Below are 51044 nucleotides of genomic sequence, written 5' to 3' on the forward strand. Positions count from 1 at the left end.
CACGCGCACCGGCCGCCCGAGAGCTCCAATGAGCGGCCTCACACGCGCGGCACCTATGGCCCTTCCCCGCTCCTTCTCTCCCTTCCCCTGGCCGTAGACCATCTCTAGAAACACCCCGGACACGCACACACGAGCCCCCGTGACCCTTGGCAATGGCAACGACCTCGCGGGCGCACTCGTCCATGATGCACCATCGCCCCGCCATAAAAGGCCACCCCCGAGCCCCCCTCTCTACTCATTTGGCCCTCTCTCCCTCCCAGCGACCCCCTGGACCAACCCACACCTCTCCCCGTGCCCTCCATCCACCGCAATGGCCGGAGCGCCGCCGTCGGGCTCCGCCTAAATTCGGGCTATCCCAAGCCTCTACCCTCTCCCTAGCCACTCTAGTGCCCCCTCACCACCACCACCGACCCTCCCCGCACTCCATTTCCTCCTCCCTACGCCTATCGCGCAGTGCCAAATCTCGCTGATGGCCCCCTCCGTGGCCACCCAAGCCATCACCGCTGCAACCCTCCATGGCATGCGTGCATCACATGGATGGGTGCGGTATGGTCTCCTGAGCACGCCGGTGGGCGAGGCGTCGCCGGAGACGCCCTGTAGCCCCGGCAATCGCCGGCGGGAGCCGCTCCTCCCCGCGGCCAGAGCGCGCGCAAGAGGTTGAAGATGGCCTGCCTCTCGGCCCCGCACGTCAGCGACCCAGCGAGCGGGCCCGACCGTTTAAGTGGAAACGGCTTCGGCCTGATCCGTTTCCCTCGCCCAAAGGCGCACCCTGGGCATACGCCTTCAACGTCGCCCCTGCTACCCATGCAGCTGAGCCGCTGGGCTAGCCCATTGCTAAACTGCGCCCAGTGCGCTGGATATGGGTAAAGCCCTTTTTCCTTTCCTTTTTCTTTTCCAGATAGCTTCAAAACTCTCTAGAGAATTCAAACAGTGTCCAAATTTGATGAATCAAATTTCTACTGACTCCATAAATCAAGTCCTAATTAATGGGCCACAGTGGACATTTTTGTTGTTCTTGGTTTTCACTGGACACTTAGAAAGGTCATTTATCCACATAAGTCCACTTCAAAAATCCATATTATATTCATTTCAACTCCAAATCCAGTGAAACCAATTTCTAAATGTTTCTAAAATCATGCCTGATTTAATGGGTAATTTTACTCATTTTTATAAAAAAGGCATTCTGTAGACAACTTGCAGATCCATTAAATCCCTTGTTCCATCATATCGAAATGTTTAGAAATATCCATTGATCCACTTCCAATGAAATCACCTTGGTCATTCCTCATATGACAAGAGGCATCCTAGAAAAGTCCAACTCACATTTTTTAGAGCACTTTTTTTTTGCCTTGTTGTGTTGCTTATTATGATTGTCTCCGGCGTTAGTTGACGAAGTGGGCGGAGTACTTGGAGAAGGACCAGAAGATTTCAAGACTCTGATGAACCAGGCAAGCAGCCCTTTGACCATGTCTATGAAACCCTTTTTTATGCATGTCATATAGCACTTTTATTGCTTGCATCGGAGACATGATACTGTGGTAACCACATGGGGTGGTTTGCCACCGTTACTTCCTCGTTGATACTTGCATTGTGCATGATCCTACCTTCTTATGAGGGTTATGCCGGTGGGAGTAGATAGGATGCTAAAGTAGATGCTATGCAAAAAGGGACGGGTATATGCATGGTGAAGGAGACATAGTATTTTCAAAAGACTTTTCGAAAACCCCGTCGGGTGCCACTTATGCCCGAGGGAGATGAGGAGATGGGTAACCACTTGATGACGAAGTGGTCTACCGAGGCAAGTGTGTGTTGTTTTCAAAAACGGATTAGATTTAAGATTTTTTGACTGTCCCAACCTTACATGCGCAACCACTCTACCCTTGTATGGGAAAGGGCATTATTGATTACCTAGGCCGATACTAGCTTGGAGCCCACATTACTAGTGACGGGGGAGAGTTGGTTCTCTCTCTCGGGACGGGTCGTGCCAGGTAGGGCGGCCATGACTGTTTTCACAGGGCACCGGATACACCGTTGTGTCCCCTCTCATATGTTACGATCTCGAGTGAGTCTCGTATGATGTACATCGTGAGGATACGGAACAACGAGTGGCCTCCTTGTTAGTGTCGTCTAGGGAAAGATAGTGATCGGGTGCTTACCCCGGGTACTTGAGGTATCGCGGGTCGTGGATGACACGGAAGTTCCCCGGATCTTGTGGGTAAAGTGTGCAACCTCTGCAGAGTGTAAAACTATTTGAATAGTTGTGTCCACGGTCAAGGACGGTTGGGCGGTGCTGCTTAAACTACGTCCAGAGCTTCACAAACTAGTGTGTGTGTTTGGATAATTGGGGAGAACTACTTGGGTCAAGTCAAGGGACTTGACATGATTGAGTTAGGTTGATGCCCACTCTATTTATGTTGATATCTGTAACCTGTCCTCATGGTTACTTGAATTCTCCTGATGCATGTCTTACAAGTTGTTGAACATGTCATTGCACTCAAAACTAGCTTTCTGCAAAATTTACCTATATCATGCATTGTTACATCTTGGACCAAAACATGGGTTGCTTGCGAGTACATTTAAAGTACTCATTGGCTTGCCACTGGTTATTTTATTGGCCAGGCATGAAAGAGCATGATATAATGAAGAGTACCTTGGTGACGAACATGCGATTTAGGACGCTTCCCAGTCAGAATGCATGTAGGGTTAAGGCAGATGGCATGGGTCCAAGTTGTTATTGAAGATTTCCACTGCGATGATACACTCAAGACTTGACCATAATGGTCCTACTTGTGTAAAACGGTATGTATGGATGTAAGACTCTTGTTATTCAGCTTCTGTGTGTTCAGTGAGCATTGATCTCTGGGATCACTGTACACATGCATTCGGTGATCTCGACTTATGAGTCGGGGTCCCCACATCCTTCCCGGAGGTATCTGATTTATGGCAACGGAGATGGTTCTATGTCACAGCTCCTCGAGGCTCAAAGTGGGCGGCCGCACCCGCCTTCCGCTCGGGACCTCCACCTCAACTGGCATCGTGGGCCAACGTGGGACTAAACTGGGGGCCTGCGAACGATGTACCAATGCTACAAAGCCGCATTCGGGAGCTCCTCGGGAGGGACATCAGTCTTATCAAAATAATCCAGGTAATGCTAGTTCAGCGGATCCTGCCGTGCAAACGCCAGCCTCTCCGGATGTGGGAATTCAATCCAGAAGGTCCGTGAACCATTCAGCACTTCTTGGGCATGACGCCCGAAGGGATGTATAAGCTATTCTTCGGACCACGAATAAAGTGTCCGGACACCATCGAGGATGCGGGCATGAGCTGCAATCGCCTCGATACCCAAGTAAGTAACCCCATAACCGAACACCTTGCTTATATTTGTCATAGCATTGTTCTGAACACTGTCCGCAACCAGGATTGGCTTAGCAAGGCGGAGAGGATCAGGTGTCTGGCCCCTCTTCCCGAAGGTTCGCCTGGCCCGGCAATGGCCAGGATTCACTGGGGGCCTGCGAACGACGTACCAATGCTACAAAGCCGCATTCGGGAGCTCCTCGGGAGGGACTTGAATGGACACTAAGTCGGGTGCCACCAGAGAAAGCTGAAGGGGAGAGCGGGGAGGCCAAGAGTGCGCCTCACACATTGCACATCCGAACCGGGGGAATCAGCACCTCCACGGAGGAGGAGAATCGGGGAGGCGACTCTAAGGTTTCCTCCCCCCGCGGGAAGAAGAGGGCCGCCTCCGAAGATTTGGAGACGGGGGCGCCTAAACAAGGGAAAAGAACTTCGCCAAAGGGTCCTGCCCCGAAGGGCGTCCTCGCCATACAGTACCCACAAACGGGCCAGCCCTCCACCGAGCTGTAAGTTTAATTAAGAAAGGATCTTTATTGCTTTTTACTCTGAGAGTAATAACCGGGACCTGTTTTTTGTAGTCCGGCCAGCAGTTCATCTCAACAGGGTTTGTCCTCGGGGGATCTTCTTCCAGCGATGATGGAGAGTGAAACCTCACCTGCCTCTACGCCCCGTGAGGCGGGCGACCCTGAGGTATCGTCACGGAGGAGTCCAGATCCAATGGGGCCGGAAGCTAACACTTCGGCCGCCCCGAGCCCAGTGCGTTCGGCTCCCATGGCGAACAATGAAAAGGGTCCAGGAGAGTCCGATGTCCGGCCGAACACGCTGACGGGCCTCCTGGAGTCATCTGATCTCTTGGAGGATCATTGTACCCTAATGTGTACGGTATTGGAGAAAATCTCCTCCGCCACAAGCGGTTTAAACGAAGCTTTTAGGAGCCTGCTCAAAGGCTTTGAGGTAAGCCGCAATTTTTAGTTGAACCGCACGCGATACATGCGCTCTATATAGATAGTAGCCCCTGAGATTGCGGATGCCAGCCCATGGCGGCAAACGGAGGATCACACTCCTAGATAATGATCGCACTTTTATTGATGTGCAGGTTGCTAAGGGTTCGGCAATAGACCAGGACACTGAATGCACCGAATTGAGGCGGCAGATTGACGTTGTGGAGGCCGACGTCATGCTTGTGAACAAGCGATTCGAGGAGTCGCAGAGTATGCTTTCCTATATCCACATCTATTTTTGCAAGAAGGTTGAAATATTAATGTGGTGTGATGTAGTTGCAGGCGGAGCTGCTGCCGTTGAGGCCCTGAGGGCGGAGCTTGATCTAGCCAAGGAACAAGCCCGGATTAGCAATGCAGCTGCTCTAAAGGCAGCCAAAGAATTAAAAGCCGAACATGACGCTCATCTCCGAAGCGAGGAGAAGATAGCCGAGATGGTTGTGGAGCTGAGGGACGCCGCCGGCTGGTATGAGCTTCTTGAAAAGGAGAATCAAACAAAGGTGGCCGACCTGAAGAAGGCGATGGATTCGGCTAAAGAGATGCGCTCTCAGACTAGAGATGCACGGGAGGAACTTCGACAAGTCGGAGAAATCGCGGCCGGGAGTCCTTATGTGTTGCGAATGAAGTTTTTAGATCCAAAGTATGCTCCGTTGGATAAGCTATGGAGCGCCGCAGATAAGTATGCGGACTTGGCGAAGAGTGCGGCTGATGCGACCAAGTTATTCAAGGATCATGAGGATAACAAAATGGAGAGGTTGTTCTGGTCGCAATTTAATGCTCCAGCATGCTCCTTGCCCTTGAGTGAGAAGACGGCCGCCATAGCCGAGCTCCATAGGCTGTCCGGCCTTGCAATGAGGTCTGTAATAGACCATCTGTGGCCGAAGGAGCCAAAGCCGGACAGTTACTTTGGTTTGGTGCAACGATTATTTGGCGCCAGAGCGCAAATTGATGCCATGAAGAGATCGACGTGTATAGAGGGTGCGCGGATGGCTTTTGCCCGTGTGAAAACATACTGCACAGATATGGAGGCCACCCGCATTGCGACCCGGGGTCCGGCTGGAAGCCAAGACCCAGCTGAGCACTACTTTGAGCAGGTTATAGAAGGTGCCCATAGAATAGAGTCTCAGTGTTCGAAGAATGTCATGTTTTAGTGACGAACTTATTAGTTATAAACAATTATGTGTTTAATTATGGAGGCTGTGTTTTATACTTTTGCCTGAAAGTATTATGATGTCTCATGTGTGGCTGTTTGTGTATTCATATAACGTGAAAGTTAGCAGTCGTTGGCTTTAGCCCCCACGCGTAATGCGGGGGTGTTCGAGAAGATAGGCGAAAACACACTTGATCCAACGTCTTGGTCCATTAAGGAGGTGATCGTGCATCGAACCAGGCAACCGGACTATATAGCTGTAACACTTTCGCTTAGCCATAGGAGTTGAAAGGTGGGGCTACTATATAGCCCTTGCTACTTTCGCGTGCATCCAGATACGGTGCACGTACTTGACCGATAGACCGGTCCTTCGTTAATGCGGAGGAATCCTATAGATTCCGACGAGTCCTCGAGTGGTTGACCAGTCTCTCGCTATATCATGACAGTCAGTTTTCGGCTTTCTCTACTGAGGTGCTCATCCGGAATAACCAGGGCACAATCGCAGTAGTTCTCCTTTGGTCGCCTTAGCCGATAGAACGGAACGTAAGGCAGCAAACCCAGGAGTCGGGCTAACCCAACATTTGACCAAAGACATGATCCGGAGCTGATGCATATAAGGCCAAACTCGTGACGCCGAACACTCCCGAAGGTATTCGGACTTTATAAAATATATTGGGCTGAATAATGCCCTTGACCCTGTGATTCCAGGTACGTGCATTGATCTGTCGTGGCAAAAAGCCTAAAACGCTAGTGTCCCGTACAGGTGTATGAAATACCAATGGGTCATTGAGTAACAAGAGACAGTAAAGAAGGTTTACGCGGGGGCTTAATCTAAAGAGAAACATGTGGGCGGGGCCCTGCTGCACGTCTGTGCGTGTGTCTCCATTGTGTCGTATCCTGGAAGGGTGTCGCACTGGTAGTGTCTGTAAGAATGAAAAAGAAAATGTGCGAAAAGTTAGTTATGCTCGAGAAATGTTCGAGATCCGGCCCGTTAATGAGGCAAGCCAAATTGTGGGCTTGTGTTACATGTTTGCAGCCCCTCGTATTATTTATGTGGACACATGTACAGCTCCTGGCTCAGGTTTATCCATGCCAGTGTGAAAAATGGTGTATTGGACTCGTCTAACCGTGTCCGTGGTCTTGACGACCGGTCATGCATTCCGGTGGGAGAGGCCGCCTAGAGTCCGGCAGTGTGAACTACCGCATACTGTTCTGTGTTTCCGCTAACCGTGATGACGCCACATGGACCGGGCATCTTGAGTTTAAGGCAGGTGTAGTTCGGTATTGCATTAAAGCAAGCGAAGGCCGGTCTTCCAAGCAATGCATGATAATCGCTGCTGAAGGGAGCGATGTTGAAGAGTAAGTTCTTGCGTCTGAAATTGTCGAGAGAACCGAATGTTACTTCTAACACGAGTGAGCCCCAACAATGGGCCACGACGCCTGGAATTACTCCATTGAAGGTGGCGTTATTTTGACTTATTTTGGATGGGTCTAGCCCCATCCTGCGGATGGTGTCTTGATATATCATATTAAGACTTGGTATCCATCAATTATTGGGTCGAGCACCAAGGCGGCCGATCCTTCGTGTCGGATACTGGCCGAGTAGTCCGTGTGATCAGAAGTGATTGGGCAAGCTGCCCAGGGATTAAACTAGGTGGCTACGAACTCTGCGTGAGTTGCGTGTATCATGTTTACCGTTTTGACTTCCGGTGGGAATTGTTTCTGGCCCCTGGTGTTCAACTGGCGAGGCTCATCCTTGTCTTCGCTTGGTGTTTCCCTTCCCTTGTGTTCGGCGTTTAACTTGCCGGCCTGCTTGAAAACCCAACATTCTCTGTTGGTATGATTTGCAGGTTTGTCGGAAGTGCCATGGATTTGGCACAATCTGTCCAGGACTTTGTTCAGGCCGGATGGCTCCTCTTTACTGCCTTTAAATGGCTTTTTTCCTTGACCAGGTCGAGAGCCCCTGAATCCGGCGTCGACCGCTATGTTGTCTGGACTGTCGTTATTCTGATGTTTGTGCTTAGTGTGCTGTGGCTTCCCATTGCCATCTCGGGTTTCGGATGTGCCTGGGTCGCTGGTGCCTTTACGGGCCAACCAGTTGTCCTCGCCCGCACAAAATTGGGTCATGAGGTTTGTTAAGGCTGCCATCGTTCACGGCTTTTCTTGGCCGAGGTGTCTGGCAAGCCACTCATCTCAGATACTATGTTTGAAGGCCGCTAAGGCTTCGGCATCCGGACAGACGACAATTTGATTCTTCTTAGTGGGGAATCTGTTCCAAAGTTTGCGGGCTGACTCTCCGGGCTGTTGTATTATGTGACTTAAATCGTCAGTGTTTGGAGGCCGGACATAGGTCCCTTGATAGTTGGCCCTGAAAGCGTCCTCAAGTTCCTCCCAACTTCCAATTGAGTTTTCGGGGAGGCTTTTCAGCCAGTGACGAGCTGGTCCTTTTAACTTGAGGGGGAGGTATTTGATGGCGTGGAGGTCATCCCCACAAGCCATGTGTATGTGAAGGATAAAATCTTCAATCCAGACCCCAGGGTCCGTCGTTCCGTCGTATGACTCTATATTCACTGGTTTGAATCCCTGTGGGAATTCATGATCCATCACCTCGTCCGTGAAGCACAGGGGGTGCACAGCCCCTCTGTATCTAGCCGTGTCGCGGTATGCTGCCGGCTGCTGTTGTTCCCGATGTTGATTCCGGATTGGTATTCGATCAGTATGATCGTTGTAGTGACCATGATCCCGCGTCGGAGCATGTCCTCTGGACCCATAGATGGATCTGGCCGCATTGGCCTTTTTGTCTAGGAGCTCTCGTAAATCGTGTGCGGTATCGGTGGCTGCTCTATCGCGGCCATGAGGTGGTTGATCCGGCTGAGTAGCCGTATTGTTTTTGGGCCGAACGGGTGCTGCGGCTTCATCGTCAAATTCGGGTAGCAGTTTGCGCTTTGGGTAGCTCTTTGCGTGGCGATTATCACCATGTTTCCCTTCGGTGTCCAGCACCTTATTCCATCTTCGGTTGAGCGTATCCTGTACGGCCTTAAGCCTTTGCTTCTGCTTCCTCAGGCTCCGTGCTATGGCAAGGAGTTTTCTGCGGAGGTTATCTTGTTCCGCATGTCTTTCCGAGATGATGAACGCATCGTCCACCGGACTGTTCTCTTCTTTGGAGGTAGCATGATGAGTTCGGCCCTCTGAATTGTGTTCGGGTGTCTTCTCCGGGCTGTGTTCGGCATGACCTGGCTTATCCTGCTCCATCGCTGGGTCCATATGGTCGTTGTTGCCTTCGGAGTCAACCGGAGTGTCATCCTGTTTTGGGTTGTTATCGCTATTTTTGCCGTGACTGGACTTAAGGCGGCATCTGCGCCGTCGCTTTTGCTTTTGCCCGGGGGGTTTATCCTCCGTTATGTCCCTTTTGTCAACATTGTCTTCTTGGGGGGTGTCCACCATGTAGACGTCGTATGATGAAGTGGCTATCCAGCGCCTCGTTGGCGGTGGTTCCAGATCGTCCCCTATATCAACGTCCATACCGTCGATGTTATTGGGGTCGGAGTCAAGCATATCTGTTAGGTCATCGACAGTGGCTATAAAGTGGGTGGTGAGTGGGTTGCGATTTTCTTTGTCTTCCGTATCCCACACGGGCCGGACATAGTTCGGCCAGGAGTCTTCTGACAGAGAGAGAGACTTCAATGAATTTAGCACGTCTCCAAAGGGTGAGTGCTGAAAGATATCCGCGGCGACGAATTTCATAACCGGAGCCCAGTTAGATTCAACGGGCTCGGATGCGCGCGGTCCGGAACACACTACCGGAGATGGGTCTAGGGGTTCGGAGACACATATCCCTTTAGGAGAGGAGTCTGTGTTCGGCTCCAACGCCGAGGAGTGTGCGGCCTCCGGGGCGGGGTCCATCCACCCGTCCTTGGAAGGCACGACCTGCTCCGGAACGAGGTCCAAAGCTGTAGCAGGTGCGATGTTCTGAATACTGTCCGACTACAGATCTAAGTCATGCACGTCGTGATTGTTCGGCGCTCCTGACACGGGCCCGAATCCGTCGAAGATCGAGTCTCCGTGGATGTCGGCAGTGTAGTTTAGGTTTCCAAACCTGGCCTAATGGCCAGGGGCGTAGCTATCGATCTGCTCCAAATGACCAAGCGAGTTGGCCCGCAGTGTGAAGCCGCCGAACACGAAGGTCTGTCCAGGGAGAAAAGTCTCACCCAGGACTGTGTGGTTGAAGGTTGGAGAAGCCATCTAGCCTTGCAGCTACGACACAGAGGAACTCTCAATGAAAGCACCAATGTCGGTGTCAAAACCGACGAATCTCGGGTAGGGGGTCCCGAACTGTGCGTCTAAGGCTAATGGTAACAGGAGGCTGGGGACACGATGTTTACCCAGGTTCGGGCCCTCTCAATGGAGGTAATACCCTACTTCCTGCTTGATTGATCTTGATGATATGAGTATTACAAGACTGGATCTACCACGAGATCAGAGAGGCTAAACCCTAGAAGCTAGCCTATGGTATGATTGTTGTTGATAATGATGATGAGTCCTACGGACTAAACCCTTCGGTTTATATAGACACCGGAGGGGTCTAGGGTTACACAGAGTCGGTTTACAGAGGAGGAGATCTACATCCGAATCGCCAAGCTTGCCTTCCACGCCAAGGAGAGTCCCATCCGGACACGGGACGAAGTCTTCTGTCTTGTATCTTCATAGTCCAACAGTCCGGCCAAAGTATACAATCCGGTTGTCCGGATACCCCCTTATCCAGGACTCCCTCACTCGCTCTAAAACTCGTTTGGCTATTTTTTGTGAACATTATTCATTCATCTATAGCATTGAACCCATGAAGGTTGAAGAAGCATTGGAAGATCCCGATTGGATAAATGCCATGCATGAAGAGCTACACAACTTTGAGAGAAACCAAGTGTGGACATTGGTCGAGAAGCCCGACAACAACCACAACATCATCGGTACCAAATAGGTGTTTCACAACAAGCAAGATGAAGATGGACAAGTAGTTCGCAACAAATCATGTCTCATCGCCCAAGGCTACACTCAAGTCGAAGGTATGGACTTTGGTGAGACATATGACCCCGTTGCTATACTTGAGTCCATTCGCATATTACTTGCCTATGCTAATCACCATGATATCACTTTGTACCAAATGGACATTAAAGGTACTTTTCTGAATGGTGAAATTGAGGAGGAAGTTTATGTTAAACAACCTCCCCGCTTTGTTAATCCTAAGAAACCCAATCATGTTTACAAGCTTCACAAAGCTCTTTATGGTCTCAAACAAGCACCTAGAGCATGGTATAAATGCTTAACCAAGTTCCTTATTGAAAAAGGCTTTGAGATCGGAAAAAATGATTCAACTCTTTTCACTAAAAGGGTTAATGGAGAATTATTTGTGTGCCAAATTTATGTTGATGATATTATATTTGGTTCAACAAACCCCCTTTTTAGTGAGAAGTTTGGAAAGCTAATGTCGGAGAAGTTTGAGATGTCCATGATGAGTGAACTCAAATTCTTTCTTGGTTTGCAAATCAAGCAAACTAAGGAAGGTACTTTTGTCTCTCAAACAAAGTACACCAAGGACTTATTCAAGAAGTTCAATATGCAAGAATGCAAAGGTATGAACACACCCATGCCTACTATTGGACATCTTGATTTGACTAAAGATGGTGAACCCGTTGATCAAAAGGTTTACCGCTCTATGATTGGTTCATTGTTATATCTATGTGCCTCTCGTCCCGATATTATGCTAAGTGTGTGCATGTGCACACGATATCAAGCAGCCCCTAAAGAATGTCATCTTAAGGCTATGAAAAGGATAGGGAGATACTTAATACATACACCAAATTTTGGCATTTGGTATCCTAAGAGGTCTTCTTTTGATCTTCTTAGCTACTCCGACTTGGACTATGCTGGTAACAAGGTTGATAGAAAGTCCACTTCGGGTACTTGTGAATTTCTTGGTAGATCTCTTGTGTCTTGGTCCTCCAAGAAACAAAACTCGGTATCCTTATCCACCGCCGAAGCGGAATACATTGTCGCCGGTTCATGTTGTGCTCAATTACTTTGGATGGCCCAAACTCTTAAAGATTATGGGATATATGTGAAACATGTTCCATTGATTTGTGACAATGAGAGTGCTATTAAGATTGCTCATAATCCCGTGCAACATTCTCGAACTAAGCATATTGAGGTTCATCATCATTTCATTTGAGATCATGTTGCTAAAGGAGACATTAACCTTAAGCATGTTCGTACCAATAAGCAATTGGCGGATATATTCACCAAACCACTTGATGAGAAAGTGTTTTGCCGCTTGAGAGGTGAATTGAACATCATTGATGCTTCAAACTTGTAGTAGGAACTCCATTTGGATACATGCAAGGCATGAGCCTTTGACTAATCCTTGATATTTCTCTTATGATGATAATCATATGTCTTGGATATGTTTGCACCCTTGCATGGTATCTAACCCTTGTAGGTACTTGGATGAATCTAAATCTATGAGATTGCAACTCACTCACATCTTGAGAAATCTCTACATCACCAAGTTTCTACAATACGGTGGTTGAAAACAAGGAAGCATGAAACCCATCAAACATATCCTTTGACAATTTCTATATATCAAATTTCTTTTGGTATCATATTCATGATTGTCATTTTGGATACACAAGTGCTATTCCTTGCAAAACTAACTCATGTAGGTAGATGAACTTTAATTACAAGTGGTGCTCCAAAGGAACTACATCAACCTTGAGCATCCCATACAAGTTCAACTACATGATCAAGATCAACACCACCACCCAAGGTATGTTATCCCATCTTAGAGAAGCTTTGCCCCAAGTCATGGGTCAAAGCAGCTCAACAAGATGTGAATACATCAAAATGCTTAAACGAAAAATGGCAACCCCATTTTGAGCTAAAACGATGAGTATGACCTATGATCAAGTGTCTTCACTTGACTCCTAAGTCAATATACTCTAACATAGGTGACCTTGTCACCGACCATTTCTAGATGAAGTTCTCTAGTGTTTCTCCATGCTCATGCATTTATCTCATGCATGCTAGTTCCCCTCTTAAAAAACCTTCATCTAGATTACTTTTCTTTTTTCTGTTATTTTCTGCATTTTCCTTGCATCCAATTCCTTGCAAAACTTTTAGTTAATTCCCTGCAAATCTTTGTGAGATTTTATTTGCCTAATGAGCTGAGGTGACTAGTGTTTCCTCTGTGATGAACTCGGACACACCGGTTTGTCTCTTTCGGTCAAACCGAATCATTTCGGTGCCACTGAAGCAAACGACTCGGTGTAGCCGATTTCAATGCTGAGAAAACAATTTGTCACTTACATCCTGCACTTTTTGTTCCAGCTCTAGTCGATGATTCTTATCCTCTACCAGCACCTTATTTTTTCCTGCCACTTTGCTATGTGACTCAAGGATCAAACCTATTTTGACTCACACTCCAGAAGAACCCTTCTTGGAAATTGATGTCAAAGGGGGAGAGAGAGCTCACATCAAAGCTTAATCATATCAAAAGGGGGAAAGAGAGATAAATAATCACATCAAAAAGAGACCACAGATGCTTGGTATTCAAACAGGAAAGAAGTCACATGTCTTTAGAGGGTAAAGACATGTTCATGTTGTTTGTGTGTTTACTTTGCTCTGATTTTCTCTTCCTTATCTTCTCCCAGTATCCCATGTAAGATTCAGGGGGAGCAAGACTTCTAAGGAAAGGAAATCTTCGAATTCATTGCATATCTTTACCTTTGGGGACATGTCTACACTCAAATAGAGTACCTAGTACTCACTCTCTGCATGTCATCCCAATCTTGGTACTCTTGTGGTTTGCTGCTTGCTCTGTTTAGTAGATATTTCTGTGTTGTCTAACCTTGTTTACTCAGGTTCATCTCTTCCAAAGCTAGCTCAAGACCACAAGGTAAGTATATGCATCACACTCATGTATATGAGGATCTCTTGCTGATGTACATATTGTATGCAAGAAGGACTCATGAGCATGAAGGTACATTTCCTATATTCACACCATTTGTTATGATGCATATAGCCAAGATACATGTAACTCATTTCTTGCTCTGTCATGATTATGCACTCACAAGCTCTTATGTTCCATATTCACATGATTGCATACATGTAGGGGGATCCTATGCATGTTACATGTCTTTCCAAAGCTTTACCTGCCTTTCACTATATCTTTATCTAAAGCTTTGATGTATGTTGTCATCAATTACCAAAAAGGGGGAGATTGAAATCACAAGTGCTCCCTGGGTGGTTTTGGTAATTAATGTCAACATATCTCTTGTTGGACTAATACTTTTATCTAGTATATTTCAGATAAGTCCAACAGTGGAGTGGCATGGACAAGAGGATGTGGAACCCCTTCAAGATGCTAAGGACAAAGGATTGGCTCAAGCTCAAAGCTCTGGACTCTACATTTTCTATTTTAGTGATCCAAGATCACATTGAGTCCATAGGAAAGCCAATACTGTTAAAAGGGGACGAGGTGTTGCTTAATGGCTTACTTGCTCAAAGTGCTTAGTGATAAGCTCCAAAAACCCTCAACCACTTTCTCACATGCACATATGTCCCAAACCAAAAGTCAAACTCGGCCCCACCGATTTGATCTATCCGGCGCCACCGAGTTCATTTGAGATAGCCACTCCCTGAAACCCTAGTCATATCGGTCTCACCGATAGGGATCTCGGTCTCACCGAGATGGGATTGCAAACTCTCTATTTCCCTTCGTAACATTTCGGTGTAACCGAGATGAACCGATCGGTCCCACCGAGTTCGCAATGCAAACTCTCTGTTTCCTCTTCGTAACATTTCGGTCCCACCGAGATGAGCGAATCGGTCCCACCGAGTTTGCCTGACCAACTCTTTGGTCAACTTATTACCAAAGTCGGTCCCGTGGAGTTTGTGTAATCGGTCAAACCGAGATTACGTTATGCCCTAACCCTAATGAGATCGGTCCCATAGAGTTGACATGTCGGTCCCACCGAAATGCCTAATAGTCACATTATGAACTAAATCGGTTCAACCGAGTATTTGATTCGGTCCCACCAAGTTTGGTAAGTTGTGTGTAACGGTTAGATTTTGTGTGGAGGCTATATATACCCCTCCACCCTTTCTTCATTCGTGGAGAAAGCCATCATAACGTGCCTACACTTCCAGCATTCATTTTTTGAGAGAGAACCACCTACTCATGTGTTGAGGCCAAGATATTCCAATCCTACCATATGAATCTTGATCTCTAGCCTTCCCCAAGTTGCTTTCCACTCAAATCATCTTTCCACCAAATCCAATCCTATGAGAGAGAGTTGAGTGTTGGGGAGACTATCATTTGAAGCACAAGAGCAAGGAGTTCATCATCAACACACCATCTATTACCTTTTGGAGAGTGGTGTCTCCTAGATTGGTTAGGTGTCACTTGGGAGCCTCCGACAAGATTGTGGAGTTGAACCAAGGAGCTTGTAAGGGCAAGGAGATCGCCTACTTCGTGAAGATCTACCCTAGTGAGGCAAGTCCTTTGTGGGCGATGGCCACGGTGGGATAGACAAGGTTGCTTCTTCATGGACCCTTTGTGGGTGGAGCCCTCCATGGACTCGCGCAACCGTTACCCTTCGTGGGTTGAAGTCTCCATCAACGTGGATGTACGATAGCACCACCTATTGGAACCACGCCAAAAATCTCCGTGTCTCCAATTGTGTTTGCATACTCCAATCCCATCCCTTTACTTTCTTGCAAGTTGCATTCTTTACTTTCCGCTGCCCATATACTCTTTGCATGCTTGCTTGAATTGTAAGTGTTATCTTGAAATTGTGTTAATCTATTACCTCAACTTGAAAAACTTAAAATCTGCCAACTTTGTTTGTTGAGGGTCTAATCACCCCCCTCTAAACATCTCTTCTTGATCCTTTCAATCCTACCTATCAATGAAAGACATGCAAGCTTTGTGTATTCTCAAAAAAAATGTATACATTCGTATGTAGTCCATATTGAAATCTCTAAAAGGGCTTATATTTAGAAACAAAGGGAGTAGTACACTTGATTTCATAGGAAAATTTTCTATAGGATTCAATCATATGAATCAAACGACCGACATAGGAAAAGATCGTAAGGATTCTAACCCTAAGAAAAACCAATGCAATAGCCCCAAATCTCCCAACTTGGGGGAAGGTTGTTTGGCTGTTACTAGCGGAACTTAGAAGGTTGTTTGTCTAGCATTTGTATTTGTAGGAAGGCTTGCTTTACATGACCGGCTATCTCGCGGAGGGCAGCGACTATTTTGTTAAGTTAGAGCATCTATAGTCGAGCGCCTCATACGCTCGGGCAGGCCGTCCGGTCACTATTCTGTCGTGAAATTTCGACCTAGATGGGCTCCTCAAACGGGCCTCAAATGCTCGGGCTGACCGGCACCCTCATATCCAGCCCAAATACGGGGCAGATATGGGGGCGCCCAGGCACACCCGCCACATCGAAACCTATAGCCCGACCCCACTGCAAATTGCACCAAATCCACCCCAAGACCCGCCGGATCCATTTGCTATCTCCTCTCTTCTTCCTCCTCCGCGTTGTTCATCTCGCAGCTCCGCCATCGCGTGCTCCGTAGCCATTCCTAGCCTCTGCGCTGCCATCTCCGGCAGAGCAGTCCTCTCTCCCATCCTTGCCATGGGGGACGTCGTCCCCGGCCCGGACGCCACCACGGTACGTTCAACAACTCTCTGGCTCTGCCTTGCGCTTGATGTGTTTGACACATTGTCTGACCGTATTATTTGTGGATTCTGATGCTTCGTCGGATGAGGAGTATGGACCGATGGAGCTTGATGAAATGATTCAAGACGAGTTCTTCGATTCCTCGAATTCAGACAAGAAGTGGACATGATCATTCTCATGACCATGCAAGAGGAAATGGACCTACAAGTGGAGCATATTCCCAACTTCAAGGGCTCAATCAAAGGGAGAAGAGTGATCAACTGGGGTAGGGTGTCTGGAGCAAAGCTACTTCATAGGGACTACTTTGCTCCCAATCCTACTTTCCCGGATGATCCATGGTTTCATCGCCGTTTTTGCATGCGAAAAACATTGTTTTTGCGCATTGTGGATGCAATGGAGGCACACGACGACTACTTCAAACTCACAAGGGATTGCTGCGGACAACTCTCTTTCTCTGCCAAGCAGAAGTGCACAGCTGCTCTGAGGATGCTTGCACTTGGTACCGTTGCAGATGTCATTGGTGAGATGGTCAGGATGGGGGAGAGCACGTGCCTGAAGACTACTGTCAAGTTTGCTCACGCCATGGTGGATGTGTTTGGACTTGAGTATCTCAGAGAACCAAGTGCGCAAGACAGAGAGAAGTTGTTGGCTATTGGAGAGGCAAGGGGGTTTCTAGGAATGCTCGGATCAATTGATTGCATGCATTGGCAATGGAAGAACTGCCCCAAAGGTTTGTGGGGGAATGTATCAAGGTCACACCAAAGAGGCCACCATCATACTAGAAGCGGTGGCATCACATGACTTATGGATTTGGCATGCTTTCTTTGGAATGTCGGATTCTCGCAACGACATCAACGTGCTTCAACAATCTCTGGTGTTTAGGAGGCTTTGCAATGGGGAATCATCGCCGTGCAACTACACCGTCAATGACCAAGAGTACAACATGGGATACTATCTTGCCAATGGTATCTATCCTCAATGGCGGCGTTTGTGAAGACCATGTCTGAACCGCATGGCAATAAACAGAGTCACTTTGCAACAATGCAGGAAGCGGGTATGAAGGATGCTGAGAGGGCATTTGGTGTGATTCAAGCTCGTTGGGGAATTATGCGTATCGCTGCAATGATGTGGGGATCAGAAACTTTGTGGCAGCTGATGACATGTTGTGTCTATTTTGCACAACATGATTGTTGAGGATAAGGGTGATGGTGTAGCCCAAACCAATGATCTTGAAGCACCTGGAGAACAAGTTAAAATCCCAGAAGATCAAGACGCAACTCATATTATGAACTTTCTACAGATGCATCAGAATCTTCAAGATCATCATGTACACACGTAGCTACTCGATGATCTTGTGGAGCACATGTGGACCCACAATAAAAACCAATGAGCTAATGTTTGAGTTGTGCACTTAAAATAAAGGGATAATTGTATTTATACCCTTAGTTGTGTCCCTCTCAACCGAATTGCCCCTAGTTTTTGAAAACACGTGGTCTTGCCCGACCCACTTTGTCATCTTGTGCTTTTGCCCTTTGACCGTTTGACCGTCATTTTGAAAACATCATAACTAATTCATACTAAATCAGAAAAATGCAAATAAGATACCAAAGCGTTTGGAAAAACATCACCTGTATGTCAATGTCAGTTGCATTCATGACAAAAGTGTTGGTAAGTGCCCATCCGAGTTTTAGCTCTTATCATACCACCATGAATAGGAAAGTCTAAACAAACTTCAAAAAATTCAAGCAAAATTGGTGCCAAAGAATTGTAAATGTTTTAAGTGCTTGCCAAGTTTCATTAGGGAATGACATTCGTGGAAGTCGTGGCAAAAAAAACAGTCAACACTCAAAAATAGACTATTTTTTGCCACAACTTCCACGAATGTCATTCCCTCATGAAACTTGGCAAGCACTTAAAACCTTTACAATTCTTTGGCACCAAATTTTTCTTGAATTTTTTGAAGTTTTTTTAGACTTTCCTATTCATGGTGGTATGATAAGAGCTAAAACTCGGATGGGAACTTACCAACACTTTTGTCATGAATGCAACTGAGATTGGTATACAGGTGATGTTTTTCCAAACATTTTGGTATCTTATTTGCATTGTTCTGATTTAGTATGAATTAGTTATGAAGTTTTCAAAGTGACGGTCAAACGGTCAAAGGGCAAAAGCACAAGATGACAAAGTGGGACGGGCAAGACCACGTGTTTTCAAAAACTAGGGGCAATTCGGTTGAGGGGGACACAACTAAGGGTATAAATACAATTATCCCTAAAATAAATTTTATGTAAACACTATCTATGTTCGGTTCCAACATTTGTTACGTGCGACATTGGTTTTTATGATCGACATGTATGAATTCGCATGTTTTGAGAGTCTGGATTTGAGATATATGGATGTCGGGAGCGAAATATGAGGACCCGTCCGGATGCATCCGCGGGCGTGCCTTGGCGCGTCCGCGGACGTATCGGGGTCGGATTTGCCAAGTCCAGCTATAGATGCTCTTAATAGAGGTGGACATCTGAGATATAGGGTTGGATGATCGGCTCCCATATCCGTATGCGCCCACGCGTCCGCAAACGTCTAGTGAGTTCGATTCAAGGGACGACGTTGGAGACGCCCTTACTCACCAGGTTTGATTCCATTGCGACACTCATAGGGCCAACACCAAGCCACACGAAAGTACAATTATAGGTTCTACCATAACTAGCCATGAAATGGTTTACAAATTTTTCGCTTCGTACATGGGTAATACAAGTCTCTCTTTCTAAAAGCTTCATGTCGATATCTCCTATCTTTCTCCCACCTTTTCCTTGTCTTGCTTACCACACCATCGTGCACGACCCTATATTTCTCTCACTTCCCCGTCTCAAAGTGAATGCTTCTATTTGGGTTTTCCATTCAACTCCATCCAACAATGAACCATCATGAATGGCTTCTTCTCAAGATGATGTTACAAAGTTGCCACCAATTCCATGTAGCAAAAATCACACATCAACGTAATGAAAGAAATGAAACACGCAAGAAAGAAGACAATCAACGCGGAGGAGACAAAACTTACATGGCTATTGACTCAAATGCCACTTTGGTCCCTATTCATCACGCAAGCATAATCAACGCAAATACTTGTTCATGGACTATTGGATGTGGCCCATCTATGTTGGAAAGAGCTCTTAGTGCAGTTGATACATGTAGTGCTTGTGCACTTGGTACCATGCATGGATTTCCCCCAATAATTCAAGCCCTTTTGATCAGTTTCATATATTGGATCTATAATCGTGTCCAATCAAGCTTGACACAACAAGACATCTTCTTTGCTTAAGTAGGCATTTTGTCTCTTCATCACTTTCCCTTTTTGAGTGCCGAGGATTGCCCAACATTAGACAAAAGCAAATTTCCATCATCTCCCAAATTGGAGGATCTTGCCAGTCATTGATCATTTGCACCATTAAGGAGTCATAAACATGCATCATAACGACTGCCTTACTAAACCAGGTCCCAAAAAATGTTGGCAAAATAACCCGCAGATTTGATTGAGGCATATCCTCAAACAGTGGGCATGTTTGCCGTTGAGCTTGCCAATGTCGTCCGGGATCGTTGGAGCTGCGACGACTCGTACATCGGGTTTGGGGAGGCGGCTGGGTCTTGCGTGCAGCTGTTCGGGACGCCAACCACTGCGAAGGCTGGAACACCATTAGGCGTGGGCGTGGCGGACACTATCGAAGCGGATGCGACGAACTTCAAGTCGATGACCTCTTTCGCTGCAGCTGCCTTCTCAGCCTTCTCGCGGTCGTGCCGGCAGACACACCGATCCTTGCGTCCGATCCTCTCCGCTTTCACCGGTGCAACAATCGGGACCCCCACGGACTTGGCTGACCCAAGGTCCATGGCGGCGGGCAGACGTGTGAGCGGGCGTCGGTGGCTAGGACAGAGGAAGAGGGCGGCGGTGCAAATGCGAAAAAGGAAGGACTAGTGCGGGAAGGGGTTCGATTTAGACAATTTGGAGGGATTTGAGGTGGATCCAATCTATCGATCGAGATGGCCTAGTCCTGGTTAAAGAACACTTTTGTGTCCGGACCCTGTCTGGTCTGTCCCACGCGCAAACAGGAAATGGATTCTGTTAGAAATGCTTAAAAAGTCATGCTGCGAGCTGTGCAGTTCGGAGCAGAGCGAGCAAAGCAAAGCCAAAGCCAGAGCCAGAGCCAGCCAGGAACGAGGCCACAACGGGAAAACCGCACCGAGTAGCACCAAAATGCTCCATTTCCCCATCCCCCCTTCGTCCCGTTCCCCCACCCTTCTCTCGACCGTGGCGTCTCCGTCCCCCCGCTCGTCTCCTCCGCTCCAACCAAAACCAAAGCCACCCCCAGATTTGCACCCCGGCCCCCAGGGACACCCCGAATTCCCCGTTCCATCCCACCACCGCGCTCGCGCGCACCGCCCGGCCGGCCTCCCGAATTCCCACTCTCGCCCCAAATCTCCCGGGGGCAGCGCCTCGGGCCGCGCGCGCGCGCGCTCTCTCCGCCCCCCTCCCTCCAACCTCCCTCCCCTCCCCACGCGCTCCCCGCGATCGCATCGCGGCAGGCCGGACAAGCGGGACCCGACAAATCGCGCCGGGCGGGGGAATCTAGGGTTCCGCCGGCCGCCCGGCTCACGGCTCTGGCGGTGGCGGCCGGGCCCGCGCCTCCCAGGGCGGCGCGTCGGGGGATCTCGGGCCCCGCCGGCCAACCCTAGCGGGACCGGGCGGCCATGGACGTGGACTCGCGCATGACGACGGAGTCCGACTCCGACTCCGACGCGACCACCGCCGCTGCGCTGGGCCGAGGCTCGGGGAGCGAGACCTCCTCCTCGTCCGCCCCGTCGACGCCCGGGACGCCCGCGGCGGCCCCGGCCTCGCCGGCCGTCGCGGGATCGGGGCCGAGGCCGGCGCCAGGGTACACCGCGGTGAACGCGGTGATCGACAAGAAGGAGGACGGCCCGGGGTGCCGCTGCGGCCACACGCTCACGGCGGTGCCGGCCGTCGGGGAGGAGGGCTCGCCTGGCTACGTCGGGCCGCGGCTCATCCTCTTCGGCGGGGCAACCGCGCTAGAGGGCAACTCTGCAACGCCTCCCTCCTCAGTTGGCAGCGCCGGGATCCGTAATGCCTTTTATCCCATGCCTTGTCATTTCTAATGGTCTCCCACTGTGGAACGGTGTTTGGTTTACAGACTTTGAGATTTCAGTTTGAAATGAAAATGAATTTCCGGGCTTCAGGCCATTTACCGAGAAGTCATGCTATTTTGTGGGCAAAGTCGGCCTGAAAGCTAGTTTTCAGTGGGTCTAGAAAGCTGAAATATGCTGAAATTCAGCTATTACTTCTATTCAGGAATTAAAATTCAAGCTATTTTGATGAATTGGATTTGCTCAACTCAAATGCTGAATATGGTTACTGCTTTTTGGTTCTTAATACCAAATTGATTCCCTAGGCTAGAATGCTCAATGCCGTTTCAGGTAGCACTAAAATTGAGTAGTAAAACAACTTTCTGAATAATAATCCCCTATCCCGTGGACAATTTTTCTTTCAACTCTACCATCTGAAGTTGCCAAATGTTTATAGGATTATAGTTGGCTGGTTGGTTTGCAGGAACATTCTACTGTCTCCAATCATGTGCTATCTCTAGTTGTGCCTATTCTATGAAGATAGCAGGCTGAACCATTTTTTTCAACTAAGCAAAATAGGAGCGTAATGAAACTTCTTCAAGATCTGTCACTGACATGAAATTAGTGGCTTTCTCTTTTGAGTGGCAACTTGTGTAATCTTTTAGGAAGAATCATTTGAAGCTTAATATACAAGTTTAGTTGTTCCAGTGTCCAAATCATTCTCTGCAATGCAAAAGTAGATGATCTTATCTGGCGAGCAATTCTGATCTTATTCCAGTCAAATACATAGGCGACTATCTCAACGGTCTCCTTGGTCGCAGGTCTTGCCGGTGCCACAGCAGATGTCCACTGTTACGATGTGTTATCAAATAAGTGGAGCAGGTAGGGTATTCCATAAATGGTTTCCTGCTCTTTTTCCTCTTTTTTCAACATCTCATACTTGGGCTGCTACTTCAGTAAAGTCTTCACTACACTTCTCTTCTAGGGTACCTTCTAGGGTACCATGATAATTTGATTTTTAGCACTCAAAAAATCAGCTAACCTGACCACAATACTACTTTGTCAGGCTTACTCCACTTGGTGAGCCTCCTTCACCAAGAGCTGCACATGTAGCAACCGCGGTTGGAACCATGGTTGTCATTCAGGTATATGTTTTTTTTACTAGTGGCGTGTCAATTTAGTGACCAGACTGGTCCCTTATTATTGTTCGAGATAACTAGTCTGCTATTAGTACTTGTTTTTACCGTTTAAAACACCCACAACCCTCCACTATTCCCAAGCTAATCTAACCAAGGATATAAAACTGGCATAGCATAATTGTTTAAAACCATGGACTTAATTTTGTAACGGGTTTTATTTATTGCTTACAAATCGGTAAAACATTAAATATCTCGTCTTCCTTTCATCATTTCTTGCCATCCAGGGTGGAATTGGCCCAGCTGGTTTATCTGCGGAGGACCTTCATGTTCTAGATCTTACACAACAGAGACCGCGATGGCACAGGTGATTATTATTCTTCACTAATTTGATTTGAGAGTTTTATTTCTTCATTATCTCTTCTGAGGGTGGTATACTCTTTATAGAGTGGTGGTTCAAGGACCTGGTCCAGGTCCACGATATGGACATGTGATGGCCTTGGTTGGACAGAGGTTCTTGTTGACAATAGGTGGAAATGATGGTAGGCAATTGCTCCTTAAATATTTGTCAAGATTGAGATAAATATTCCTAGTATTTCCCTGAATGGTGTTGGTACTTGGGCGGTTTTCATTTGCTTAGGGAAGCGGCCTCTGGCGGATGTATGGGCTCTTGATACGGCTGCTAAGCCATATGAATGGAGGAAACTTGAACCAGAAGGTGAAGGACCACCACCATGCATGTAAGTGTGGCTAACAGAAATGAAAAATGCTTCATGTGGTAAAGTACATTGGTGAGCTACAAATAATGTATTAGTGACAGTGGCTTGACATATTATAAATTTTCCTGACAATACACCTATGTTCCTTCTAAATTACCATCTTGTACAACTTTACTCCATTGTTAAGCTATCTTTAATTAATATTTGCTGCTATTTATTTTGTATGGTAATGGTACAGAGTAGCATGATGTGGCAAAGTTAACAACCCTATTGCCCATTCAGTTTGTTGTGATCCAACTTCTGCATTTAGGTCATATTCTTTTATATTATTTTACTGGAAGTAGAACTGGTTTTTATTTTCTTTCACTAAACGTACATGTGGTATTGTTCTTCAGGTATGCCACTGCCAGTGCACGATCTGATGGTCTACTTTTACTCTGCGGTGGGAGGGATGGTAATAGTGTGGTAAGTGAAACAATTCTGACGCAATCATATAATCCTCTGTTCCAAAATACATGATATTTTAAACATGGTATGATGGTCTAATTGATGCAATTTTGATAGTCTTTTTATGTGAATGTATAATTAAATTTAAAATGGAAATGGACTTGCGATTTTTATGACAAATGTAATAATATTATTCTCGTTTTACCAATCTCAGCAATCTTCATATATAGGATCACGAATAGCGAAAGTTACATATGACTGCAAGTTTTCTAGGCTATATCTATTTTGCAATGGAAGTAGTAGTATGTTTGAACCTCTTGCTGTAGCTAAGTTTATATGACTAAATGAAAAGGAAACATGGAATTAAATAATTGCACATTTTGAGCGTTTCTAGCGAGGCAGCTGGTGGTTTCCATGAAGTGGAATTTTCTTTGTTACTATGTTAATTATGCCACATCGAAGTGATCATGGTTATGGGTGGCAAGTAGTTAATGCATACTCCCTCCGTCCAAAAAAACTTGTCCCAAGCTTAACTTGGTGCTGGATACATCCTTTTGAGGGACAAGCTTTTTCGGACGGAGGGAGTATATGAGTAACATCCATTTGCCGAGTAGCAGCTGTCATGAGAGCATTATTTTCTGTTGGCTAGCTATCTATTCCTTGCAAGGCAAAGAAGACATTTTTATTGCTCAAATGATGCAAGTGATATGAATACCATGAAGTAATGGCCTGAATTTCCAGATGTCTAATTGCACTTGATTAGTAAAAGTAGCACATATTTCTGTTGCACCGCTTCTGTGTCTTTAATATCAGTATTAGGAGTGATGAATAGATCATAGATCCCATATAGCTTATATTCTTAAGAATGTACCCTCCTTGTTAAAATATCAGCCACTATCAAGTGCATATGGTCTCGCGAAACATAGAGATGGGCGCTGGGAGTGGGCAATAGCCCCTGGTGTCTCTCCATCACCAAGATACCAACATGCAGCTGTAAGACATTCAGTCATATCCCTATTTTTTCTTAGTAAAAATGTTGTCCAGCGTGGTGTGTGTCTAATGCCTGTTCTTCTTGTGTTTAGGTTTTCGTGAATGCACGTCTTCATGTGTCAGGAGGTGCTCTTGGAGGTGGTCGGATGGTAGAGGACTCCTCAAGTGTTGCAGGTTCCAATTTTGAAATTTCGAAATTACCTTTTTTTTCAATATCAGTTTAACAATCTGGGTATGAAACCATGTATTCTGACCTCATAGTTTGTGCTGATGATTGGCAGAAATGTCTATAGGAAGTCGGTCTCTTTTAGTTTGTCTGAATGTTAACATGTAAAATGTTAAAGATCCTTTTTGTGGATTTCTAGTATTCATTGTCTAAAAAAGACCTTAACTATTGTAAGTACTTGAAAACTCCAATACTTTCAGTATTATAATTTTGCAAATCATAGCTTAAACATCACTTGCTAATTATGTCAATCTCTGCAAGATGTTTGAATAGCAAAACATTCCTGTAGTTCACTCTTGTCACCCATGGCTGCTGATATAAGCCAATTTTTCTGCCTCTTTTCCTAGCAGCCTAGCACAATTTTTCTGCCTCTTTTCCTAGCAGCCTAGCACTGAATTTATCTTTGGTTATTTAAAGTTATATCAGCAGACTCCTGCAATTTTCATATAACTTCGTACCATTCTACCTGATTCCAGTGCTAGACACGGCTGCTGGAGTTTGGTGCGACACGAAGTCAGTTGTCACAACTCCCAGGACAGGAAGATATAGTGCGGATGCAGCAGGAGGTGATGCTGCTGTTGAACTTACACGACGGTGTAGGCATGCAGCAGCTGCTGTTGGCGACTTAATATTCCTTTATGGAGGTTTACGGGGAGGTAAGCTGATAATTGTGCACAGAAACATGCATTTTCTTTCATGCAGTTCTATGAATCCAATCTCCCAAAGCTCCTCACTTTTGCTACTTGCTAGGTAACTTGTTTGCTATCATTAATTCTATATATTGCAAATCAACCAAGACCTATCCATTTATCTCCACATTGCATTTCGTGCATGTGTGCTGAGCTTTACACATTCAGAGTCTACTTGTTTCATACTTCTATTTGATTTATGAGCATGTGACCTCACAACCTATGTTTTTGCTTAGATGAAATGCCATATATTTTTTTCAATTCACCCTGATCAAATAAAATTAGTGTTCTCTGACATGAATGAACTTACTAAGGGTCCATCACGTGGTACTCCATGACGGACAATTACTTTACTTACAATTGTATATTGTTCACACCTTGGTCGTTTGGTACTTGTAGGATGATTGTACTCCCTCCGTCCGAAAATACTTGTCATCAAAATGGATAAAAAGAGATGTATCTAGAACTAAAATACGTCTAGTTGCATCCCCTTTTATACATTTTGATGACAAGTATTTCCGGACGGAGGGAGTATGTTTTATGTGAATGACGTTTACGATATTAGCATCCGCCCCTGCGAGTTATCAAATTCATTGTATGGTTAACAGATGCCGTGGACTGGTTGTCCCCAGAATGTAATGTCCAAATAAGTTGCCATTCATTTTGTTTTCTCTTGCTGTGTCATTTTTTTTCTCATTTACTATCCATTAGTTCTATCCTGAGCACATTAGGAATGACTGGCCACTACACTCTTTCTGTCGTACACATTCTTTGGGTTCTGAGGTTAGTTTTGTTGATAGTTCACATTATTACCGTTGTCATACTCCTTCATTCTTTTGTCTGAAGCACTTAAAAATATCTTCAATAATGTAGAATAATTTATATAGTTTTCAGTTGTATAAAGTACACTCATATTTGCCTGTTCAGAATAATTGACTGTATTTATACTTTTATTTCGTAATGTTTAATGCTATCACATTTACCTATTTTGTGCTAACATCTTAGGATTACCAATGTAGGTGTATTGCTAGATGATCTTCTTGTGGCCGAAGATCTTGCTGCCGCAGAAACGACAACTGCTGCTAATCACGCAGCGGCAAGTGCAGCAGCTACTGACACACAAGCTGGAAAGGCACCTGGAAGATATGCTTACAATGATGAACGTACAAAACAGGCAGCTTCAGAATCAGCTCCAGATGGATCTGTAGTTCTTGGAACACCAGTTGCTCCTCCTCTTAATGGGGACATGTATACTGATATTAGCCCTGAGAACGCCGTGCCGCAGGGACAGAGGTACACTTCATTTGTTTCATGAGTGTGTTCTGTGATCTTTCATTAGCAAGTTGGCATTTGTTTCCAAATTATTATTTTGATTTTTTTGTCAAAATTAATTACATCACAGGAGATCAAGTAAAGGTGTTGATTACTTGGTCGAAGCATCAGCAGCAGAGGCAGAGGCAATTAGTGCTACTTTAGCTGCTGTAAAGGCTAGGCAGGTTAATGGTGAGGCAGAAGAGTTGTCTGACAAGGAGCAGTCTCCAGATTCTTCATCAAGCAACAAACATTCAAGTCTCATTAAACCAGACACTGCACTTTCAAATAACATGACACCTCCACCTGGTGTTCGGTTGCACCATAGAGCTGTGAGTACTGAATAGGCCATGTGTTGCATTTTCTTGTATCATTTGTAGTCCATTTGTTTTATTCGGCAGTTTATTTATATCAGGTCAGTGCACTAATACATTCGGCAGTGCTTGTTACCTGTGTAGCTAAAGCCGCTTTTGCATCACGTCAGATGACATGCTCTTTTTTTTTCTTCTGACAGGTGGTAGTGGCTGCGGAAACTGGAGGTGCCTTAGGTGGCATGGTCAGACAACTTTCGATTGACCAGTTTGAAAATGAAGGAAGAAGGGTCAGCTATGGCACACCTGAGAATGCAACTGCTGCAAGGAAGTTGCTTGACCGCCAGATGTCCATTAATAGTATTCCCAAAAAGGTACCGTTTCATATCCAAAATATGGCCACATTTGAATCAAAGTTAATTTGTGTTCTCTGGTCTAAAGCTAGGCATCTATGTACAAAAAACAAATAAATATCTGGTAGCTTATTTGCTATGGTAACGAGCCTTGGTGATGTAGAAGTTTTAGTTCTCAATATAGGCATTGGCTGTGATACTTACCGTTCTTCATGTCATATGTATATTCACTTCGTGTTCTGTCTGCTGCTATACATATCCAGGTGATTGCATCTCTGTTGAAACCTCGCGGCTGGAAGCCTCCCGTGCGAAGGCAGTTCTTCTTGGACTGCAATGAGATTGCAGATCTGTGTGACAGTGCTGAGAGAATATTTTCAAGTGAACCAAGTGTTTTGCAACTTAAAGCTCCCATTAAAATATTTGGTGATTTACATGGTCAATTTGGTGACCTTATGCGATTGTTTGATGAGTATGGTTCTCCTTCAACGGCTGGAGACATCGCGTAAGTTCTTGCTTTTGAGTGATAAAGATGTCACTTTTCTTAATTCTTTTGCTAATAGTTATGGTGCTTTTCAATATGCCAAACACCAAGAGAAATTTTGATGCCATATCTAATATTACCTCTCTCTCATAAAGCGTGTCTTAGATTTTTCTAGATACGGATGTATCTACCCTAAAACGTGTGTAGATACATCCGTACCTAGACAAATGTAAGACAAGCTTTTTGGGACGGAGGGAGTATTTTTGGGAACACCATATCTGATATATTTTCTTGGTGTACTAATCTCTAGAACTTCAACCCCGATTCAGAATTAGTTCTGTTCCCTGTTCGTTCTCTCTAATAAATATCACTGTCCCTTAATATAGTACTCCCTCCGTCCAGAAATACTTGTCGAAAGAATGGATGTATCTAGACATAACTTAGTTTTAGATACAACCATTTTTATTCATTTCTCCGACAAGTATTTTGGGACGGAGGGAGTAGTTTCGAGATGATATTTTGGAGGGGGTTAGTTTAGTCATCTTCAGCTTGCTTATTGTCTTGTCTTAACCTGCAGGTACATTGATTATCTTTTCTTGGGTGATTACGTGGATCGTGGGCAGCACAGTTTAGAAACTATGTCCCTCCTTCTTGCTTTGAAGGTAGTAATCAGCAACTTTTAGACCTGTTCTTCTATACCGTTTATTTAGATTGTAATATCTAAACAATTGTACATTTCAGGTTGAATATCCGCAAAACGTACATTTAATTCGTGGAAATCATGAGGCCGCTGATATTAATGCTTTATTTGGCTTCCGAATAGAGTGTATAGAGCGAATGGTAACTTTTTCTTTGTATACTGTATTTCGTCCAATATCACCTTTTATCTTTTCTTACATGTGTGTGTTCTTTGCTGAAAATATAGGGCGAAAGAGATGGCATCTGGACATGGCATCGTATGAATAGGCTATTTAACTGGCTTCCTTTGGCTGCACTCATAGAAAAGAAAATTATCTGTATGCATGGTGGTATCGGTCGCTCAATCAACCATGTAGAACAGATCGAGAATCTTCAAAGACCAATTACCATGGAAGCAGGCTCGGTTGTCCTCATGGATCTTCTATGGTCAGCATTTCAACAACTTACACTGATATTTACCCATAGCTGGAGTGTTTTGTTGATCCATGATCTTGCTGTGATGCTTACAGGTCTGATCCAACAGAAAATGACAGCGTTGAAGGATTAAGACCAAATGCTCGGGGGCCTGGTCTTGTTACATTTGGGGTTAGTACTCCCTATTCCTTACATTGATGAATTCATCTCCCCTTTCCTTTGTCCCCTTTGATTTCTGAAGCTAACACATGTTGTTGACACAGCCTGATCGTGTTATGGAGTTCTGTAACAACAACGACCTTCAATTAATTGTACGAGCACATGAGTGCGTGATGGATGGCTTTGAGCGCTTTGCTCAAGGCCACCTGATCACTCTTTTCTCAGCAACAAATTATTGCGGTGAGAATATGATTTAACAATATTTGGTCTCACTCTCTTGGCTCAGTTTGTGATAGATTTGCATGGTGTGCACGCAGGTACTGCAAACAATGCTGGTGCAATCTTAGTTTTGGGTAGAGATCTTGTAGTTGTTCCAAAACTAATTCATCCTTTGCCTCCTGCAATCACATCACCTGAGACCTCACCAGATCAGATCGAAGATACATGGATGCAGGTAAAACACTATTTTGTTGGAAAGACATACCTTCATTTGAACTAGCCAGATTGCTTTGGTCCATGTGTTGACTATGTTATACATTAAATGGCATTCAGGAGCTGAATGCAAATAGGCCAGCAACTCCAACCAGGGGCCGTCCCCAAGCAGCAGCAGCGGCAACGGCAAATGATCGAGGTGCTCTTGCCTGGATATAGTAGCTTCATCAGACATTGGTTAATATGATCCATCTGAAGTCTCACTCAGCGGAATCTTGCCCCTTCTCTGCACAAGAAAATGATTTATGTTCAAGAGACTGGTTTTAGCCCACAGCCATGCCAAAATAGAATCATCTACAAGAAAGTGGAAGTTACTACAAAGATGAGGAATATAACTTCATCTAGGTCAGCGCTAATTATGAGCTCTCCAAGCTGTTTCCCTAGCATGAGAAGTATGGCATATCAACTCGAGCTTCTCTGAAGATCCGCTGAGGCTTCACTTGTATATACCCAGCTTGCCGGTGGATATAATGGGGTTGTATGTGTTTTTTTTGCTTCCAATTGGAATGGCAAAAGGAAATAGTGTTATTGTACTAGGTATTCTTTCTGTTCCCTTTTGGGGGAGGGGGTCTAGGGTTCTGATTTTGCAAAGGTGTTGTTGAGTTGCCACAGGGACCGGATCCTGGTCTAGTCGTGTATAATAGCTCTGCCTGCTACTTTTGTCCGGCATGCCCACTGTAATTTCAGCCTGCCGCTGATGTGTACAATTTTTGTCTTCAAAGTTTTGGCCGTTGAGTGGAGGTCGTGATTTGATTTATTGGAGGCAAAAAGGGTGTTACTTCGTTGTTTTTGATGTGTACGAAATACCTTTTACTGAATGCTTGTTGAGGTGTTCTGGAATGGGAATCTGCTACCCTGAGCACCATGACTGCACCAAGTACAGGACACTTGGCTCATGTACTAAGAGGATGACATATGGGACCCAGCTTGTTACAAAGTTCACTTCCAATCGTGTACATGCCAGTCTACCATGATCACACCAAGTAGGCAACATTTGGCTCCTGTATTGAGAGCTTCACATATCTACGCCCTAAAGGGTGAAACTACACAAAGTAGGTGCAACTGACCCGAGCAATCGGGTAAGAAACATCACTCACGTCTGTCATGAATAATCTTACCATAGGTGGTCTAAAGAATGTCATACAAGTGTTCAACGGGGCGTGGGGTGCCCTTCTAGGACTATATTTTTAGACATTCTCATAGATTCCATCACCATTCAACCGGGATCCCTCCGTATACCAGGTCGTATGTAATAAAATAGAGCATTGCATTAAGGAACTTGATATATAATTAAAAATATATTCCCCTCACCTCTAGTTCATAACCGAGAAAACGGGTCAACAATACTATTATTCTTTTTTTGAGGGAACAATACTATTATTCTTAGTGGCCCAAATCCAATTATAAGCTTTTTCTCTCTTACTATCACCGAGGTACTTCCCTTAGACCCTTACCAAGATTTGCCACATCTAATGTGCATCACTCCACTATTTCATCTAAACCAAGGGATTAGAGTAATGATTCGGAGAATAAATTATGCATCTATAAGACATACAGAACACTGCATATAATCTGATCATGACGTAATAATTCATCACACAACGAAAGTAACCGCAAGAATTACAACATATAGATCACGATCATGTTACGAAGCTCATGTGATCTTTGTATTGAAGAATGAGGGAAGAGATTGCTACTTGGCCAGTTCTACAAACTCATAGTCCAGTGGTGATACGTCTCGAATTATCTATAATTTTAATTATGTTCATGGTACTTTTATATTATTTTGGCACAATTTTATACCAATTTTTTGGACTAACCTATTAATTCAGTGCCTAGTGTCAGTTGTTATTTTTTCATGCTTTTGGACTTTCAGAAAATCACCATTTTCGAGGATGATTTTTTTGGAAAAATATTTCTAGAAGTTTCTAATCGAGGAGCCAGAGGGACCAGAGACCAATAGAGGGGGTATGTGTGAGCCCCACATGGCCCTGGCTCGCGGTCTAGGGTTGGGACAACGAGGTGGGGGTGCGTGGGCCCCATAGGGCACCCCTCCAACACATGTTTCTTTTGCCGCCTTACATTTTCCCGAAACCTCCCATAAGATTTATTAATGATTTTCTATGCCGCCGTCACCTCCTGTTCCGCGACGATCCAATCTGGAGGCATTTTCGATTACTCGGTCGAAGGGGGAATTCATCGTCGGAGCCATCTTCATCGCCCGTGTTGCCACCATGTCCATGTGTGAGTAGTCCTCCTTGGACTATGGGTCCATAACAGTATCTAGATGGCATCCTCTCTCCCTTGTTCGTCAACAAATATCACTTGAGCTGCCTAATATGATTGTGATTCATCTCATGTTATTAATGGTGTTTTGGTTGCATGTGTTGAATTGTCACTTTATGATTAGATTTATATATAGTTTATTTTGGATTCATATGAGCTCCTTGTTGCATGATTTATAGACATATATGCTCTCTGATCTATTAGTCTTTGCACTGGTCGTGTTTAGATGAATGATCTCCAAGAGGGAGTGTCCATGCTAGTTAGGTTTAACCTTGCAAGTAATATATCTCAGTGACAGAAAAAAAAACTTGTATTATGTCATTGCCAGCAATGATAAAAAATAGTTGTGTAGTTGTCTTGGTGATGAACTGGAGGTAAAGACAATATACTATCAACATTATGTCACCTTGCTTAATATGATGCTTCACTTTTACTTAATGCTTTGAGGTGCATGCTGGATAGTGGTCTCTAGTGGAGTATTAGTCATAGATGCAATTGTATAACGATCTATGAATATAAGGACGTAATGCCCTGATACATCCATTTTGCATCACTTTTCCTTATTATAATTTACTCATTATCAATGATATTTAACACATTATTGCTCAATTCTAATGTTTTGCATCACTTTTTCTTATTATAATTTACTCTTTATCAATGATATTTAACACATTATTGCTCAATTTTAATGCCTTTTTTCCTTTCAATTTGCATGTAATACATGGAGAGGGAAATTCTCAGGAAAACATCGGCCAATTGGAAAACAGGGGCGAAACAACAACATAAGAAAACATATTTTTTCGGAGCAAAGGCTGAAAATTTTACTAATTTTCCAAAGAAAAGGCTGATAATTTTACTAAATTATTTTCGGAGGAAAAGGAACTGGTAGCTAGAAGTGGGGACAGAGGGGAGACACTGAGGCTCCACGCGGCCTGGCCACACGCCCCTTGGCGGAGGCCCTGTTTTTTCGCTTCTCGATGCCCTTTGGCTCTAAATTCTATTCTAACCTAAAACTTCTTTGGATTTAATCCGGGGTTTTTCCACCACCGCTGCGAGGCGGAGCACTTTTGCCCTCTAGAGGCTGATTCTGCCAAAGATCCATCCTGAGGGAGGGGGTACTCAAAGCCATCGTCCTCACCAACACTCGAATCATCATTGAGATCATCATCTCCATCAACATCTTCATCAGCACTGTCATCTTCATCAACTACCTTCACCCCATCTTTCTGTTCTATGAACTTTTACCTCAGATCCTTTGCCGAGTATAGTTTCTGGTGTCGATTACTCCTTGTAGTTGATGCTTAGAAGTTTTATTGGTGAAAGATTCATATGTTCAGATTGTTATTCATATATTCATCTACACTAATCATGATCCTTATGATGTGTTGTGAGTAGTCCGTTACGTTCTCGAGGACACGTGATAGACCTTGTTGCTAGTAATCTTGTGAAGTTGAATCTAGTTTAATGTTTTGATATTATGTTTTCATGTAACTTTCTAAAGGCGGCGTGCGAACATTGACAACATATCACTTCACCCTTAAGGGCCTAGAGGAGTAGATCGTGTGATTAGTTTGTTCGTGGATGGGTGGCAAGAGTGACAGATATTACCATACGCTAAGTTTAAGAACTGTTGCATGAGGGGTGTTGGAACCCTAGAATTTATTGCTATGGTTAGATGTTATACTAATTATTCTTGTATTTGCAGATGCTTGTGGGTATAATCCTAACTATGTTGTTTGTTCATGCAAGAACATCACATAATGATAGCTTCCACCGCACAACAAATTTTCAAAGCAGTGAATGGTAACTCAATGGATCTTGATGGAAGTAACTTGGTGGAACTCACATGTGTCCTCGAGAATGCCTTGATACCTATAAGTTAAAAAATGGCTTGTCCTTAGCATAATTAAGGATTGACCACTTGCTTCAATGTTGCAATTTTGTTACTATTTACTTTACGTCATTCACTCTTTCTTTCAGAAAAACCACAACCACTCATGTAGCTTTACAGTGAACTTTTGCTAGTTTCCATCAACCAATTCCTTTTGCTCCTCATTGCGTTCGATACTCTTACTTATTAAAAAGGCTATGATGGATCCCTCACACTTGTGGGTTATCAAGACTCCTTTTTGGCGTTGTTGCCGGGGAGTGTAGCACTCTTGGTAAGTGAAATTTGGTAAGAGAAACATTTACTGTGCTTCCATTTTCTAATTCTCGCTTGCTATTTTATTTCATTATGGATTTGCTTGCTGCGAATGACTTGTTTAGAGGGGTGATACGTCTTAAACGATCTACAATTTTTGATTGTTAAATGCTATTGTTACCATTTTTATATAATTTTTTATAGTTTTTACATTATTTTTATGGCCTAATTAATTAATTCAGTGCCCAATGCAAGTTCCTGTTTTTTGCTCCCTCCGTTCGAAAAAGCTTGTCCCAAGCTTGTCTCTCAAATGAATGTATCTAGCACTAACTTGGTGCTAGATACATCCATTTGAGGGACAAGTTTTTTCGGACAGATGGAGTACTTGTTTTTGGTTTTGCAGGAAATCAATACCCACGGAGGTCAAAATACGTTGCCGATTTAGCATGATTTTTTGGGAAACAAGAAACACTAGAAGCTTCAGGAAGCAATGAGAGGACCCACGAGGATCCCACATGGACACATGACGCGACAGGGGGTGGCCGCCCCACCTATCCATGTGGGCCCCCTGGATACCTCCTTAGTCAAATTTCACCGCCATAATTCCCCATGAGTACAAAGACCATCTGTCGTACCTCTAGAAGATTTTTATCGCCGTCACAATCCTCTGCTCCGAAGAGACCCCATCTGGAGTCCCGTTCCGGAGTTCTGCCGGAGGGGGAAGCCATTGCCAGGAGGCTCTTCATTAACCTTGTATCCTCCATCACCATGTGTGAGTAGTTCCTCCAGGACCTATGGGTCCATAGTAGTAGCTAGATGGTTCTCTCTCTCTCTTTTGGATCTTCAATACCATGTTCCCCTTCTTCCTTATATGATTGGGATCAATCCGATGTAATTTTGTGGCTTGTTTGTAGTGCAGAATCGGGCTATAGCTCCGGTTCGTAAGGGCCTTCAGTGCCGGTTCTGTATCCGGCACTAAAGGGTGGGGACTAAAGCCCCCCCCTTTAGTACCGGTTCTGCACGACTAAAGGGCCACCACGTGGCACGAGCCAGGGCCGGGTGTGGGGAGACCTTTAGTACCAGTTTGTAACACCAACCAGTACTAAAAAGTTTGGGTTTTTTTGGTTTTATTATTTATTTTTCCTTTAATTTTGTGTTTTCCATTTAATTCTTTTTCGTTTGCTGGTATTTTACGATACTACATATTGTACACGTTATGCATATATATAAATAGAATTTCTCATAGAACCGATCATATATATATATATATATATATATATATATATATATATATATATATATATATATCATCGAATGTCTCACAACCACACACACCATATTATTCACACATATACACATGTATATATATATATACAGTTTTTCCTACATGTTGCCTTCAGAGCCAGTGGCATTTGACTTGGTGCCTTCGGAGCACGATGACAATTGGGAGTGGTTCATTGGGGCGGTAGCTCGTAATAGAATCCCCCTTTGGGATCTATGACCTCGTCGAGCCAAAATCCCGCTATTTCTTCTTGAAGTGCTCGTATGCGCTACACTGGCAGGAGCTTATCCCGCACCGATTCAAACTGTTAAGAAGGAGATCAATATGCATGTGTATTAGTTATGTGACTAGATATCGATAATGGTGTAAAAAATATGAATATTGTTCTGTCAAACGTACCCATAGCTGTCTATCAGTTTTTGAAAGTGCGTTAGGAGGGGTGAATAGGCGATTTTTATGAATTCTTCACTGAGGAATTTGCTGGTGAGGAAATTCCTTAGCGAAGAACTACTTGCAGCGGAATAAGTACTCAAAAGTAAACATAACATAACACAAGCATGGTCATCATGATGAAATGAAGACAAGCATAGAGTACAGAAAGCGTAAACACATGATAACACAGGATGAGGACAAACAGACTGAAGAAATTGAACTGAGGAAATTGAGAAAGTCTTCAGTCAAAGTCCTCGAACAGATATGAACAAGACCATAACACAGTAATGAGGAAATGAAGAGGAAATAGAACCAGTTAGCTCGGTGAAGACAATGATTTGGTAGACCAGTTCCAACTGTTGTGACAGTTGTACGTCTTGTTGGAGCGACTAGGTATTTAAACCTGAGGACACACAGTCCAGGACATACAGTCCTCACCGTATTATCCTTGAACTAAGGTCACACAGACCTCGTCCAATCACTCGTGGTAAGTCTTCAGGTGACTTCTAAACCTTCACAGACTCGATCACCCAGCGATCCACAATTCCTCTTGGATGCTCTAGGCCTTGACACCTAACCATCTGGAAGAAGCACAGTCTTCAAAGGTAACAAGCGCCGGATCCACGCATGATCAATCTCTTCAGTGATGCTCAATCACTTTGGGTTTGAAGGTGTTTGGGTTTGGATTTTCCTCACTCGATGATTTTCACTCAAAGTCCTCGGAGGATGGGATGCTCTCAAATGACAAGTGTCAGTTTCTCTCGGAGCAGCCAACCAGCTAGTGGTTGTAGGGGGCGGCTATTTATAGCCTAGGGAGCATCCCGACATGATAAGACATAAATGCCCTTCAATGATATGACCGTTAGGTGGGTAGATATTTTGGGACAGCTGGCGCGTAGCACAACAACGTTCGGAATTTTGACTCTCAAATTCCTCAGGGCTATCATGTTCCTCACTGTGTAGGCAATCCATACTGGCGAATTCCTAACTCCTCAGTCAGAACAAATTCATCAGCAACCAGAAGAACTTCGTCTCTGTTACTGAAGAAATTGACTGATCTGTATGAGATTTCAATGGCTTCACTCGAAGGGTTTGGTAGGTGTAGGATTTTGAGTTGAGCACACATGGAAATTTTTCCTTAGTATTTCCTCGACCCCTTTAACAGTACGGTGTTTCATATGACTCAAGAAACAAAAAATGAAACTACGAAAACAAAAGTCTTCACGCTTCATGTTTCTCGAATGAATTCCAAGTCTTCAAGGTCACACCAATTTCTTCACTTTCAAAGTCTTCAGAAAGTCTGCAGAAATACAAAGTCTTCAGTTGAAGAACTTCATTTTTAGGGGTCGACTTTCTCTGTAATTATCAAACTCCTCATAGACTTATAGACCTGTGTACACTCACAAACGCATTAGTCCCTTAACCTATAAGTCTTCAATACACCAAAATCACTAAGGGGCACTAGATGCACTTACAATCTCCCCCTTTTTGGTGATTGATGACAATATAGGTTAAGTTTTCAATGGGGATAAACATATGAAGTGTAAATACTGATATTGAGGAATTTGATTGCAAGATATAGAAGAACTCCCCCTGAAGATGTGCATAGTGAGGAATTTGCTTTTGAAGCAATGCACGCTTGAAGAGTAAAATCATGGAGATCTCCCCCTATATCTTATAATTCATACACGCATTTGACATATAATATGAAGAATTTGAAATGCATGATGAAATATGGTGACTGATGTAATCCAACATGCGTGTAATGACATTAATGAGGAAAATGAGGAATAAGCATGCAGAAGAACTCAACAAAAGTATCAGGCCACCATAGAGTTTAAGTTTACAACTCGATCCAGCAAAGTCATCAGAAGAACGAGAGTTGTAACTCAGCCAAAAAATGCCCATATAAGATAGACCCGCTTGAAGACTAACTCAAATTTCTCCCCCTTTGTCATCGAATGACCAAAAGGGTTGAAAATGAGGACTAACGCCCCTGAAGAATATCATGATGATGAAGGAGCGCCAGTGTTGTTGGGGCCGTGTGTCGTTGTAGGGCTTGCCGTTGTGTCGTCCAAGTCTTCATACTCGTCCATGTCGCGTGATGAAGAATATGAACTGGCTACCAAGGAAGGAACCTTGACCTTCTTGTATTTCTTCAGTGCAGGAGCAGACCAGTCAAAATCTTCCTTGAGACCCATTTTCTTCAGATCTTCTTCACCATATATATGTGACAGAATAGCCCAGGTGCGACCGAAGACTTCATGGAGGTAGTAATGGTTTTTCTTCATTGCATTATGTGCAGCAGTCATGTTGTGAAGAATAGAACCAAACTGATGCTTAACCCATTTGTGGTTTCGATCCACCTTCTGGTGGAGACTAAGAAGCAGCTCACGACCAGTCATCACACGAGGAGCAGTGGCTTGAGGATTTGACTTGGGTGCATTGGCAGCAGAATCATGAGTGGCAGAGCCATCATTGGTGGAATAATATGCAGCTTTGCGAAACTGACCATCCAATGGACGAATGCCTTCATCAAAAATAGCAGTGGCCTTGCCCTTTTTGTCAGCTGAGGAAAATGTCCGCTTGAGGACTTCTATAGGGGGCAAGTAGCTGCCATGGTTGAGTGTATCAGCTTTGTAGTTGAGTGAAGACCTTGTTCTGATGAATCTCATAATCCAAGGAGCATAAGGCTTCAGCTCAAATGGAGAAAGTGCAACATTTGCCAGAGTCCTCATGAAGAAATCATGATAATTGACAGGGATGCCATGCATGATGTTGAATAGCAGATTCTTCATGATGCCAACAATTTCCTCATCAGATTAGTCGTGGCCTTTGATAGGACTCAAAGTCTTCGTCAGAATGCGATAGAATGTTCTTGGCACATACAACAATTCCTTCACGAGGATTTTGGTCCTTGGGGCTTGACCTGGCTTTAGAGGCTTCATTAGCACTTGCATGTAATGAGCAGTAAGTTCAGGTTGGTACAGACAACGAGCACCTTCAGGTGGAGGACTGATTGGCAGGGCATGAAGTAATTCAGAGGCCGGTGCCTTATAATGGGTGTTTTCGGTCATCCAGTCTAACACCCAAGTGTTGATATCATCAGCATCACCTGTGACGTGCAGCGTTGCGTAGAACTGAAGAATAAGCTCTTCATTCCAATCAACAATGTCAGAGAAAAAGTTGAGCAGTCCTGCATCGTGAATCATACTAAGGACTGGAGAGAAGCAAGACATTGATTCCATATCCACGTGAGGAATATGCTCGTGGTCGAAGACTTTGTCTTTGTTGAAAAGCAGTGAAGAATAGAAATTGGCCTGGCTGGCAGTTCAAAAGCGCTTCCTTCTAAGACGAGCAAAGTCATAAGGATTATAATCAGTGAAGAACACGTGCTCGCTGAAGAAGTCATCAACCTTGAATTTCTGCTTCTTCGAGAAGGGATTATTTGGCTTGGGCTGAGGAGTATCAGTCAATTGCATCACCACCTCAGGAATCGCAATCTCAGGATTCATAGGCTGAGGAATTTCAGGCTCTTCTTCAGTTGTAGCCTGGGTCATCAATTCTTCATTGACATTTTCATCAGCACTAGTGGCTGGAATCTCTTCATGGACAGATGGGGTTGCATGAGGTTCTTCAGATCCCATTTGTACTTCAGTAGCAATAGGGGACTGAGGAATTTGTTGAAGTGGAGTGAACAGTGGAGAGTTGGGGTGCCGACTTTCCCAAAAGTCATCATTCGGCATGAGAGTGGTACAACCAATGTCCACTTCTTCATCTGCCATTTGTTCAACACCGACCTCTTCAGCAGTAAACTGAGGCATAGGCGAGGAGACAACAGGTGTTGAAGGGATTGCATCCACTTCAATTTCTTCATCCAACTGCTCTGACGAAGCAACAAAAGGAATTTCTTCATCTGATTCACTTGGAATCACATAATCTTCATTAAAAGGAACAAGGTCCTTTGATGACATGGATGAGACAGGAACATCATCAATTGGGTTGTCAAATGAGCTTGTCAAAGGCTTCATCTTCTTTGGAGCTGAAGAATCTGATGAAGTTGATGCCTTCCTTTTCTTCACTGTTGCACGCTCTGCAGCCTTGGTCTTCTTCACATCTGATGTAGATGGAAGGATTGGAGTTGGCGTTGGTGTTGGTGCAGGAGGAGCGGAGGAATTTGGTTCATTTTCTTCAAGCACAAGTGATGCAGTTGCCCCGACTTCTTCATTTTCTTCAGGCGCAACACTAGTGGATGCCCTGGCAATTTCTTCAGTGGCTGGAATGCAGTCATCATCCCTGGTACTTTCATTTTGTTCAGCAGCCTGATTGTCATCAACGGTGCTAGCATGTTCTTCAGTAGGTTGGACAGATGCTTCAGCTGGAGTGACTTCAATGCGCACAGGAGCAACAACACCTGAAGTGAATGTCTTCGTCAGCTTGACGAACCGGACCTTGGCGCCCTTCCAGTCAGCCTTGTAGGCTTCAAATTCTTTGCTGAGCTTCTTGATTTCAGCTTGCAGCGCAATAAGCTGCTCAGGCGAAAGATTGAGGACGTTGTCCTTTAGGTAGCGCTGCTTCTTGTACTGCGCTTTCTTCAATGACCTTGCTTGGTCATACTTCCATTTTTCTTCTTCAATTAAGGAAGTCAAGACATGACTTTGACCAGGAGTGAGGTTCATTTCCGGCAAAGGTGTGTTCGGGTCCTTGTGCCATAGATTAATGAAATATAGGATCAACTTCGGATCCAGTAACATTGGCACATTGCTGCCTTTGGCTCTAGCGGCCTTGACCTGCCTGTCTCTGATGATTTCGGCAAGTTCTTCATCATCAGCCTTATCATCATCAGATGGCACTTGAAAAGCGACCTGCTTCTTGTGAGGACTTGGTCGAGGGCCTCGTCCAGTAGTGGCCTTTTTCTTCAACAAAGAGGGGCCAGTTGAGGAATCTGATGCAGCTAAGAAACTTGCAGACGCTCCTGAGGCAATTGAGATGCCTGTAGTCCTTTGGCACGTGGCGAGATGCACAGGTGCAGAGGATTTAGTTGGAGCAGCTGAGGACTTTGTCGGAGAAACTGAATACTTTGAAGGAGAAGGAGCAGTTTGAGGATTTAGCCGTGAGGGCTTTGAAGAATCTGGCCGTGAGGGCATAGCTGAGGAACTTGGCTTGTGAGCAGGCTTCTTAGCCATGGCCTTCTTCAGCTTGCTTGCAGAGGCCTCAGCAGCTATAGCACCGGCAGCAGAGTCTTCATTGAATTTCCTCACAGCTTCTTTTGCCTGTTTGGCCAGTTTGGCCTGGCGCTTTGCCCATTCATCAGGATAATCCTCACCGCGCTTGAGGCTGGTGGGATCTGCCAATTGGCCAGGTGCCAACGGAGGTCTTGGGCATGGAGGGTTGAGAGCGAATTTCTTCATATACTTGGGAGTAACATATCTGTACTCCCTCCATTCCCGTGCCCATCTCCTCTCTATCCTTTGTATGCGCACCTTGCGCTGATTTTTGTCCTCTTTGCCAAATTTGGCCTCATCAGGAGTGCAATAATCCTTGTATATGTCATCAGGGATCTCGAAAGCAGTATTGACCTCAGGCCTCTTTCCACCCTTCTGTGGCTTCTTACCATCATCCGTTTTCTTTAGCTGAGGAATGTGAACAATGGAATTTTCTGAAGATGTATGCAACTTTTCTTCGAGGAACGCTGTCGGTGTCAAAACCGGCGGATCTCGGGTAGGGGGTCCCTGACTGTGCGTCTAGGCGGATGGTAACAGGAGACAAGGGACACGATGTTTTACCCAGGTTCGGGCCCTCTTGATGGAGGTAAAACCCTACGTCCTGCTTGATTAATATTGATGATGTGTGTTACAAGAGTGGATCTACCACGAGATCAAGGAGGCTAAACCCTAGAAGCTAGCCTATGGTATGATTGTTGTTCGTCCTATGGACTAAAGCCATCCGGTTTATATAGACACCGGAGAGGGCTAGGGTTACATAGAGTCGGTTACAATGGTAGGAGATCTACATATCCGTATCGCCAAGCTTGCCTTCCACGCCAAGGAAAGTCCCATCCGGACACGGGACGAAGTCTTCAATCTTGTATCTTCATAGTCTTGGAGTCCGGCCGATGATGATAGTTCGGCTATCCGGACACCCCCTAGTCCAGGACTCCCTCAGTAGCCCCTGAACCAGGCTTCAATGACGATGAGTCCGGCACGCATATTGTCTTCGGCATTGCAAGGCGGGTTCCTCCTCCGAATAATTTATAGAAGATTGTGAACACCAGGATAGTGTCCGGCTCTGCAAAAATAAATTCCACATACCACCGTAGGGAGAATAATATTACACCAGTTCAATCTGCTGACGCGTTTTGTGGCGTGACATCACACCACTACCAAGCCTTTACTTGAATTGTTTTTATTGCACCACCTCAGCACATTTAGCGAAGCGGTTTCCTTGGCACGTCTTGTCGAAGCAAAGATTGTGTTCCCCTTATTCCAGGATTCCCATCAATACAGACGTGGGTAACCCAACCGCGCCCGTTGCCACGCCCCCTCCATCGAAGGCGGGTCCCAAACGGTCACGGAGACGGCTCTTGGTATTCTTCCTCTTTATAATGAGACCAAGGCCCGTTCTTTTCCTTCAATCCTCTATCAAATCCGCCCCTCGCCCCGAGTTCCAACACCCAGGGCTCCAGATTCGGGTACCTTCGATCTTCGACAATGTCCGGCCCTGACCTACGAGGCCGGTGGATGCCCTCCTCCGTCACGGAAGAGGACGTGCTAAAGCTGAGAGACGCCAGGTACTTAACCTACGAGATTTCACATAGGCTTCCTGCCCGAGGGCAAGTTATTCCGACTCCCGAGCTTGGCGAGAGTGTCGTGTTCGTGTCTCACCTCCGTCGGGGTTTAGGCTTCCCGACGGATCCCTTCGTGAGGGGGCTCATGTTTTACTATGGGCTGGAATTCCATGACTTGGCTCCGGAGTCCATCCTCCACATCTCATCATTCATTGTCGCCTGCGAAGCCTTCCTCCGCACTACCCCTCACTTCGGCTTGTGGCTCAAAACCTTCAACGTGGAGCCGAAGATGATTGAGGGGCGTCAGGCAGAGTGCGGCGGGGCGGTTATAAGCAAGAGGGCCGATGCTCCATGGCCCGAGGGCTCTTTTCAGGAGGAGCTCGGCTTGTGGCAACATGAGTGGTTCTATATCACCGCTCCCAGGGGCAGCAGGCAGAGGCCGCCGCCCGTCTTCCGCTCGGGCCCTCCACAACAGCTGACGTCATGGGTCAACAAGGGGCGTGACTGGGGGCCGTCCAAAGACGTACCCTTGTTGCAGGACCGGATTCGAGGCCTCCAAGAAAGGGAGATCAATCTGGTCACAGTGGTACAGGTTATGTTGATCCGGCGCCTACTGCCCTGCAAACGTCGCCCCCTCTGCCTGTGGGAATTTAATCCGGAGGGGCCACGAGCTCTTCAACACTTCATGGGTTTGACACCCGCGGAGATGTACAAACTATTCTTCGGATCGCAAGAGATGCGTCCGGAATTGACCGAGGATGCTGGCCTAAGCTGCAATCGCCCGGATACTCAAGTAAGTAGCCCCGTGTCCGGACACATCGTCCATTTATTTATCATGGGTTTGACTTTTAACCAGCTATCCCTTGGACAGGAGTGGATAGTGCAAGCAAAACTGATACGGTGTTCGGCCCCCCCTCCCTGAGACCACGCAGGATCCCGTGTTAATCAAAATGTTGGAGGTTGCACCTTCGGAGGAGGGCGAAGGGGGGCACAGGGGAACTACCACCTCCACCAAGGAGGCTTTCAGTAAGGGAGGAATCGAGAGTCCCTCCTTCCAGGGGGAGAAGAGGACTGCTTCTGAAGACCCGGAGGCCAAGGCCTCAAAGCGGGGAAAGAAATCTGTACCGGAAGGTCCTGTGCCGGGAAGAGCCCCGGCCGTACTGTCTCCTCGGAGGAATCAACCCTCTAGCGTGCCGTAAGTAAAAAAAGGGGGGATTTTGTTATAGTGGACACCCCTGCTTAATTTCTAAGGGTAACCGAAGTTTTCACCTTGTAGTTCGGATCTCAGCCCATCTCAGCACATCTCATCTTCGGGAGACCTTCGTCCGGAGATGATGGAGAGCGAAACGCCTCCATCTGCCGCTCCGTCGTGCGGGGCGGGCGACCCTGAGGTGTCGTCACGGAGGGTCTCCCCGAGTCCGGCGGGGCCGGAGAGTTCGGTACCCATTGGAGTACGGCCGGTGGAGCTGCATGATTTGCTCAAGAGGGTGTCCATCTCAGAAGATCACCACACATTAATGAGTAGGGTGATTGAGAGGATCTCGTCCGTCGAAAGCGGGTTGTGTGAGGCCGTCGGAAGTTTGCTGACGGGGTTTGAGGTACGCAAAAAATGACATACCTTTTGACAGTTTTGCACATGAAGTGCGCCCTGTATAGATAGTAGCCCCTGAGACTTGGTATGCTGTCGAAAGCGACAGCGTGCCGAGGATCATAATCTCAGTTATAGATTGTCACCTTTCCTATGCAGGTGGCGGAACGTTCGGTGGCCAGCCGGACTGATGGATTTGCCGAGCTGAAGAGGCAACTCGACGTTGCGGATGCGGACATCTCGCTGGTCAATAAACGACTTGATGAGTCACAAGGTATGTGGTTTCTCCATGGTCGCCTAGTAAGGGAGCTGACGCCCATTCCTTACAATTTGTATGCTTGATGCAGATGGCGCTGCTGTTGTGGAAGACCTTCGAGCAGAGCTTGCTCAGGCCAAGGAGCAAGCCAGAAAAAGCGAGGCGGCTGCCTCGAAGGCAGCGGAAGAGCTAGAAGCCGAGAAGGCTGCTCACTGCCGAAGCAGGGAAGAGATGGCCGGAATGGCCGCGAAATTAAAAGTTTCTACCGACCGCCAGGAGGTTCTTGAAAGAGAACGCCGAGCGGAGCAAGAGGACCTGAAGAAGGCCGACGACGAAGCCAAGGATGCCTGTAGTGCAATGCGGGCTATGAAGGAGGAACTGCGTCAGGTCGGAGACATTGTGGCTGGAAAGCCCTTTATGCTGCGTAGGAAGTTCACGGATCCGAAGTATGCTCAGCTGGGCCGATTGTACAGTGTGGAGGATCCTTATCTGGACTTGGCAGCGAGTGCGGCGGACGCAGTCGTGCACTTCCGAAGCGAGAAGGATCACGAAATGGAAGAGCTTTTCTGGTCTCAATTCCATAGTCCGGAGCGTCCACTTCCGTTGAGTGATCGACTGGTTGAGTGGGCTGAGCTGAATAGATTGTCCGGACTTGCCATGACGGATGTGGTCGCTCATCTGTGGCCGGGAAGGCCCAAGCCAAAGAGTTATTTTGGCCTGTTGTAGCAATTCCTTGGGGCGGTGCCGCGTATTGGGGCGATGAAGCGGTCGGCGTGCATAGAAGGTGCACGGATGGCTCTCGCCCGTGGTAAGACATACTGGGCGGAGATGGATGCCACCGCTGTTGCATCCCGGGGTTCGGACGAAAGCCGATTCCCCACCGAGCACTATTTTGAGGAAGTCCTGCAGGGCGCTCGTTTAATAGAGTCGCAATGCTCGAAAGATGTTATGTTTGAATGACATGTATGATTTCTGAGATCATGTTTATAATGCAATAGCTTTTTATACTTGTGTGTTCAAGTATTAAACTATCTCCTGTGCGGCCGTACATGTATGTATAATCTGAAAGATGGCAGTCTTTGGCTTCAGCCCCCACGCACATGGTGCGGGGGTGTTTGCAAAAAGAAAAGCGCTTTTTCACACTTAATCCAACGTCTTGGTCCTTTTAAGGAGGTGATAGCGTAGCAAACTAGGCAACCGGACTATAATGCTTTATCACTTTCACTTAGCCATAGGAGCTCGAATGTGGGGCTACTATATAGCCCCTGGCGGCACCGCTCTTCTCCGAACTCGGGGCACGTATGTGCCTGACCGGGAAGCGGTCCTTCGTCAAAGTGGAGGAATTCTAAACATTCCAATGGTCGATCGAGTGGTTGACCAGTCTCTCGCTATATCATGACAGTCAGTTTTCGAATTTTTCTACTGAGGTGCTCGCCCGGCTGAACCGGGGCACAATTGCAGTAGTTCTCCTGGTGCCGCGTTAGTCGATGATACGGAACGTAAGGCAGCAAAACACAGGAGCCGGGCAAACCCAACATTTGACCAAAGACATGATTCGGAGCTGATGCATATAAGGCCTAACTCGAGACGCCGAACACTCCCTGAGGTGTTCGGTCTTTATGATACCGGGCAGAACAATGCCCTAAGCCCCTAGTGTCCATGTACAGGCGGGAACTTCTGACGCGGCTGATGCCAAAACACCAGCCTCCTCCTCGGCTATGGTAGGAAACCGGGGGATGTGTATCAACAAGAGACGGTAAGAAAGGTTTACGCAGGGTCTTAATCTGAAAAGAATCCTTGCAACGGGTCCCTGCTGCACGTCTGCGCCTGTATCTCCGTTGTGCTATATCCTGGACAGGTGTAGCACGTGCTTCATCTGTAAAAGATAAGGACTTAGTTTCTAAGAAATATCTTGCAAAGGTTGTATTAAAATAAAGTATAATTTGGAAGATGAAGAAAGTTGAGCGTTATTGGCTCTCATCATTTATACGCGCGGCCCCTTATAAAGGGGGTATGCGGCTGGGAAGCCCCTTGTTTATTTACGCCGGACTCGCCTAACTGTGTCCGGGGTCTGAATGACCTATTTTTAGGGGGCCTTGACCTGCAAGGTCGGAGTGGCTGTCAAGGCAGCCCCACGCTCTCCATGGTCGAGGAACACTCAGAGTTACTTTTTAATGAGATTATGCCGCGTGGACCGGGCGTTGTAAGTATAAGAGGCGTGTAATTGCGTTAAAGCGGGCGAAAGCTTTGCGTCCCAGTAGTGCTCGATGGCCACTGTAAAATGGGGCGATATGGAGAGTGAGCTTTTCGCGATGAAGGTTGTCGGATGAACCGAACACAACCTCTAGTGGTACAGAGCCCGTATGATTGGCTTGAAGGCCTGGCGTCACTCCTTTGAAGGAAGTGCTGTTATGGCAAATTTTGGTAGGGTCTATCCCCATTCTGCGGACGGTGTCCTGGTATGGCAGGTGCCGCGCTGTGTTTTCGCGTTATCACATGAAGTGAGTTCACTGTTTTGACTTCTAGTGGGAAAGTCCTCTGTTTTCCGGAGTGCTGCTTTTGGGGTTCGTCACTTTCGCTTGGTGTGTCGAGCCCCTTGTGTTCGGCGTTAAGTCGCCCGGACTGCTTGAAGACCCAACAATCTCTGTGGGTATGGTTTGCAGGCTTCCCGGAGGTACCATGTATTTGACATAGCCTATCCAGAATCTTGTTTAGGTTGGATAGCTCGTCATTGTTGTCCTTGAGGGGCAGTGTTTTGTTGTTCGGCCAAGAGCTTTTGAATCCGGCGTTGACCGCCGTACTGTTTGGGCCATTTTCCTTATTCCGGCGCTGATCTTTTCTGCGTCGTGATTTCCCATTTCCATCCCTGACTTCGGATGTACTCGGGTTGCTGGTGCTACATCTAGCCAGCCAGCTGTCTTCCCCCGCGCAAAAGCGGGTCATGAGGCTTGTTAGTGTGGCCATTGTTCTTGGTTTTTCCTGGCCGAGGTGTCTGGCGAGCCATTCGTCTCGGATGTTGTGTTTAAAGGCTGCTAAGGCTTCAGCGTCCGGACAGTCGACTATTTGGTTCTTTTTAGTGAGGAACCTGTTCCAGAATTTGCATGCTGACTCTCCGGGCTGTTGAGTTATGTGACTTAAATTGTCTGCATCCGGAGGGCGGACATAAGTCCCCTGAAAATTTGCTCAAAACGCATCCTCAAGCTCTTCCCAACTTCCAATAGTATTTTCTAGGAGGCTTTTAAGCCAATGCCGAGCTGGCCCTTTGAGCTTGAGGGGTAGGTATTTTATGGCATGGAGATCATCTCCTCTGGCCATATGTATGTGTAGGATATAATCCTCAATCCAGACTCCGGGGTCTGTTGTTCCGTCATATGCCTCTATGTTTACGGGTTTGAATCCCACTGGAAATCCATGATCCAGTACCTCGTCGGTGAAACATAGTGGGTGTGCGGTGCCCCTGTATTTGGGTGTGCCGTTGTCTTCAAATGCTCGGCGGGTTATGTTGCTTCCTGGAGTCTTCTTTTTTGGCCCATATATAGACCTGGCTGGGTCATCCTTTTTCCGAGGATCTTTATGCTGATCGTGTGCCGGCTTGTGTGCAGCGCCCCTTGTTGCTCTTGGCCTGTCATCTGGTCGTCTATCCGGCCAGGCGGCTTCTTTCTTTTTTGACTGCGGGGGCTCTAAGGTCTCCTCGTCAAATTCGGGCAACAACTTGCGCTTCGGGTAGCTCTTTGTCTGGTGACTAGCACCATATTTATTTGCGGTGTTGAGTACTTTGCTCCATCTCATTCTGAGTGCGTCCTCCGCTGTTTTGAGCTTCCGCTTTTGCTTCTTCAAACTTCTTGCAGTGACGACGAGCCTTTTATGAAGGTTCGTATGCTCTGGTGATGTGAGATCGTCTTCGCTGGGGATGGGTTGCTTGTCCAGTTCATCATGTTCGGATGGCTACTTGGTGGTATGTGCGTCGTCCACTGCTTCGCCCTGCTCTAGGGCCGGGTCCGTATGGGTGCCGTTTTTATCGAGGCCAGTCTTCGGGCGGCGCTTGCGTCGCCGTTTTGGTTGTTTGTTGGGGGAGTTGTCCTTCGCCACGTCCCGTTTTTCCTCATTGTCGCTTCCTTTTGGTGTATCCACCATGTATACATCGTGAGTTGGGGTGGCTTTCCAGTGCTCGTTAGGCGCTGGTTCTTGGTCGTCTCCGGCGTCGTCGTCCATACCGTCGATGTCTTCAAAGTCGTAATCTAGCATGTCGGTTAGATCGTCGACAGTGGCTACCAAGTGGGTGGTGGGTGGGCTTTGAATTTCTTCGTTGTCCGCATCCCAACCGTCCTGGCCACAGTCCGGCCAGGGCTCTCCTGATAACAAGAGATACTTTAGCGAACTCAAGATGTCGCCAAAAGGTGAGTGTTGAAAGATGTCCGTTGCGGTGAACTCCATGATCGGCGCCCAATCGGATTCGATCAGAGGGGGCGCGGGAGGTTCGGAGTCCGGAAAGGAGTCCGGCACCTCGGAGTCACGAGCTTCATGAGGGACAAGGTCAGTGTTCGACTCTATCGCCGTAGAGGTTGCAGCCCCCGAGGCGGTGTCTAGCCATCCGTCCTCGACCTGCGCAGCCGGCTCCGAGTTGAAGATCGGAGCGGGTTCGAGTGCGGCCTCCAGGGTACTGTCCGACTGCAGAGCTAAATCATGCTCGCCGTGATAGTGCAGCACGCTCGGCTGTGGCTCGAATCCATCGAGGATCAAGTCACCGCGGATGTCAGCCGTGAAGTTCAAACTTCCAAATCTGACCTGACGGCCAGAGGCGTAGCTTTCGATCTGCTCCAGATGGCCAAGCGAATTGGCCCGCAGTACAAAGCCGCCGAATACAAAGATCTGTCCTGGGAGGAAGACCTCACCCTGGACTGCATCGTTGATGATGATCGAAGAAGCCATTGAGCCTATCGGTGACGACATAGAGGAACTCTCAATGAAAGCACCAATGTCGGTGTCAAAACCGGCGGATCTCGGGTAGGGGGTCCCGAACTGTGCGTCTAGGCGGATGGTAACAGGAGACAAGGGACACGATGTTTTACCCAGGTTTGGGCCCTCTTGATGGAGGTAAAACCCTACGTCCTGCTTGATTAATATTGATGATGTGTGTTACAAGAGTGGATCTACCACGAGATCAAGGAGGCTAAACCCTAGAAGCTAGCCTATGGTATGATTGTTGTTCGTCCTATGGACTAAAGCCATCCGGTTTATATAGACACCGGAGAGGGCTAGGGTTACACAGAGTCGGTTACAATGGTAGGAGATCTACATATCCGTATCGCCAAGCTTGCCTTCCACGCCAAGGAAAGTCCCATCCGGACACGGGACGAAGTCTTCAATCTTGTATCTTCATAGTCTTGGAGTCCGGCCGATGATGATAGTTCGGCTATCCGGACACCCCCTAGTCCAGGACTCCCTCAAATGCTGCAAATGAGTTAAGTTGATGAGAACCTAGTGATTCAACAGCAGACATGAGTACCTGTGAACAGAGTATAGCTACAGGAATTTGGAGAGGTCATATGCGTTCTGAGAAGGTTTTTAAAAAAAGGAATAAGTTTGAGGAATTTGACCAGATGAGTCTTGAAGAATTTCACTAAGCGTGCTTTGTCTTAGGTTCCGGAGTTGTATAGATCGAAGATCCACACAATTGAGGAATCTTGAAGAAAAAATTATTGCTTAGAGAAACGAATCAAGAGCAGATGACATGTGAGGTTTTCAGTGTGTGAAGATTTGAAGAACAAACACCTTTGAAGATTTTTAAGAAAACATTTGAATCAAAGAGGGTAGTAAAAGTAACTTGTAATTACCCTTGATGAAGAACACGATGAACTGGGAAGTGTATACGTGAAGTTCGTCAGTTCAGATCTTCCACGCCCTAACTCGACAGAGGAAGATAGCTACGGCGGCGGCGGAGTGAAGAAATCCGCAGCCGGTGCGAGTACGACGGCGACGAGGTCGAGGCAGTGAAGCTCTTCCTCACCAGCGACGATGAAGTAGCGACGCGCTAGGGTTTGAGAAGCTCGAGCGGGAGTGAGAACGAGCGGAGTAAAAACGAAGTGAGGAAGGGGAGGGGGTATTTATAGTCCTTGTGAAAAACTGTACGCCCGAGGAAATCGTACGAACATGCCCCTGACCCTTCTCATTCGCTTGACATGTGTCACCCACGTACTGAGAGGTGGCGATCATGTGAGATCGTGGGTGAATAGAAAAGTATTATCGTGGGGTGCGGAACTGTTTGAGCGGCAAAGCCGAAAATTTAGATAAGATAAGTTAAAAGTTCCGTTCACAAATTCTTCAGCTGACAAGGACAGTGAAGATTTTGAACGAGTTTCAAAGAGAACACACATGAAGAATTTGTGAAAAGATTGGGTTGAGTTTAGCATAGAGGGGGAAGGGTCCGATCACATTCACTTAGCAAAAAAAAACTAACTTGAAGAA

The 51044-nt window shown here is 46.1% G+C and overlaps 1 protein-coding gene across 1 annotated transcript; it reads left to right on the forward strand.

The window, feature by feature from the left end:
• The first annotated feature begins 20558 nt into the window (after positions 1-20558).
• Positions 20559-30591, forward strand: LOC119311685 (serine/threonine-protein phosphatase BSL2 homolog). The gene is made up of 21 exons (XM_037587357.1): positions 20559-21376; positions 22200-22260; positions 22445-22523; positions 22802-22881; positions 22962-23056; positions 23155-23254; positions 23629-23698; positions 24572-24673; positions 24763-24844; positions 25373-25552; positions 26605-26878; positions 26988-27228; positions 27411-27581; positions 27824-28062; positions 28619-28703; positions 28783-28881; positions 28967-29166; positions 29250-29325; positions 29418-29553; positions 29631-29767; positions 29866-30591. Exons 1-21 carry the CDS (start codon positions 20989-20991, stop codon positions 29962-29964), a joined length of 2994 nt encoding a protein of 997 aa, XP_037443254.1. The 5' UTR covers positions 20559-20988; the 3' UTR covers positions 29965-30591.
• Positions 30592-51044: the final 20453 nt, after the last annotated feature.

The sequence above is a fragment of the Triticum dicoccoides genome, chromosome 5B (assembly GCF_002162155.2).
Source record: "Triticum dicoccoides isolate Atlit2015 ecotype Zavitan chromosome 5B, WEW_v2.0, whole genome shotgun sequence".
Lineage (NCBI taxonomy): Eukaryota > Viridiplantae > Streptophyta > Magnoliopsida > Poales > Poaceae > Triticum > Triticum dicoccoides.

Excerpts from the sequence above, each read along its gene's own strand:
- LOC119311685 (XM_037587357.1), top strand. The coding sequence starts at position 20,989 with ATGGACGTGGACTCGCGCATGACGACGGAGTCCGACTCCGACTCCGAC. Across the intron at positions 23,057-23,154 it reads GACAATAGGTGGAAATGATG|GGAAGCGGCCTCTGGCGGAT; the intron begins GTAGGCAATTGC and ends TCATTTGCTTAG. Across the intron at positions 24,845-25,372 it reads GGACTCCTCAAGTGTTGCAG|TGCTAGACACGGCTGCTGGA; the intron begins GTTCCAATTTTG and ends ACCTGATTCCAG.